Source organism: Sus scrofa, chromosome 15, assembly GCF_000003025.6.
Source record: "Sus scrofa isolate TJ Tabasco breed Duroc chromosome 15, Sscrofa11.1, whole genome shotgun sequence".
Classification (NCBI taxonomy): domain Eukaryota; kingdom Metazoa; phylum Chordata; class Mammalia; order Artiodactyla; family Suidae; genus Sus; species Sus scrofa.
Window position 1 is genome coordinate 33,814,434 of NC_010457.5, and position 72,089 is coordinate 33,886,522.

Sequence of the window (72,089 nt, forward strand, 5' to 3'; positions counted from 1 at the left end):
CCCACTGAGCAAGGGCAGGGACCAAACCCGCAACCTCATGGTTCCTAGTCGGATTCGTTAACCACTGCGCCACGACGGGAACTCCATTAAGTTGGCTTATTTTAAACTAGCCTTGCTGACTCTGGAGAAAACCCCAGCCTACAGTATATCTGGGATGTTGTTTAGATATTAGAGGCGTTAGAGAAGGGCTTGCCTCTTACCATTGGTGGGCAAAGGCTTTTGGTTTAATAAAAAGTGATCTGAGAATCTGAATAAAGATTACTGTCTTGGGCCTGACAATGGAGGTGGGGAATGGAGATAACAAGATAGCTGACGTGAAATGTACCCAAGAGACAGGAAATCCTGCTTGAGAAATTAAAAATATATCTTCTTTGCCTTTTAAAAAATTGGGCACTCTCCATTTAAACTTTTTATGTCTAAGATATAATATGTATATTAACAAATCTTTACAAAAATTTAATCATTACAATTACTTTAGTTAAATGAATACCTTTGAATGTTTTTCTATTGAAACATTCACTTGGATAGTTGTAGGATGTGTATGTAAAAATACATGTATATGTATTTATAGAATAATATATAAAATATTAGAATATATGCATTATTTTCCAATGTTTTAAGAGCTTCCTTTTGGAATATTATAGTCATTGCCTTTCAATGTATGAATTAAAAAAATAAATGTGCAAGTCCTCTGTCAAAATTAATCACTATTTACTTTTAAAATTAATCCCTTTATGATATATAAAAACTGGTAACAATATTTGACTTCATAGAGGTGAACCAGGTGACCAGATGTGAAGGGAATGATAATGGCACATTTTTCATTACCTCTGAATTTTATACTATGTAATTCATTACCAATTTTGAGAAAATGAACTTTAAAATTTAGGTAAAGTACTTTTAAAATGCTACTGTTACTATTACTAAGCTCTTTAATTCCCCCCTCATTCACCGCTTCCACTGGAGAGTGGGGGTCCAGGTGACAGAGTGAAGGGCTTATGTGTCATCCGTCTGGGGAGAGGTGGTGCCATCTGAGGTTAGGGTTGAGGTATGGAGGCCGCTGTGTTGCTTTCTCCTCCCTCTGGGCAGCTGAGGGCTGCCAAGGGCTCTGAGTCTGGGATGGGAAGGGGCAGGCCTACTAACAGGACAGTGGGATCAAAGGGGCCTCAGCCCCTCGCACAAGAAAAGCCACAGCTCCCCAATGTGATTTGAGACCATGACCCCAAATCTCATGTTGGAATCCTCACCCCTGATGTGATAGTGTGTGGAAGAGGGCCTTTGGGAGGTCATGAGGGTGGAGCCCCCATGAATGGGATCAGTGCCCTTAGAGCAGAGACCCCATGAGGCCCCAGCCCCTTCCTCCTGTGAGGACAGTGAGGAGACATAGCCTGTGAGCCAGGAGGAAAGCCTTCACCAGACACCCAACCCACAGGTCTCTTGGTCTCGAATCCCAGCCTCCAGAGCTGAGGGAATACCATTTCTGTTGTTTGTTGGCCCTGCGGTCAGTGGTACTTCATTATAGCATCCTGAGCTGACCACACATCCTCGGTTTTCCTTGTCATCAGGAGGGGACAGTGGGTGGGAATTACTTCCCATGATGAAACAGCTTGTGGGCTGGGTTGGCTACACTTTGACCATCGAAGATAAAGTGTCTGCCTTGGGGCTCAGCATGGGCTTGCTGTAAAGCCACCTTCCTGTCAGAGCCATCGTGCCCCACAGGGGCTGTCCACATGCTCTCTGGCCAGGGTTCCTGGTGTCCTCTTTACAGCTTTCTGGGGGTACTTTGACAGTATTCTGAGAGAGGGACAGCGGGAGGGTGTGTGTGGTCACAAACGAGTGGACACTGAACTGGAAAAGAAAGGACTGAATTCTCATTGTTCAAGATTCTGAGTGTTTTTCTTAATTATGACTATTCCCTTGTGAGAAGTCTCCATATTGACAGATGTGTTTAAAATACTGAAGCTACTCACTTTGCGTACATACCTGTCCACGTTTTACATTTCCTATTTATTCCTATTTCATATGAATTCATTGTCATCCTTATAAGGGATTGGCTCTCATCCTCATAGAGAAAACATGCTTTGTTACTGCTCTTTGCCATTGTCTTTAACTATCAGCCTCAAATTCAATCTTTCAATTCCTGAAGAGTAGATGTATTATTATATACAGCTTGGGGGCTACTCAAAGTCATATTTGGTGACTTTGAGAAGCTATTGGGTAATGAGAAAACACTATTGTGATTTAAGCAATAGCTTCAAGGCACAAAGAAATGATTATGGGATTTTGAATAGTTTAAGAGTGTTGAGACCAGCAGTGCCCTTAAATAGGCGTGATTCTGAAATATTTTGAGGTTGTGATGGAAGCATTCATGTTTTGAGAGTGACTTCTGAAATAAAAAAGTTCATTATCCAGTGTTTTATTTTAGATCCTCTTTTAAGGCATGAAAAACATTTGAATAAAACAAATTCTATTTCTAACACCAAGGTCATTTTCAATATCTATAACTTTTAAAGGCCTTACAAAATTATAAAATAAGAATGGCATCAGGAAAAGAGTTAAAGCATTTTCTAACTTTGTATCAATTTTAAATGTTTCCTTGGAGATCAATGAGCTTCACAGAACTCTCAAGCTACCCGGCGCTCTGAAGATATTACCAGCTACGGAGCACAGTCAAAGTGCTCAGTACCCATTCAAATACAGACCCATTCCCAAATGGTCCCTTATGAAAAAATGCTGATTTCATTTTCTGAACCTCACATTCACCTTCTGCCATCAAAAGGTGGCACCATCTGCAGATGCTTTCAGCAAAATGCCAACAAATGCAAAGCAAATCACTGTTTCTGCCGAGACTTTTATGGAGAAATTCTCAGGGCCTGAATAAGACCTAGAATAATTGTGGGTGCTTTTCATCTTTAAATGCACTTCTGAAAATGTATGCTAATTTCCGCAAAGTAAGTGAAACATTTAGTATTCAGTTATTATGATAAAATATAAAATATGTGCATAAAAATGGAAACACATTTGATCCCACAAACATTTCAACAGAACTGGAAATGGAAATAGAGCTATTAACATTTAGGATTAGTGATTGCAAACAGTGGTGTATTTTGATGGGAAGTTTTGTTTACCTTTCTTTTTTCAAGGTTGTTACTTTGCTTCTTCCCCCCTCCCCCCACCGCTTAGCTCTTCAGAATATTTATTCTTTTTTTTTTTTGCTCAGCATGTGAAATGAACATAGTCCGTATTTATTAAATTTACAAATGAATGTTTAGGGATTGCTGAAGTTTTTCAAAAATTACTCAACACCTATAAATGTGCTAAATTCTGAAAAAGTCAGAGTATAACTGACAATCCTTTATCTACTGGGGTTTATTTTGCCCAGTGTTCATTGCTCTTTTCCCATCCAGCTATGCTGGGGCATATTCCCAGACGGAAGTCCACATTTCTAGGTCAATTAGTCTAGGTCAGGACCACAGGAAGTACGAAGAGAAAGCACTTCCTTAGAATAATCTAAGGAAATATTTGATTGAACCATAGGTATATATATATATATTTTTTTACAGCCCTAAGATTGACTCCAGCGTCTAAAATTCTTGAACGTTTCTCCCTGATGGTGAAGTTGTTGTTCTGAATGTCTGGGAGAAATAGCACCTGAGAACTTAAATGCTGCCTGGAAAGTGGTGGTGTGTAGTCAAAATTTCATTTGATTAAGGAAATTCATTAGGAGAGCAAGGGAAAAGATTTCTATTCCTCCCCATCCTGCTTCTATCCCTGAACCACAAAGAGCCTACGAGAATGGTGGAGGAATCCACACCTGTCTCTTTGCTCAAGGCCAGGAAAGACAGAATTCTATTAGTGCTGGCAGGAAATCTAGAAAAATCTGGGTTTGGCGGATGAAGGAAGGGCAGAAATATCACATGACAAATGTAGGGGTTGGCGTGATCTGTTGTATTGCACCAAGTTTGGCTATTTGTTCTGTCTTTCTGTTCCATTGGGGATGGCCAAGAAATGGAACAATCACACACAGAGCTTTGAACTATTAATCCAAACTTAAATTTTCATTTAGTATGTTGGTTCCAATTATTCATTTAGTCGATAAATATTCAGCGAGATTTTGGGATGTACAGGCAGTGACTTGGGGGACATGCGTGATCAAAATGATGTCTCTGTCCTCGTGGAGTCTATGTGGGGAGGCAGAACCAATAAGAGGCCATAAGTGAGCACAGAATATGCTTTTGGTTAAGCCGAAAGTTCTATGAAGAATAATGAAGCTGAGTGAGGGAATAGAGAGCAGTACAATTGTTTAGGCAATATAGGTGTTCTCCGTCACTGCAACCTCTCTGATTTGAGTACCAACCCAGTGTCTTAGGGATCAGGTGGACTCATGGGAAAGCCACTGCATGGGTCACTGCATTGCATTGCAAGCCATAGGTCCTGGGGATCATTGGAAGTATTATTTAAATAACTTAACCTTTGCTTAAAATTGCTTTCATTTAGAAGAGATCCCAAATCAAGACAGGCTGAAAGCAACTGGATCCATGGTTTCCTATAAACATCTCCTCAGAAAGTGTTTGGGTTATTCCATGTTTGTGGGCAAATTACTAATTTTTCAATCATGCATTTTAATTGCCTAAATTATGAAGCAATCATAGAAAGTAATACTCTCTAAGGGACACTCATGCAGTTTCAACCAAAAATTATGCTGCTGGGAGAAGACATTCATTATGTTCATGACAGTGGCACATGATGCAGAGAGGTCAGACCAGGGATGCTCAGAAATAAGTGATGCCAGGGACAGGGTGCCTCCATGAGGATGTCTTTTCTTTTCTTATAGTTGTAGATAAAAAACACTTCTCCAGTCTAAATACAGACTACTCAGTAATCAGTAAAATTATGGAAATGATGTCATCACCTAAGGACTCTCTTTGGTAAAGTGATGGCTTTAGAGCACACATGAGGCTCTCTCATTCTCTTGGCTGTCCTGGTGCCTCACACAGCAACCTGGGGAGACAGCTGTGTGTGGATGTACTGGGGGGGGGGCGCTCCAAGGGAAGCAGGCCTCGTCCACGTTTATTTAGCTCGTAACTGCTGGAGACAAAGCTTCCCAGCAGTAAACTGGGAAGGTTAATAGACTGGAATGAATTGATGCCATTACAGTTGGGACCTATTTTCCACGTGCATAATGCCTATCGTCTTGCATGTTAAGTCAGTATATGCCCTGTGTGGCACTGTGTGACCTAATCCTTGGCACGTCTGAACTGTTCAGTACATGGAAGGGGGACTGTGGAGCTCACAGGCCTCCAAGAAAAGGGAATCAGACACATGGAGCAATGTGGTGCCCATTGACATGGGATTTGTAGGAATTAGCTGTCCTATTTATAAGGAACTTTGTGCTTCCTATGAAATGATATGATTCAGGGCTTTAAATTTCAGTTTGTCCAACCCAGTCTCTCTGTTTCTCTTTCCAGAGGGAGCTGTGCTACCTGGTCAGGAACTTCCCTCCATGACAAAAGCACCTTCTGGTTTTGCAATGGTCTTTTCGGTCAGAATAGAAAGAGGGGCATCCTTAGGTAAGAATTCCCAGGCTTCTAATTTATTACAGATTTATGATCTGGGGCAGATTATTTAACCTTTCCTACCGGGACCATGTCTGTCTAACAAACGTCAGCCCAGGACAAATTATCTGACCATTCTCTTGGCTTCCCTGGATGCGGAACAGACCTGCAGTTTGTTACAGTCCATGAGATGATAGACACGCACACTAACACATCGGGTCATTCTTAGGAAAGTGTGGAGAAGGAGAGTGAAGTGTAACCTCCAGTCCAGAGTTAGTAAGTGTGGTCACTTCATGAAATGACTCTGATCTGTGGAGTGGTGGGGCCACATGCTGCTCCCACCCTCATTCAGTAGAGGTGGCTCTCAGCCCTGAATGCTCCTTGGGACAACAGAGGGAGTTTGGAGACGATAATGCCTGCAGCCCATGGCAGATCAATCACGTGAGCATCTCCAGACACAGCAGCAGGCTGTCCAGGCTCAGCAGGCTGCACTGTGAGGGCTGCAGGCAAGTCTGCTTGCACTAGGTTACCCTCTTCAGGTTCTCTTCCATGCCCTGTGCATTGAACAGTGTAGCTGTGATGAGCAGCTTTCTAAAAAGTAATGCCTTGCACTCGTGCCCTCAGTCACTATGGCGTGTTCTCCAGAGATGGACTACTCGCACTACTTGCAGACAGAGTCCTAACCCCTCCCACCTGACACATTGCACACCTTCTCCAGGGCTGCAGTGGGAGCAGGGCTGAGGCCCCCAGGGAATGGGACAGTGCGCTACTGTGGAATAGTTTACTAGGTGATAGCCAAGGTTACAAGTGTGGAAGATAAATTACTTTATATTGCTGGCAGAAAAATGCCATATAATAAGGGGCATTTTTATAGTGTTATGTCTGCTGGGCCCTTTGGGGCCACTCTCTGAAAATGAGTTTCCTCTGCTGGACTTGAGGTTCCTGTGAGGCAGCTGAGGCAGCCTGGGAAGGGCTCATTGACAATTTCCAAGGCCTGGGCATCTCTTCCATCTAGAAATGAACTCAGAACTGTCCTCCTTCCTGTGGGCTACTGATGGCTAGTCCACATTCCCTTGGCACAAAGATGGGCTCATTGCTAAGGCTGACCTAGATGCAAAATTCTCCTGCTAATTCTCTAAGTTAGTAAGTTCTCCAAGAGCTTAAGTTCCTCTGCTAAGTCGGCCTAAGCTGGCCTCCTTCCTTGCCTCATTGTGGTGTTAGAACGTTGCCCTTGGCACAGATTAGGTAGCATGGAAAGTAATGAAGCCATCCTATTTTGTAGCTGTCAGGGTAAATATAAAAATGCGATATTAAATTTTAAATATATGGATAATAGGTTAAAAATATTCTCCCTGAATATGGCGTAATAAATGGAGATTTCTCCCTTTTCTGTCATCTTTGACTTTATATTGCTGTTCCAGGTCCTGGGGTCTGTTTTGCTCAGGCCTCAGGATCGGATGCTGCTTCCCTGGTGGGTGAGAATTTGCCTTACTCTGTCCAAGATTCAAATTCGAATTCCGGTTTGCCCCAACTCCCTCACAGGCACATCCAGAAATGATATTTCGCAAGCTATCTGGGTGTCCCTTGGCCCCGTCGGTTGACACAAAACGGCCACCTCAGGCCTCCTTAAAGAGCAGGTCTTCAGGAGGGAGCCCCACTCCAGGGCAGGGAAAGCAAATGTTTTCTGGTTTCTCTCAGCTCCTCTTGCTGACTCTCTCTTTGCTGCCAGACACCAGGGGTTCTCTGTAGGGAACAAAATTCTCAAGGCCATGCCTGCATTTTCCAAACGTTTTTTTAAGCATCTTTAAATGTGTTAGGAACATAATCCCCACCTGCTGTTTACAGAAGAGACTCCTGCTAAGTTAAAAATGAGTTTCTGTGGCCAGGCAGTGCCTGTCTGCTGGGGAAGCTGGTGCATAGAAGGTGGATCAGTGCATCAGGAGGGCTGTCCTTTTGCTGTGGAAGCTGAGGCCCGGCTCCAGGAACCCTCCCAGACCCAGTGCTGAGGCCACTTGGAGGGCGTGAGACACTTGCTCTGGGAGAGGAAGCAATGCAGGGAGTGTACCTGGTGGGAGTTTGGGTCCCTGGGTCCTGACTTGCTCTGTTCCTGCCTTGCCCTGCATCTTCTCTGATGCTCAGCATCACGGTTTTCATGTGAGTTATCAAGAGAAGACCATGTATAACTTCACCTTGTAGTCAACAACAACGTTGAATGTGAGTTGGGCTGATCTAGCATGAGATCTTTGCACTGGCTTGTGTAACCAGGCCTGTGAGGATGAAACCTCAGTGTGCCCACTTTATATAGGAAATGTAGGCCTTGGGTTTCTTTGATTCCTCCCCAGCTTTATTATGTTATACTTGACACAGAACGTACTGTTAAAGTATACAAATATTCTGCTACATCTGTATACTGTGAAAGAATTGGCGTAAGTGAATGCCTCTACAATCTCACATAATTACCATTTTTTATTGGAAAAAATTGTGTGAATTAAAGGTGTACAGGCTTTTATGTAAGGTAATAGAGATAGAATACTATTTATCATATTACATACTTGTAGTACTGTATTGTAGAGCGATACTGCCCTGCAATGGAATAGTGTGTGTCATATTACACACCGGTAGTACTGTATTACTGCCCATGGTCAATAGACTGAACATTACATTGGCTGGGACAAGTCTGTACCCTTAAATACCATCAATCTTATCCCCCACGGCCACCCCTGGTAACCACTATTTTATTCTCTATTTTGTTGGTTTTTACCAGTTTGACTTTTTTAGAGTCCTCATATAGTTGATATCATACAGCACTTATCTTTCTTTGTCTGACTTTTCTCACTCAGCGCAATGTGCCAAGGTCCATCCATGCGGTCCCATTCTTGCTCACAGCTAAACAATATTTAAATAACTTGCCCAGGATAAATAATATTCAAGATCTAGGTCATAAGACAAGACTGAAATGCAGGTATCCCAGGCATGGTCCTTTGCACTAACCATTAGAACGTGTTGAATAGGAGAAATGCTTAATCAGATTTTTCTTTTGGAATGGATAAGCAATGACATCCTGCTGTGTAGCACTGGGAACTATGTCTAGTCACTTATGATGGAGTGTGATAATGTGAGAAAAAAGGATGTATACATGTATGTGTAACTGTGTCACCTTTCTGTATAGTAGAAAATTGACAGAACACTGTAAACCAGCTATAATGGAAAAAATAAAAATCATTATATAAAAAAAGATTCTCCAAGTCCATGATTTTATTTTGTGTGGAAAGATTCATTTGTGCCATATTTTAGATTCCAGATATAAGTGATATCATATGGTGTTTGTCTTTCTCTCTCTGACTTACTTCACTCAGTATGAGAGTCTACTTCCATTCATGTTGCTGCAAATAGCATTATTTTGTTCTTTTTTATGGCTGCACAGTACTCCATTGTGTATCTATACCACATCTTCTTAATCCAATTGTCTGTCAATGGACATTTTGGTTGTTTCCATGTCTTGGCTATTGTGAATAGAGCTGCAATGAACAGGGGGAGGGGGAAGGAGTAGGGTGGATTGGGAGCTTGGGGTTAATAGATGCAAACTATTGCCTTTGGAATGGATTAGCAATGAGATCCTGTATCCTGCTGTGTAGCACTGGGAACTATGTCTAGGAACTTATGATGGAGCATGATAATGTGAGGAAAAAAAATGTATACATATATGTGTAACTGGATCACAAAGCTGTACAGTAGAAAAAGAAAATTCTATTGGGGAAATAACAATTAAAAGAACAAAAAGAGGAGTTCCCATCTTGACACAGTGGAAACAAATCTGACTAGGAACCATGAGGTTGCAGGTTTGACCCCTGGCCTCTCTCAGAGGGTTAAGGATCTGGCATTGTCGTGAGCTGTGGTGTAGGTCACAGACACAGTTCGGATCTGGCATTGCTGTGGCTGTGGCATAGGCTGGCAGCTGCAGCTCCGATTAGATGCCTAGCCTGGGAACCTCCATGTGCCGTGGGTGCGGGCTAAAAAGACAAAAGACAAAAGACAAAAAAAAAAAAAAAAAAAAAAAAAAAAAAAACCAAAAAACCAGACCCCCCCAAAAAAAGAAAGAAGAGAAGTATTTTAAAAATTATATCACATCAGCATTTGTGCTGCTCCATGATTACTGTGAGCCCCAGAACTTTCACTGCTTTGTGTCTCAAACATGGTTTTCCTGGAATAATCTATGGATCAGACCCACCCAAATGTACAATCACACAGAATATAGGGTCTCACTATGTGTCTGCACAGTGACAGGCCCTTTATAACCATCACGTCCCTGGCCCTCGGAGTTACTTTCGATAATCCCCTTCCATCAAACATTGGTGTAGAGGCTGCTTTTCAAGTGTTCCTGTGATTTTCCAACCATTCCAGTCATGTGCAGGGCAGGGTCTGAACCCAGGTCAGTCTGAATGTAAAGTGTCTGTTCTAAGTGTGAGTCTCATCACGGACCTTGCCTATGGCGACTGCACTGTCATCAGGGGCTATTCAAAGGAGCCTTGAGTACCAGCCGAGAGTCATCGCCCCAGGATGGTACCATGTGGAATGACCATGTTCACAGGCCAGCCAAGGGACTCTGATGGCATATCCCACACCTTTTCAATGCAAGAAACCCAATCAGGTGTCCTCCAGGCTGTTCCTGTTGTCCCTGGGGCACCATTCCAGATGTAACCACCAAACTCTAGCAGAAGCAGAAGTACCTGTGTTGTTTGTTTTGATTTTAACTGTTCCATGAGGAGATACAAATTGAAAATGATCTGTAACTTCTTTTCGTAGGTTTCCATCCCTATGTTAATTTCTTTTAATAGAACTTGATGTTCTTGGTACAAAGTAACTGAAATACTATACTCCAATTTTTGAAATGCTAACTTTGTTTTCACAGTAACATACATAGAAGCAAGGGATTACAAAACAATTTATCAAATAAGCATTGATCCGAAACTCTGAAGTGCCTTAACTGTTGCTTCATAGATGGCTGCAGAGAGGGCACTGATTTCAAGGTCAGATCCGGATTTGAATTACTGTTCTTTGAACTTCTATGCCTGTCTCAGAAGTGGGAAAGATAATACTCTCTTTTCAAACCATTCTTAGGAGGAGATTATTTCTAGCTAGCTAGCTAGCTCTCTGTCTATCCGTCTATCTGATTATAAACAGTTTACCATGTATATGCATATATATAACATACACACACATATATATCACATTGCCTTATACATTATTGATGCCTTGGAATTGTTCTTATTGGGAACAATTGTTCTTATTGGGAAAGTGCCTAGAAATTACAAAACAAAAAAACAAAACAAAACACAAACCTTTCACAGGCAAACAGAGAAACAGAAATCAGCAAAAGTCTGATTTTAAAATATGAAAGTAGAGTGAAGACATGGCATTGAAGTGTCAAGAATCCCACAGGCAGTGCTTAGGGCTATAAGGGTTTCTGTTTAAATTTACATAGGAGCCTGGTGGTCAGGAAAACCACCCTGGCTGTATCAGAGGAGCTGGACATCTCTCTGAATTGACCAAATTGCCCATCTTCTCCAGGATGGAGAGTCTCAGGATGTGTCGGGACTTCACCTCACCTAGAGCTGCTGTTCAGAGAACGAGTGGTAGGTGCAGAGGGGCCAGTGGCCTTGCCCTTCCTATTCCTTTCAGAGGCTGGGCTTGTCCTGGTCTTGGGACTGACAAAATTCACAGCCAATAGAAACATGGTGTTGAGGCTGCCCGACTGATTTCAACTTGAAATAAACTCATTACCAGTCTTATCAAAATGAAGTTAAAAATTCACAAATTACAGGTTGCTGCTATAAATCTTTTTACTTCAGAATATCTCTGAGATAATCAGTGTGCGTGTGTGTCCTTGTTTTAATTTTGTTCTAATAGCATACATTCTCTATTTACATTCAATAAAGTGCCATTTTACCAATTTGTTTAATATTTTAGTGTTCTAATCTATATGCAATTCCTTACATTTGAATAATTCAACTGCTATTTATTTTGAAGAATTTACAAAATCAAAAATGTAATCAATCAACTAGATCTACTGCTAATTTCTCTGATAATGTTTTGCTAAGAACCAATTTAGCTATGCGAACATATGCAGAATTTAGGTCCAGCAATCCCATTTAATTTTAATAAGCAAAGTAGTAGGAAAAAATCATATATTGTTGTTGTTGTTAATAAGCAAAGTAGTAGGAAAAAATCATATATCCCAATCATATATATTGGGATTATGAATAAAAAATGGAATAGTAATTATCTTATTGGAGGAATTCTTATCATTCAATAGCTATGAATTAAAATGAGGAGGGTAGTGGAAAAATTGAGTTGATCCAGTCAAATTACATATTCTGGTAGTAAAATCCTTATTATTAATTTGCCAAGAAGATCAAAGGAAATGATATGAAAACAACATTCTAAACATTGACAGAAAATGGCCAAAACAGCTACACAATTTTAAATTCTAGTTAAATTTAATTCTAATTCTATAATATGGCTTGGAACTTTGAGCTACTCAAAAAAAAGACCCTCATTTAAAAATTATTTTAAGAAGTAGATATTTACTGAGGACTCATGAAACAATCATAGACTCTGAAGCCTTCAGTATATAATTCTCCCAAATTGTGTAAAGTGTTAAGTGAAAAAATTTGCAAAATCCATTCTGGACTTCGTTAAGCATGGTACAACTATGAGTTTCAAAGAGCAAAAGGCTGCTGGATACAGCAGTAATGTTCAGTAGGCTGCAGGCCTGGGCTGTGCAAGCAGTTTCCACTGCAGTGTCTACATCCTGCTCTTCCAAGGCTGGTGGGTCCAAGTTTTTCTCATGTGGCATCTCAATGAACTCACAATTGAGGCCAGAGTCAGAGACTGCCAATTGCAAATGAAGCTCAGGCTCATTTTCCTCCATAGTGATAATGCCTAAGTCATAAAACAGAAGCTTAGAGACTTACTCCAATATGTGCCAGAGTTCTGTGGGCTTTAAAAATCTAACCACATCTGAGATAGGTTGGGTTAAATAATTGTAAATCTGGTGTTTTCCTTCTTTTTAAGATATACTTTATGTTGAAGGCTGGAAGTAGCATTTGTTTCATATTATGTTTTCTGGTAGGAGCTTTGAGGAGAATAAACTTCCTCCTGTCTTGATGGCAGGTGGTGGCTTTGCAGCTTGGACGAGGTGTCCCTGAAGGTGGCCTCTGGCTTCTCTCAGAGCCTGGGAGACAGGGTTCCATGTCCTTGATGGTGACACTTCAAAGTGGGGCTCTTTTGTCCTTGAGAAGCATATTCCTGGGTCTGTGCTGGCAGTCTTATTTGGATTTTAAACATAAAACAGAGAAAGTAATTACAAGTTTTCTAAAGTAAATGCTCTAAGGAAAGGGAGGGAGAGAATAGCCCTCATTTAATCTGCATTTCCCCTTAGACGTCCATGTGCGTCCATCCCTGCACCATCCCTCTGTCTGGGCAGCTGGGGGAGAACTGGGGGCCGGTGTATGTATACACACGCCTCCAGGGCCACTGTGGCGCACAGTCCTCAGTGACTGAAATGGTGACTTCTCCACCACACCTGACTTTCATTTCACACTGCAGAACCTTAGACACCACCCAATCCTCCTCATAAAATGGGTTTATCTGGGAGAGAATGCTTTTGCTCCTTCATCACTCTGAATCCTACCACCCAGCAGAGCACCCAGGAAGGATTAGCCACTTAAAATACTAATTTAATGGATGCATAAAATAATGATGATATAAAATCATGAGAGAATGTGTGTCATGTGGTGGCCTCTGACCTTTGGTGAAGCGAATGTTTTCTCAGTCCCTGAAATCAGTGTAAATCTTGTCATGTCTGTCTCATGATCAACCATCTTATGCTAAATACACACATATTACAACAGGTTTTTTTTTTTTTTTTTTACATTTGTAATGCATACATGGATGGCTCTTTTTCTAAGAAAATTGACTTCTCTTAACATGGAGCAGAGTCTACAATGGTGCTGGAACAAGTGCTGGTGGGGGTGGGGTGGGATGGGATGGAGGTGGGTCTGCCCTGCCCGTGGCTCTGGCACCATGTTTCTGACCTGGATCCAGGGATTGGGAAGAAAAGGAAAGGACACAAGTGCTTCTCAGAAATGATCCCACTTTGGAGTAAGTCTCTCTGCCCCCAAACCCTAAAAAGACACAGGTTTTCATATTTGGGATTCTGTTGTTTGGTTTCTTTCTTTTTAAAAAAAATTCTTTTGGGTGTTGCCATAAGGGACTTATCTCTCCTGAGGAATATCAGCTTGTTTTTACTGAAGCATAAGAAGCCAGGCTGTTGGGCAATGAGCCCAGTAAGACTTACTGCAAGTTCTTTGTTCAGCAAAAAACACAAATGTAATGAAAATTTGTTGTCCTTTGTTTTTCTAGAAGAAATAATTTTAAACCCATACTAAACTGCATTGAAGAAATCTTTCATTCTAAGATCTTATAATGGGAAGGTCATCTGATGCCAAAATTGGGATAGAATTTAGAATATAATGTGGTTTCTCTCCCTCTCTCCCTTCCCTCCCCTATTCCCTTCTTTCTTTTTTTCCTGTGGGAAGAGCAGAGTCAGATTGAATTGTGTGATCGAACTTACTTTAACCCCTTAATTTTAACTGCAGTTGCATGTTGAGGAGAAAAATGTTTTTTAAATATATAAATATTGTGAAATGCAGCAGCTGAAGCTATTGTCTGAGAGAATGTGTAGCCACAAAGGCAAATTTGAGAAAAGAATAATGGCTGAAATATCAGTAATTTCATTTGCCATCTATAGCAGCTAGAAAAAGGCCAACAAATTAAATCTAAGGAAACTGGTAAAATGGAAATAATGAAGATAAAAAAGAACTCAAAGAAATAGAAGGAAATATAAAGAACATCCATAAAACCACCAGCTGTTACTTTTACAAGATTAATGCAATTATGAGTCACTAACAAGACTGATCAAGTGATGAGGACAGAGTCCAAGTGTGACGAGTGATGCAGAGCGGGACAGACCACATCCTCATCAGAAAGATGATGAAAGGAGATCAGGCACAATTCAACGCCAACTGAGTTGATATTTTGGGATAATAAATAGATTCTCAACAATACAACCTGCCAAAGCTGACAGAGGTTAAAAAAAAAAAAAACCCTAAATAATCTAAGATATATTTAAAAAATTGAGTCCATAAGTAAATCTTTTCACAGAGTAAATCCCAGACATAGATTGCTTCCCTGGCGAAGTCTTTCATCTTTTGGGAAATGGAACACAGCAATCTTACACGAAGTCTTCTAAAGAACACACAGAGATAAAACTATCCAACTCTTCCTAAAATCAGAATAATGTATCCTGGAAACAGCAAAACTCTATTGGGACAAAATACAGATAACTTAAGTGTACAGAGTAATATACCATGTTGTGGCTGATAGACTCAAAATTATAAGGATTTCGACTCTTTCCAAATTAACATACAGGCTATGCATCTCAATCAAAGTCCAGCAAATAATATGCATACACATTGTTTCTCTTTATGGTATGTTCTAAAATAATCCACCGGTAATTTCCTTCAGATGTAATGCTTTTTGTAGTGTATTTTGATTTCTACTTGTTTTTCCTTTCACTTTTAGATTTATGTTATATCTAGAATTCTGGAATCAATTTCTCTATGTTTATTATATATGTAAATATGTAATATATATTTTTCTATAAACTGGTGAAACTAAAAATTAACTTAATAGACAAATGAACAGACCTCTCATAACAAATTAAAAAGTGATATTAAAATGACTGATGATGACAATACACTGAAATTAATTTATCACCAGGAATATGAAAATTAAAAGCATAAATTTGTAGATGCCCAATAAGAAGACTAAAATCTTAAAAAGATGAAAACACCCAATACTGGCTGGGATTTTTCCCAACTACTGAATCAATTATTTAATTTCATTTTAAAAATTGTTCAAGATAGCTTTCAAATATTACATGCAAGTACAAAAAATAAAATTATGGCAAAGTAATCTGAGCAAAGCAGAAAATAAATGAAGCAAACATCAGAAAAGCCAAAGCACGTTAGCATCACCATTCATCCTTTCAGCTTTCATATTTGATAATGATGGGCTATGGATTTGATTCAGAGCCTCCTAATTACCAGGGGAAATCAGGAAGCATGCCTGTCTAAATGGTTCACAGGATCTTCACAACAAATTACTTTCATGTAAGATTCAATCAATTTCCTTAACTGAAACTAAAAGCCAAGAAACCAGTCATTTCCATTTTGGTACCTCATTTTGTAGCACTGAGGACTATGTCCAGATACTTACAATGCAGCACGACAATGGGAGAAAAAATTATGTATACATGTATGTGTAACTGGGTCCCCATGCTGTACAGTGGGGAAAAAAAAGTGTTTTGGGGAAAATAACAATAAAAAATAAATTAAAAAAATAGCTTTTAAAATATTTGTATATTATCCTCAGCAACATCCCATATGAGGTACAATAAAGTGTTTCCTAGTGGTATTTTTAACTGCCCACCATGGTAAATTGTTGAAATGTCAAAATGCAGTTAATTTTAGATGAGACTCAACTATTATGGTCCAAATAGGCAGCTGTGGTGTTACCTGCACAATTCCTGCTAATGTAGAGGAGACACAGGGAGGTAAAGGGGGAGGGAGGGTCAAGAATGGCTAAGATTTGGAATCAGAAAATCTGTTATTCCAGGCCTACCTAGCTCGGGGCAAAGTTTATTTACCTAACAGCCAGTTTACTCCTCTGTAAAACCGGAATAAAAATAATACTTTCCTCATGGTTTTGGTATCAGTTTTGAATCAGATAACAAACTAGAAAGGACTTAGCTCAACAACCTTTAAAAGTGCTAACTTTTCTTATTATGTGGCATGTAGCAAGAACACACTAAATATAAGCTACGTTTTTATGTGCTCTTCTTCCCGAACATATTTTAAACCTCTTCACGAATAAAAGCAAATGATAGCAAAGGGCCTTTTCATTTTTATACTCTATAGACTAAAAGAGCCGTGTAAACAAATGATATTAATTTTTAAATTATACACCTATGATTTTCATTAAAACAAATAAAACTAGCTGAGCTTTAGATTGAGGAGTTCTGCCCTGGCAAAGGAGTTTGGGTATTTTCACCACGACGTGCCAGTCTAAGCTGCTTACTTCTTAGGTGCATCTGATTGTTGGAATGCTCTCTGAAGGAATACATCCCTTATTCTGGACACGCCTGAGATTCACAGAGAATTAATAAAGACATGAAGAGGATGGACTCTAAGCTCTGGCTGAAGGAAATGTCACCTGAGGACTGACTTTCAGAGCTGAGTGTGCACTTGGCAGCGAGATCCCCTCTAATGCTTTGTAACTGTCATGGATTCTTTTTTCAGCTGATGGGTACCAATCGAGCAGCAGGCAAGTACTAAAGATGCTTCCAAAAGGATGGTTGTAAGGAGAAGTAACACTGTAATCAAGGCACAGGCTGGGGAGAGCCGTGCATGTGAGACATCTGGGTGGGAGTCGCACTCGCTACCATTGGCCCTACTTTTCCTTTCCTGCCAACTTGCTCCACCCTGGGTTGGCCTTGCCCTCTGCAGCTGGATGGCCCTTCGTCACAGGAAGCCAGGAAAAGAGTGTGCTCTGTGGGAGGAATCGGCTCTTTACCCCAGTGTCCAGTGCCTACTCAGGCAGCCCCCAGAGAAACATTAGTTCCACGCTCTCCGGTGTGGGTGCAGAGTCACATTCATGAATGAGCACTTAGCCTGTCACTCCCACATGTGGACAATCTGTGCTGAAGAGCCCATCGGAAGAAGGCCAGGCTCTCGGTCCTCACACACCCATCCTCAAACGTCTGCTGGGCCTTAGGCCATGCGCCATCAATTCGCGTCTTCAGGCTCAAGGGACAGCAGCCGCATTTCACCCAACTCTTGCTGTGCTTCAAGCATGCTGTGCTTCTTATGCCCTGACAATTGCGTGCTGTAAGCTCACCCTTTCCTGAAAATAGCCTTTCCCCTAGCTAGCAGAATTCATCATTTATGATGTCTCAGTCTGACAGTCAGCTCTCCCTGATGAAGGTGACACTAGCATTCCTTGCCTCCTTCCATGTCCCCCTGTGATGATGCTCTTAAAAGACTCATCTTGTGTATGATAAATATGTGCTTTCCTGTTTTTCTAAAACAAATAACTAAGTGCATTAAATATTTGATCTTAAAAACAAAGGTTGAGTTCCATGATTAATAAGGAAAATAGTTGAGAAAAATGTATTCTTGATACATTTTCTTTATAATCCTGTGTCAAAACTTACTTTCTTCATCTGTCTTAACATTTCCTACTTTCCTAAATCTCTTCTGTGATTCTTAGGTTCTGGAGCATAATAGAGACAGACATTTCCCCCAACAACTCAGAAAGTTCTTGGAGAAGAGACAGTGACTGCACACATTCGTAATTACTGTGCATGTTGGCTGTAATATCACGGATGGAAAACCATTAAAATCTGTTTGTGTCTCAACCTTGATAAAAACGAACACCAGACCATGAGTGATAAAGTTAAGGAACTGTATCACAAAATGTTCTTCTCTCTGTGCCAAGAACAACATCTCCAAAAAGCAAAGGAAATTGATGACATCAGATACGACAAAGCATCTTCCCTGACTTTTCCCTGAATTCCAGGGACTGGAGAGATGAGATTGTTCTAGCTCTAGCTCTCAGTGCAAAGCAGAGTCCACTTACCAGCTTGACAGAAGGAGAGAGTGAACACCTGTTACAGTCCAGTGTCGGCTGTTCCTTCAGGATTGTTTCTGTTCCTCGTGTTGATGCATTTAAACTGGGGGTTCAGTCTCCAGTTCAGTTATATGCCAGCCTGGAGTGGAGAAGTCGAGTTCTCCATCTGAAGACAAAAAAAGAAGACAAAATGGAGTGTGACGGTGATTCCATCACTTCTGATATTCTTTTCATCCTTAAAAGTTGGATAAACTAGCAATTAGAAATTTATTACAGTTAGCACAAATAACTTTCAAAATTTAACTTCAAACAGTGCACCCGCAAAAGAGGGGAATGTTAATCTCACCTACAAAACTGAATGAATCCACAGAAAGTATGATGAGTGGGAAGGATAGAAATTTGAATTTTTTTTAAGTGATAATGACAACACACACAGGGAATGGCTGATCTCTTATCAAAGGTGAGATTCACAGAAACCAAGAACTTAGTGAGTTAACTATGCTCTTGTTTTATAGACAAAGGAAACAAACAATAGGGCAGGGTGTGTTCCAGGGTGATGTGCTGGATTCTATACAGGTGCCAATAAGAGGACTTCAGATTATATGATCCTGATCGGATGCAGGGTTTTGAGACCCCTTTACTGTTCCAGGACCTCTTTCCCACAAGTACATAGAGTGTTTAAAACACTAGATGCCTGGAAACATTGACACTGACTGTAAGTCAGTCTGTAAACCTGTGGTTTTGTGTGACTCCCACTTTATTGAGGAATAATAATATAAAACTGTAAGATGTTTACAGTGTAACTTAAGGCGATCTGACATCTATATACAGTGTGAAAAGATCCCCCCATCTAGTTAATTAACACAACATCACCTTACATAGTTACTTTTTTTCTTTTTGGTGAGAACACTTAAGTTGTACTCATAGCAATCTTCAGGTATACAGGACAGTGTTAACAGCTATCGTCCATGGTGCACACTAAGTCCTCAGACCTTACCCATCTCAGAGCTAAAGGTTTGTACCCTTGGACTAACCTCTCTGTTTCCCCCACCTCCCAGCCCCTGGCAATTACTTCTGTACTGTTTCTGTGAGTTTCACTTGCCGTGTGTGTGTGTGTGTGTGTGTGTGTGTGTGTGTTTAGGGCTGCACCCGTGGAAGTTCCCAGGTTAAGGTTGAATCGGACTTGTAGCTGCTGGCCTACACCACAGCCACAGCAACGCCAGATCTGAACCACGTCTGTGACCTACACCACAGCTCACAGCAATGCTGGATCCTTAACCCATTGAGCGAGGCCAGAGATCGAACCCGAGTCCTCATGGATAACAGTTGGGTTCATTACTGCTGAGCCATAATGGGAACTCCCCAGTTTGACTTTTTTTATATCCTATGTATAAGTGACACATGCAGAGCAGTGGTTTAAATGATGTTGAGGTGCCTCAGATTCACCTGGAAGCATTTACAAGGACACCTTGTCCCTACGTGGACACAGCTCCCTGTGGATCACAGACTAAGTGACTAGAGAAGTGTTAACGGAGACATACTCTCTGTTGTATTAGCAAGGAAGAAATGTGTCCCAATTCTTTCATCACAGCTACTACAAGCTCAGCAAAGACTTTCTTTTCTACCCAGATTATTATAGGCGCACCTTCCCATAGCATAATTACTGGAAATTAGACCCACACGGAGTCCCTCAGTTTTCCTACAGAAGTTTATTTCACATTAACCTTAAACCACATGGAAACAGGGTCTCTGGCTCCTGGTGCCCCAGATCCCCTGCCTCGGGTGCTGGAGCATGAAGGGGGAGCTCCTGTTTATGCTATGATCCACAGCAAATCTCCCAAGGTCAACAACAAAGATCCCAGGGCCGCAGACCAAGTCTGCTGTGACGTCTGGTCCTCTGCCCACCTCTGCTCTGGCTGTGGAAGCCAAACCCCCAAACAGCTAACCACCCCAACCCACTCCCCTCTCTCCTATGCTTTCCTCCTTGACCCAAGCCTCTCTTTACTCCTCGTTATCACGCCAAGATCCAGAGGAACCAGGGGACGTAAATATTCTTCAGCAGAGAGAACAGGAATAACCAGGAAAGAGGAGTGTTTGGTCTCTGCCCAGAGCTCCAGCTCAGCCAACCAAATGTACCCTGATCACAGGTTAATATACCTTCCATCAAGCTAACTGATTTCCATTCAGCCTCAGTGGCTGACTTGCCCCCATGGACATCTTGGATGTCTTACTAGATTTTTCAGGAAACAGATTTATGAGGCAAATGTAAAAATCTATACAGTCTCTGATTTCAACTTCAGGAAATGTGAATTTTGTGACCTATGTGTGTTTTCCTTCAATTTGTTTTATTTGCCTAAAATGTTTCTGGGAAAATATTTAAATATTTAAATTCTCAGAAGTGATTGAAGGATTTATTATAAATATGCAATAATTTAAATTTATTTTATATAAATATAAAATAAATTCCTAAAGTCTGTTCTTCATGGAAGAAAGAACATCATTGATGGTAAAGAAAAAAATAGATTAAGTAATTGCAAATGATTTACATTCTTCAAAAATCAATCATTGTTCTTTTATAGATTATCTCCCTAGATCATATTTCTGATGAGATCAATTTCATGAGCATGTCATGAAATATTTTCTGACATAAAATTCCCAATGCTCCTATTAGTTTTACTGTTGTTTTCTTTTACTGTTATAAGTGCAGATTTGATTCGCAGATTCTACCTGAAAGGTGACTGACTTTGCAAAACAGAAACTGAACCACACATGTGAAGTCTGCAATTATAAAAAACTCTTAATAGGCCACAGTATTTGCAGTAATATATCAAGTTTTGATGAATGCCTATGTATGTGTCTGCATGACAAAAAAGCAATACCCCTACCTGTTTCTGTAATGATGATAAAGTCAAATTTTAAAAAAATATTAATAAACAGCACACTTGGTAAATACAGAAAGATATGACTAAGCTTTAATTTCATATTATCTTCACACCTCATCTTATTAGTAAATATTACTATTTCTAGCTTTTTTAGTGTAAAAGTCCCCTGCCAATGGGTTTCTTCATGGGCTAGACTTAGGGTTCACCCGATGAACATGCATTTTGTTGATTATAACCAGATAAGACAAATGCATTTGTATCACTCCAGAAAGTTCTCTCCTGCCCCTTCAAGACCAAACCTCACCACACACCTGGTCACCAGCCCCCACGTCTCCCCTATAAATGAGATTTGACAGTGCTGGACTTCGTGTCAGTGGGGTTCACAGCATTATTCCATCACTCATGCAAATGGGTGCATCATTATGTTAGGGATAGAGTAGGCACAGGTGGTTGCAGAAGTCCCAATGGGGATCATATATAAAGAGGGAAACCTGGAGAATTTTGGGAGATCACTGTAAGTTCAAGAAAGCCATCAGAACAAGGCAGGCTTGCTTGACTAGTGGAGGTGTAAGAATTGCCTCAGATCATTGGGTCGGGGAATGGGACGAGGCCTGCATTCGGATCCAGACCAAGGGCAAGAGTTTGAGGACTGCCCTTCAGCTTATTTGAATACACATCTTACTTGATAATAAGGCAGAAAGGAAGAGGCAGGCCTTTCCAACCCCCACTCCCCCTGGGTGATAAAACTGTAGCCCACCAGATTCTCAGGCAGAATCTGCCTGCCCGCTTGCATCTCTCACAAGCATCCTATCTTAATAAATCCATTTCTTGCCTATCACTTTGTCTCTTGCTGAATTCCTTCTTCATGGAGACATAAAGAACCTGAACCTCAGTGAGTCCAGCCACAGGGTGAGTGATTCTAATTTAAAACTGTGGGTTTAAGTCCCAATCTGGCTCTAGGCTGGATTCAAGTCCCAATCTGTGTTCTGGCTAGGTTCAGGCCGTTAGTGCTGTCAGCTTCCATTAGACTGTTCATTTCTACTACAGAGTGAATGAGTATCTCACTATGTGAAATTTGAAAGAATCTATCAGCCATGGATCTGCAATATAAGAATGTTATAGGAGTCCTTCCAGAAAGAAATGGACTCCATATGGAATCCTGACTCTCCACAGTGAAGCGAAGAGTCAGGAATAGTTATTATGTCAGTAAAATACATAACACGTTTTCTCTGTTATGTTATCAAGTTGTTTCCAAGACACCCCCCACCCCCACCCACCACAACACAACCCACCGTAGCTATAAGAAGGCAGAGATGGGAGCAGGAAGGCACAGAGACACAGCAGTTTTGGAAGGCAAGGGGAAGGCAGCCATAGAAAAGATGGGATGCAAGATCTGCCTTTTACAAAAGCCACTCTGTTTACATTTTGAGGTACACATGGGGAAATGCAGGGGATAATGGTCCAGGAGACAGTGGTGAGGCCGTGGCAGACATTGCATGTGGTCCTGAAGGGGCAGGGCACAGGTGTAAGTTCCCCTCTCTGTTCCTCCCAGATGCCCATGGAGGCCAGTGTGGGGGTGTGGCCACCATGTGGAGAAGGACTACCTGTCACATGGGTGGGCAGGCCAGTGGCTGTGATGGTTAGCTGTTGTAGGGTTGTCAAGTCCCTGCCAAAGAACAGAGTGATCCTGACCTGAACACCATCAACCTTCAAGAAATTACTATAACCCAATGGAAAACTGGGCAAAAGACCTGAATAGACGTTTCTCCAAGGAAGATATACAGATGGCCAACAAGCACTTTGAAACAATGCTCAACATTGCCAATTATTAGAGAAATGCTAATCAAAACCACCATGAGCTACAGCTCACACCAGTCTGAATGGCCATCATTAATAATTCCACAAATAACAAATGCTGGAGGAGGTGTGGAGAAAAGGGAACCCTCCTGTACTGTTGGTGGGAAGGTAAGCTGGTACAGCCACTATGGAGAACAGTATGGAGGTGCCTAGAAATCTATACATAGAACTACCATATGACCCAGCAGTCCCACTCTGTGGCATATATCCAGACAAAACTTTCCTTGAAAAAGACACATTCACCCACATGTTCATTGCAGCACTATTCGCAATAGCCAAGACATGGAATCAACCCAAATGTCCATCCACAGATGATTGGATTAGGAAGATATGGTATATATACACAATGGAATACTACTCCGCCATAAAAAAGAACAAAATAATGCCATTTGAAGCCAGATGGATGGAACTAGAGACTCTCATACTGAGTGAAGTAAGTCACGAAGAGAAAGACAAATACCACATGATATCACTTATATCTGGAATCTAATATATGGCACAAAAGGAACCTTTCTGCAGAAAAGAAAATCATGGACTTGGAGAATAGACTTGTGGTTGCCAAGTGGGAAGGGGAAGGAGTGGGATGGACTGGGAGCTTGGGGTTAATAGATGTATAATGTTGCCTTGGGGATGGATTAGCAATGGGATTCTGCTGTGTAGCGCTGGGAACTCTGTCTAGTCACTTATGATGGAACATGTAATGTGAGACAAAAGAATGTGTACAGGTATATGTAACTGGGTCACCATGCTGTGCAGTAGAAAATAATAATAATAAAATGGTAAAAATAATTTACTGATAATATTTGAGAACAGAGGCTCATAGGCTGTGTCTATACACATTACATGTGTATGAAAAAAACTCTGATTATAAACATTATTGTTTGAATTGAACACTTTAGGAAAGCTGGGGAATATACAAAATAAAGAAGCACATTTATGTCACTCATAGCTCCATTTTCCAGGATATTCCACATTCATGTTTTTGTACTTTCTCCTCTTTTTAATTTTAATTTTATTTTTTTAATAGCTGCACCCACAGCACATGGAAATTCCTGGGCCTGGGACTGAATCTGAGCCACAGCCGCGACCTGTGCAGGATACTCTAACTCACTGCACCTCATGGTAATTGCACCTGTGCCTCTGCAGCAACCTGAGCTGCTGTGGTTGGAGTCTTAATCCCCTATACCACAGCAGGAATTCCACTTTTTACTTTTTAATATATGCATATTAGTGTAGATTCACTTGTTTAAAACAATCCCAATTAAATAGCGTTTCATGTACATTATATAATACAATTTAGACCAGCTTGAAGATCTATTGTCCACTAGTGTCTTTTATAGAATGAATCACTGAAAGTATGAAATAAATGGAGCAGAAGAATGCAAACAGAAAACAAAAGATGCAAATCAACATGAATTGGATGAGAAATTATGAGTTACGAACTTCAGTTTTTATAAGTGACATGTTGATAAGTAATCTAACTTAATTCACACAACTAATAACTGCCCAAATACAGACTGCAAAATAAACCTCAATCTGTACCATTCCAGCATTTAAAGCTCAAAGAGTACTTACCACTGATAATAATTTTTCACTACAAGACACGTGCCCTAAAAGAGGATCCCCAGGGTGAATGGATGCAGGGAAAAGAAAAATGAAAGAAATCAAAGGAAAGCTTTTCCACCTTTCACATCTGCCTCTCTCACCTGGAAAATCTTCCATGTTACTGCAAAAATCTCTTCTTGCTAATTCACAAACTTCAGGGAAAGTTTTGTGTTGATTTTGATGTATCAAAAGCAAAGACTCTCAAACATGGGATAAAAAAATTCCAGACCGAGTCCCAGCGTGCCTGAGGAAATCATTTCGTAAAATGTGCATTTCCACATCAGTTTGAACATCACCCTTTCGTATCTTACATTGGAGATTATTATACTTTAAGTGCACTTCACATAGCAACAAAGTTTTCTTCCTGTTTATTTTCAGCTGACATCCAGCAGCAAAACTTGTATGCATTTCTATAAACAGCATTCTAAATTACCCAGAACAGCCCTGAAATATGGAAGCCAGAGAAACGTTCAACACGATGAAGAAAAGTTGCTCAGTATTCATAAAGCTTCCACCTGCCAGGGGAGTTTGCTGATACGTCTCCAGACTGAAGTATGAAACCTTGTCCTTTCGTCTCTTTAATTCTATGGTCACATACCCTCTGTATGAAGGTACAGAGGCATTGCTCCTGCATGGTCTCTCAATGCAAAGATGAGTTTCGAACACCTTACAGTTAGCTTCATAATCAATTTATTTCATGTTCTAACTGGTCGATGTCAACTTTCACTCTCTGTATCAGGTGATCTAGTTGAAGTTGAAGGAAAATGTCTTAAGTATTTTTATGGAATCCGTACAGATTTGGAAAGCAGGACGCAAAACTAAAGAAAGAATAACTCCTCCTAGAGGGTCAGCATGGTGGTTTGGTGGAAATCACTGTGTCACAGAGCACAAGCTGCAGGTGCTCAGATCGTTGGTACAATCAAGATTTCCTAAGAAGTTTTCAGGATCCAGATAGAGAAGACTCTTGAACGGCTATCACAGGGTTGGAACTAGAGGCAACAGTGGGTGATGAGGAACCAGTGAGGGTGGGCAAAGGTGCCTTTGGAGGAGGAATGGACCCCAGAATCTCACTGCCGTCACACCCCCGCAGTTTACTCCTCAGGTAGTTGGGCTCACTGTGGTACAAGGTGATTTGCTGGCCTGGCAGGATGGCCAGCAGCCATGTCTGATCTGGACACCGCCCTTTTTTACCTGCACTGTCAGGTACGCATTGTCACTTGGGTCCCCTCCAAGGGTGGGAGGATCCAGCAGCAGCAATTACAGCTTGGTAATGACTTCTGTGCACATATGCTCAGTCCAAACTTGTCACGTGGTCATGCCCAACTTCTTACAGGAGGATTTTCCCCTTTGTGCCCATAAATGAGGAGAAACAGCTGTAGGTAGACCCCGGAAACACCTTCCCCAGGCTCTGAGTCCTACTCCTACTTTGTTGCAACAGGACGTCCCTGTCATTCTGAACTTTTATTCCCTAACTTCCAAGACCCATGGGTGTGTGATCTCATTGCTTAGGGAGATGTGGTTTCCTGTATGGTCATTCTCCAGAGTGTAACACAGATGGCTCAGCTTTTACTGTGTTGCTTGTAAAGTCTGACCTCTGCAGTGATGGGCTAAAAAAAACAAGGATAAAATATTGTGAATTCACTAAAAATGAGAATACTCAGCAACCAAAATACGTAACACCAGGAAAGCTACCTTCTTCTGTTTATTTTGACACCAGCACACGCGTAACTTGGAGAGATGAAATATTTAATAGGCAAGGCTGGGTATTCACAATATGAAAGGATTTATTTGCATTTAGCTATTTAGTTTAGACAGTACAGTATTTGAGTGCAGAGTTGCTGATCAAATTACAAAACTTTCTCATTGGAGGCAATATGAGAAGTTATACCATCCATTCTCTCCTGGAACTGGGAAGGGACTGGAGTGGAGTCCTAAGAAAGCTACCTGACTAGATAAGGTGACACAGTCAGCTAGTGGAAATGGCAGCTTTAACCCCTGTGTGGCAGTGGCCCTGGGCACAAGTATGAGGAGAGGGCTGTGCCTCTGCTACATGTCACAGCTGCTGGGACTCAGAGGCTCCAGGTAACAGTTCTGGCTCCTCTACCTGAGGACCACCTGCTGTCCTCAGACTTTTGAAAAAAATTTTTTATTATGATTGATTTACAGTGGTCTGTCAATTTCTGTCTTACAGCAAAGTGACCCAGTCATACATATATATAAATCCTTTTTCTTACATTATTCTCTATTATAAGTGATTAGATGTACACGTCCCCGTGCTATTGAGCAGGATCTCATTGCCTGTCCACTCGAAATGCAAGAGTTTTCATCTACTAACCCCAGATTCCCAATCCATCACACTCCCTCCCCCTCCACACTGGCAAACACGAGTCTGTCCTACAAGTCCATGATCTTTTCTGTTTTGTCGATAGATCATTTATGCCATGCCATATTTTAGACATCACATATAAATGATATCATATGGTATCTGTCTTTCTCGTTCTGACTTACTTCACTATGAGAGTCTCTAGTTCCATTTTTGTTGCTGCAAATGACACTGATGTCCTCAGACTTTTGAACAAAATTATTTCATCCCTTTCTAGTTATAAGATCCAGTGGTTCTAAGACATTCTCTGCACTGCTCCATGGAGGCAAAGAACTGTTGCTGGTCTTGAACTGAAAGAAGCAGCAAACTTGAGTACAGACTGGTGGTCTGCATACCCATCTGGAAGTGTGCAACTTCTATCATATTTTGAGAAAAATATGTTTGTCTGGGATATTTTGTTGGCAATCTATGAATGAGTTAAAAGATTTTACCAAATGCTTTCTATGGTATCTATCAATATAAAATTTCATTAGGTGTTCCCATTGAGGCTCAGCAGAAATGACTCTGACTAGCGTCCATGAGGATGCAGTTTCAACCCTGGCCTCATTCAGTGGGTTAAGGATCCAGCATTGCCATGAGCTGTGGTGTAGACTGCAGACGTGGGTCGGATCCTGCATTACTGTGGCTGTGGTGTAGGCCAGCAGCTATAGCTCTGATTCAACCTTAGCCTGGGAACCTCCATATGTAATGAGTACAGCCCTAAAAAGACAAAAAATAAAAGTTTCATTAATATTTCTTGCCATGCTCTTGGCAGAATATGAAAGGTAAACTACAGTTATGAGAAAAGTTTTTTTATTTGTTTTTATTACTCAATGAATTTATTACACTTATAGTTGTACAATGATAATCACGATCCAGTTTTATAAGATTCCATCCCACAACCCCAGTGCATCCCCCAAGCCCCGACCTGTCTCCTTCAGAAACCATAAGTTTTTCAAAGTCTGTGAGTCAGAATCTGTTCTGCAAAGAAGTTCATTGTGTCCTTTTTTCAGATTCCAAATGTCAGTGAAAGCATTTGATGTTGGTGTCTCATTGTCTGACTGACTTCACTCTGCATAATAATTTCAAGGTCCATCCATGTTGCTAAAAATGCCGGTATTTCATTCCTTTTAAATGGCTGAGAAATATTCCATTGTGTATATGTATCTCATCTTCTTGATCCACTCCTCTGTCAATAGACATTTAGGTTGTTTCCATGTCTTGGCTATTACAAATAGTGCTGCAATGAACATTGCAGTACATGTGTCTTTGGGAGTCATGGTTTTCTCTGAATAGATGCCCAAGAGTGGGATTGCTGGATCAAACGGTGGTTCTATTTTTGGTTTTCTGGGAATCTCCATACTGTTTTCCACAGTGGTTACACCAATTTACATTCCCACCAACAGTGTAAGAGGGTTCCTTTTTCTCCACACCCTCTCCAGCACTTATTGTTTGTAGACTTTTTGTTGATGGCCACTCTGGATGGTGTAAGGTGGTACCTCATAGTGGTTTTGATTTGCATTTCTCTAACAATGAGTGATGTTGAACATCTTTCCATGTGTTTTTTGGCCATCCATATGTCTTCTTTGGAGAATTGTCTGTTTAGATCTTCTGTCCATTTGTCGATGGGGTTGTTTGTTTTTTTTTGGTATGAAGCTGCAGAAGTTGTTTGTAAATTTTGGAGATCAATCCCTTGTCAGTCAATTCACTTGCAAAGATTTTCCCCCATTCTGTGGGTTGTCTTTTCGTTTTGTTTAGGGTTTCCTTTGCTGTGCAGAAACTTTGAAGTTTGAGTAGGTCCCATTTGTTTATTTTTGTTTTTGTTGTCAGTACTCTAAGAGGTGGATCTGAGAAGACGTTGCTGTCGTTTATGTCAGAGAGTGTTTTTTGGCCTATGTTTTGCTCTAAGAGTTTTATAGTATCTGCTCTTATATCTAGGTCTTTAATCTATTTTGAGTTTATTTTTGTGTATGGTGTTAGGGAGTGTCCTAATTTCATTCTTTTCCATGTGGCTGTCCAGTTTTCCCAGCACCACTTACTGAACAAACTGTCCTTTCTCCATTGTACATCCTTGCCTCCTTTGTCATAGATTAGTTGGCTGTAGGTGCGTGGGTTTAATTCTGGGCTTTCTATCCTGTTTCACTGATCCATATTTCTGTCTTTGTGCCAGTACCATGCAGTTTTGATGATGGTTGCTTTGTAGTATAGTCTGAAGTCCGGGAGCCTGAATCCTCCAGCTCCATTTTTCTTTTTCAGGATGTCCTTAGCTATTCTGGGTCTTTTGTGCTTCCAAACAAATTTTAAAATATTCTGTTTGAGTTCTGTGAAAAATGTCCTTGGTAATTTGATAAGGATTGCATTGAATCTGTAGATTGCCCTGAGTAGTATAGTCATTTTGATAATATTGACACTTCCAATTCAAGAGCGTGGTATGTCTTTCCATCTTTTTTTGTCATCTTTGATTTCTTTTATCAGTGTCATAATTTTCAGAGTACAGGTCTTTTGTCTCTTTAGGTAGGTTTCCTTCTAGGTATTTCATTCTTTTGGATGTGATGGTAAGCGGGATTGCTTCCCTAATTTTCTCTCTGATCTTTCATTGTTAGTATAAAGAAATACCATCGATATCTGTGTATTAATTTGATGAGCTCTAACAGTTTTCTGGTAGAGACTTTAGGATTCTCTAGGTATAGTATCATGTCATCTGCAAATAATGATAGTTTTACTTCTTCCTTTCCAGTTTGGATTCTTTTTACATTTTTTTCTTCCCTGATTGCTGAGGCCAGGAGTTCCAAAAGTATGTTGAGTATTAGTGGTGAGAGTGGACATCCTTGTCTTGCTCCTGATCTCAGTGGGAATTCTTTCAGCTTTTCAACATTGAGAATGATGTTTGCTGTGGGTTTGTCATATATGACCATTATTATGTTGAGATAGTTTCCCTCTCTGCCCACTTTCTGAAGGGTTTTTATCAGAAATGGGTGTTGGATTTTGTCAAAGGCTTTTTCTGCATCTATTGAGAGGACCACATGTTTTTTATTCTTCAGTTTGTTAATGTGGTGTATCACACTGACTGATTTGTGTATATTGAAGAATCCTTGTTTCCCTGGGATAAATCTCACTTGATCATGATGTACAATCCTTTTAATGTGTTGTTGGATATGGTTTGCTAGTATTTTGTTGAGGATTTTTGCGTCAATGTTCATCATTGAAATTGGCCTGTAATTTTCTTTTTCTGTGGTATCTTTGTCTGGTTTTGGTATCAGGGTGTTGGTGGCCTCATAGAATGAGTGTGGGAGTTTCCCATCCTCTTCAATTTTTTGGAATAGTTTCAGAAGGATAGGTGTTAGCTCTTTGTAAATGTTTGATAGAATTTGCCTGTGAAGCCATTTGGTCCTGGACTTTTCTTGTTGGATGTTTTTTAATCACAGTTTCAGTTTCAGTACTTGTGATTGGTCCATTCATCTTTTCTATTTCATCTTGGTTTAGTCTTGAAAGATTGTACTTTTCTAAGAATTTGTCCATTTCTTCTAGGTTTTCCGTTTTATTGGCATATAGTGGCATATGGTAGTCTCTTATGATCCTTTATATTTCTGTGACATCTGTTGTTATTTCTCCTTTTTCATCTCTAATTTTATTGTTCTGAGTCCTCTCTCTTTTTTGCTTGATAAGTTTGGCTAGGGGTTTATTCATTTTGTTGATCTTTTCAAAGAACAAGCTTTTGGCTTGACTGATCATTTCTATGTTTTTTTTTTGGTTTCTATTTCATTGATTTCTGCTCGGATCTTTATGATTTCTTTCCTTCTGCTAACTTTAGGTCTTGTCTGTTCTCTCTCAAGCTGCTTTAGACGTAAAGTTAGCTTGTTTATTTGAACTTTTTGTTGTTTCCTGAGGTGGGCTTGTATTGCTACAAAATTCTCTCTTAGAATAGCTTTTGCTGTATCCCATAGGTTTTGGAGTCCTATCTTCCTTGTCATTTGCTTCTAGGTATTTTTTACTTTCCTCTTTTTTTTTCTTCAGTGATCCATTGGTTGTTTAGTAGCATGTTGTTGAGTCTCCATGTGTTTGTGTTTTTTGCAGTTTCTTTCTTGTTGTTGATTTCCAGTCGTATAGCATCGTGGTCAGAAAAGATGCTTGACAGGATTTCAATTTTCTTAAAGTAACTGAGATTTGATTTGTAGCCCAGGTTGTGATCAATCTTAGAGAATGTTCCATGTGCACTTGAGAAGAATGTGTATTCTGTTGCTTTTGGATGGAATGTCCTATAAATATCTATTAAGTCTATCTGGTGTAATGCTTCATTCAGGGCCTGTGTTTCCTTACTGATTGTCTGTCTGGATGGTCTATCCATTGCTGTAAGTGGGGTGTTACAGTCCCCAACTGTTATTGTGTTATTGTTTACTTCTCCTTTTAAGGTTGTTAGCAGTTACCTTATATATTGTGGTGAACCTATGTTGGGTGCATAGATATTTAAACTTGTTATATCTTCTTCTTGGAGTTATACTTTGATCATTCAGTAGTGACCTTCCTTGTCCATTAAAATATTCCTCATTTTAAAGTCTGTTTTGTCTGATATGAGTATTGCTACTCCAGCTTTCTTTTGATTCCCATTTGCATGGAATATTTTTTTCCATCCTCTCACTTTCAGTTTGTATGTGTCCCTAGAAGAGAAGTGGGTCTCTTGAAGACAGCATGTACATGGGTCTTGTTTTTGTATCCATTCAGCCAGTCTATTTCTTTTGGTTGGGGCATTTAGTCCATTAACATTTAAGGTAATTATTGATATGTATATTCTTATTGCTATTTTATTAATTGCTTTGGATTTGTTTTTGTTGATCTTTTTTCTTCCTTTCTTCTCTTGTGGTTTGATGACTATCTTTAGTGTTGAATTTGAGTTGATTTTTCTTATTTGTTTCTGTATCAATTATAGATTTTTGGTTTGCAGTTACTCTGAAGTTTTGACATGAGTCTATATAAATACATGAGATTGTTTTAAGTTGTTGGTTTCTTAACTGCAAGTGTGTCTCCATTGTCCTCCATTTGTACCCTCCTCTTCTCACGATTTCTGATTTTGGTGGCATAATTGTACGTGGATGATTTCATATCTTTAATGTATATATAACTTTACCTGTGAGCCTTGTCATTTGTGGTATTTTTGTTTCTGGTTGCAGCCTTTTCTTTTCTGCTTAGAGAAGTTCCTTTAGTATGTGTAGCAAAGCTGGTTTAGTGTTGCTGAATTCTCTTAGTTTTTGCTTATCTGTAAAGCTTTTGATTTCTCCTTCAAATCGGAATGAGAGCCTTGCTGGGTAGAGTCATCTTGGTTGGAGGTTTTTTCCTTTCATCAAGTTAAGTATATCATGACACTCCCTTCTGGCCTGCAGAGTTTCTGCTGAAAAATCTGCCAATAACCTTATTGGGGTTCCCTTGTATGTTACTTGTTTCTTTTCCCTAGCTGCTTTCAAGATTTTCTCTTTGTCTTTAATCTTGGTCAGTTTGGTTAATATGTGTCTCAGGGTGTTCCTCCTTGGGTTTATTTTATATGGTACTCGTTGCACTTCCTGAATTTGAGTGAGTGGTTCCTTTCCCATTTTACAGAAGTTTTCAGCTATTACCTCTGAATATTTTTTCTGTCCCCTTCTCTCTGTCTTCTCCTTCTGGAACCCCTGTAATACAGATGTTGGTGCTTTTAATGTCGTCCCAGAGTTCTCTGAGACTCTCTTAGTTTGTTTTCAATCTTTTTTCTCTTTTCTGTTCCACATCTGTAATTTCCAGTGATCTGTCCCACACCTTGCTTATTCGTTCTTCTGCCTCCTGTATTCTGCTGTTAGCTGCTTCTAGTGAGTTTTTTTATTTCAGTTACTGTATTTTGCATCTCTGATTGCTTAAGTTTTATATCTTGTATCTCTTTGGACAGTGTTTCCTGTAAGTTATCCATCTTTGCCTCCAGTTTCCAATGTCTTGCATCATCTTCGGCATCAACAGTCTAAAGTCTTTTTTCTGGAGGCTGAGAATCTCCTGACCACTTAGCACTTTTTCTGGATTTTTTTCCTTCTCCTTCATCTGAGTTATAGTTCTCTGTCTTTTCATTTTTATAGGTTTTTGGTGTGGTGACCTTTTTACAGATAATACAGTTGTAGCCTCTCTTACTTCTAGTGTCTGCCCCCCTGTGGCTGAAGTTGGTATGCAGCTTGCTGTGCACTTCCTGATGGGAGGGACTGATGCCTGCCCACTGGTAGGTGGAACTGATTCCTATCCCTCTGGTGGGTGGGTTTTGTCTCTGGGTGAGATTAGAGGAAGCCAAGTGCCTGGGGGGGCCTTAGGGCAGCTGTTGGGCGGGGCAGTGATCCCACTGGGGCTTCTCAGTGCTGATGGGAGGGGCCAGATTTTCCCAAAATGGCCAGTCCAGAGAACAGCAAGCTGTTGGATATTCCCAAGAGCTTTGCTTCCAATGTCCTTCCCCCACAAGAAGCCACATTCACCCCTGTTTTCCCAGGAGGTCCCCCAAGAACTGCAGTCAGGTTTGTCCCAGATTCCTGTGGAGACTTTGCTTTGCCCTTGGAAGCAGTATACATGAAAGTTCATGTGTGCCTTTTAATAATGGGGTCTCCATTTCATCCAGTCCTGTGGAGCTCTTGTGCACAAGCCCCACTGGCCTTCAATGCCAGATGCTCTGGGGGCTCTTTCTCCCAGTGCCACATCCCCACATGTGGTAGTTTGATGTGGGGCTCAGAACTCTCACTCCTGTAGGTGAATCTCTGTGAAACAGTTACTTTCCAGTCCATGGGGCTTCCCACCTGGGAGGTATGAAGTTGCTTATATCATGTAGTAGCCCCTCCTATCTCTTGATATGGCCTCCTCTTTGTCTTCTGGGGTAGGATATCTTTTTGAAAGTTTACTGTCCATTTGCTTGAAGATTTCTCAGCCTTTGGTTGTAAATTTCATTGTTTTTAGGAGTGAAGTTGAGCTCTACAGTTATTAGAAAAGTTTGATTTGCAGTTTTGAGGCTGGTCAAGTCACAAGTTTTATTTCACTGGAATACAACTACTAAGTAGGGAAAACCACATGCATTCCTGGACTAGGCACTCTGGAATGCTACAAGGGTTAAACAAATCCCTAAGCACAAGATTTGGGATCCAGGATTGTCTTGTAAAAGCACCAGAAGAAACTACAATTGTGATGTTTATACATGACCCAGTTTATAAAATCTTGCTTCCATACCACTATGTAATTTGTCAAAAATCCATATCATTGTAATAAAGACATATACAATTTTACATCACACTAAAATGATTATTTGAACATGAATGATACAAAATTTAGGCAGATTTTCTGTTTCCAGTGAATATTACATTGTCTCATTCGTGTACTTTTTTTTTTTTTTTTTTTTTTTTTACTGGAATAGAAACTGGTTGGTTGTGTTTTGCTCCCTTTACTTCTTACCTCCTTGGAAAGCCAGCTTACAGGGGAGGATTTTCTGTCTTACTGAGCCCTGACATTCAAGCACTATTTATCAACACAATATGCTACATGGATAACATTATTGTTTGGAGTGAAAGACTGAGATGGGATCTGTTTTCCATCCTTGGCTGGAAAAATCCCCCTCCACCAGGGGAGCTGATTCTGTCCAGCCCACCATACCATGCTTACCCAAGCCTCAGAGTCTGGCTCACTCTCTAGAGCAAATATTTTTATTTATTTGTTAGAATTAGTAACCTTTTAAGGATATTAGCTTTATCTCAATTTCCCCCTAATCCTATCTAATAGGTGATCCTGGAAAAATAATGACAATTGTGAATGTTAGAGGGAATTTTCAGTTTTTTATTATTCCTCTAATCCCAAAGAGTTGGTAATCCTTAAGTCATCACTATTTAAATTTAAAAGATCCATTTTGTTTTGCTGTTATATTTGCCCTACTCACTACCTTTTACCAAAGCTAATATTTACATTAGGTTGCATTCCCTAGATACACACTAATTAATTCTGGGTTGAGTTATGTGAATTTGATCAGAAATTTAAAACTGTTAGGAAATGATGCAAATACCAATGCTACTGCATTAAGTTTAATTTACTTTTTCATGCCTTTTAGATTTCTCTCTCTTTACACTTCTACTTCAAGGAGGGTTGAGTAGGAACACTTTTTCCTATTCCTCCCTCCAAGTATAACCATGAATTTTAAATAAGAAGGAAATATCAGAACACTCTGGAAAGTGGAACAAAGAAAATCCGCACTAGTCAGGGGCCTTAGGACCCAAAGAATGACATGATGGTGGATCTCCCAGACCTTCTTTTGACTTATTTAATCCTAAACTGGAGCCAAAGAAATACCAATGGGAGTGATCAAAGTATTCCCAACAAAAAGCTGTTCTCTCTGACCTTAGAAATGGGAATGGGCAGCCCAAAAGGACAGAAAGCTTTTACAGCATAATCTCCATACTCCAGTCAAATGCAACAGAAAAAAAAATGATGCCTTGCAACCAGAAAAAGTGGTTACCCTCTAAACATCCGCCTTCTTGAAGCATCCCCACATGGGTGCCATTCTGAGGCATACCTGCCAGCCAGAGAGCCAGCCCCCTGCTACCTGCAGTAAGGAGCTCACCCTACCCACCATTAGCATAAACAGAGGCTGATGGAGAAACCAGACTTCTGTCCCTGCGTTAGCAGTGAAAAGGCAGTGCCCTCCTGGTCTCCAGTGAGATGGTGTTGGAGAAAGCCTGCTGAAACAGCAGGTTTCAACAAAACCCAAACTCTCATAGCACAACACAGAAACATCCAGATTTCAAGTGAAAGTTATATGTCATACAAGAAAAAGTACAATCTCACAATGAATGAAAAGAGCAACCAACAATGTCAACCATGGGGTGACCCACATTAGAATCATCTGACACTTTAAAGCAGCCGCCCTCAAAATGCTTCAAGTGACCACAAACAAACTGGAAACAAATGCAAAACAAAATATCTCAGACATGAAAATAGAATCAAATGAAAGCTTTAGAAGTGAGAATTCAATAACCAAATTAAAAGAAAAAAATCCAATGGATGAGTTTGACTGACAAATGAAGGGACAGAGGAAGCAGTCAGTGAGCTTGGATACAGACCAATAGGAAATACCCAATGTGAGCAACAGAGACTGAACAAAGATGAATAGAAACTCAAGGACCTACAACAAAAGACCTAATGCCTGTATCATCTGGTCATATTTTACTGCAGATTTGTTGTATAACAGGTGCTGGGCTCTGTGTCATGCACGAACTTGTAAGAATTCTAACTGCAATCACGATATAACATGAACTACCATCGTCAATCAAACACTTGCTATAAGCCAGACACTTAAAAAAGGCATCTCCCTTGTTACTTCTGACTTGAAAAACACAGCTGGGACTGAGTTTCAGGTGTCCTGACCCAGGATCTCTTACACTGCTCCTTCCACTCCACGGTTCCCATCCTGCAGCATTATCACTGTTGCATATAAACAAATGGAAATGCCCTAAGTAGATAGAGTACTACCTTTGGAATCTTACAGTGATTGCAATATAATTGGGGCCCACAAGTCTCACCTGAATGTTGCTGAATTGCATCAAAACATATGGGTTCAGTCAAACATCATGATGGCTGGTATAAGAAAACTCCAATGTAATGAATCTGGGTGTATTTACATCCTGTAAATGAGAGAGTAAAAGGGTTTGGCTGGGGAATAGGAGTCAAATAGTCACAGTTAATTTTGAAGTCAATATTTAAAAGTGACCTTAGAGACAGATATTATTTCATAGCGCATAAATCTGTGGGCACAAAGAAATAAAATCAGCTGCTATTTGTGCAGAATCAAGCATCTGTTTCTTCTTACATATGGGTCAGGGACTCATACCCCAATGTCATCAACACTGGCTCCCTCTGTAGTAGGTATCTTGGCTGACTGTATAGTAATTATGTTTTATTTATCTTAGTATCTGCAGGGCATGACATGATAGCCATTTGTTAAATGGATGGGTAGACAGAGTGAAAAATTTGTTAATGCCTAATTTCTGTTTATTTCTCTGCATTTTCAAAGCAGAGAAAAGGAAAACTAATACATGACAATATGTTTCATATTGTTAAAATAATGCCATTAAAAAACTGAAATGCTGTGACTAAAATTCACATTAAAAATGAATGAGAAACAGATGCTGAAAATAAAAAGTGGCATGACAATTTCAATGGCAAACACAGTCCCATCACTCAAGTTTTTAAGTGGGCTTAAAAAAATTATCAGGGATGATATTAAAGAAACTTCATAAACATGAAATTTTAAAAAGACATGAATAATAAAATGCTCAGTTCTCAGGCTGCCCTATCTATGCTATGGTGGTAGTCCTCACCACTCCACATGTGGTGGTTAATTGCACGTGCCAACTTGACTGAGCTAAGAGAAGCCCAGGTAGGTGATATACGTATCTGGTATACATAATGATGCTTGAGTGGTTCTTGAAGTCCTAAAGGAGCTGAATTAAATAGGTGGCTCAGAGTCCCACTGCATTGACTTTTGTTGCACTGCTGTTTTTTTTTCCCAACTGGCACCTATGATTTATGAGTACTTCCCTTTTAGCAGCTGATGGTGGGGAGTACTCAGGCTTGTTTTACTGCTGCCTGGCAGCAGTCACCAGCAAGAAACAGAATGCTCTAGGACTAGAATTCCATTAATATTCCATAAATAAGAAAAAGGGGTGTGGCAAGTGGAACTCTACTTGTTGGACAGAATTAAAAAAAAATAAATCTGATTTTCCCCTTTTCCCAGATTCAGAGATGCCCAGAGATATGGGTCATATTTGAATCATGGGGTACACTTAATGGTTTAGCCAAATAGTCTATGACTCACGAAAACAAAACTAGAGAATTGGTGAAAAAAATATCGTGGAAAGGAATATGGACTGTATTAAGTAGGTAAGGTGTGCCAAGGAAATGCTCAAAAAAGACATTGACTTCAATGAGATATTAAGTAGCCAGGTGGCTTGTCCTCCCTATTCTGCTGAGGTCAGTTCTCCAATTTACCAGCCTCAAGAGCGTTTGCTCGCTGTGTTCAGGGGCAAACAGCTCACCCTTGTAAAGGTGTGGAGTCTACACTAGTTAAACAACACAGTAGGCATTTCTACATCCTATAAATTATATGGAATTCCTAAAAATCTTGCATGTTCTGGTAAAATGTTGTCAGTCATAATTTTAGTTATTATCTTAAAGTGTTGTACGACATGGCAGCAATCAAGTATTTTTTTTTTTTTTTTGTCAATTGCATTGATTTTAAGCATGCCTTCCTAAGTCTTTTTGTCATTGTAGACAGTTATGTCTGATCCCTGGTCCAGGCATGCCAAGGACATGGCAAAAAAAACCAAAACGAAAAAAACCACCACAAAACAAAACATGCTAGAATGCTTATTGCATACAAATACAAAGCAGACAAGCAGTTTCCTAATTTTTTTTTATTTGATTTTTAGAGCTGCTCCCATGGCATGTGGAAGTTCCCAGGCTAGGGGTTGAACTGGAGCTGCAGGTGCTTCCAGCCTGCACCACAGCCACAGCAATGCCAGATCCAAGCTGCGTCTGTGACTTACACCACAGCTCAAGGAAAAGTATTGATCCTTGACCCACTGAGCAAGGCCAGGTGTTGAACCTACATCCTCATGGATACTGTCTGGGTTTGTCACCACGGAGCCAGTAATGTATTAATAAATGAATTGATTCTGACTGAAGTAGATCAGGAATTAACCTCAAAGATGATCTAGTAACAGATTGGACATTTTTTCTCTCCCTTTTGGAGGATGGGATAAACAAGAGATAATTATATCCTTCTTCTCCCTCCAACTCAGGGAGGGTAGATATAACTATTGAGGGTAGATATCACTATTCTAATTTTAACTATAAATTATTTCAAAGTTAGCAAGACTAACTGATTTGCCCAAAATTGAAGAAAGGGTTTTCAGCCAGAATGTCACAGCCCACTGTCTCTCCATCAAAACAAACACTTGCTCTTGGGTCTTCCCTCTTCACAATCCCAAGGCATCTGAGAAGATAACACCTCAGCAAGAATGTGTCGATATGTGCTCATCAGGAAGAATGCAATCAAAACAGACACAGAATTCAGCACAATTATACAGGGGATGGAGGCCAGTGCCACCAGGCTGGCCTTCACTCTGAGTCACTCCATCTTCCCTTAGAGCTGTGCCTCGGACACAATGTTCCTTTACTGCCTTACATTACAAATTGCTACAAACTTAGTATACATGTTCAGAGAGCATGCCCATACTAACATGATATCTTTCACAAAATGTAAAATTTGATGCAGACAAAATAATAAAATGTACACTTTGTTTTCCCACAGCACATCCACGCTGACACCTGGAGCCATGGCCCATGTCTTTTCCCTGTGGGGCTCCAGTCTGTGGCTGGACCTGAGTTGACTCTGTTGCAAGAGCTAAAGTTGTTTCCAATGGGGAAATACTAAGAACAGTGATCCTATCACATTAAGATATACCCTCTGGCACCGATTTGAGAGTTTCTATAGGAAAGATACTTCGAAATAAACAATGGCTACATGGGCAGATAACACAATGTTCAGATTTACCAAGATACACCAAACCATTTTTGGAGGTGATGATACTAATTTCAGGTTTCTAGCCATGAGTAAGAACTTTCTTTGAGCCACTTCCTCCCCAAACTTAGGTATAAGCCAACTTTTGAAGTTTTGCCTAGTTTAAATAGTATCTCATTTTGGTTTCAAAGTTCATATCTCAAATTATTAGATGGAGCAAGTTTTTATATGTTTATGGTTAAAATATAATTAATCATCAGTAAAACATCTATTCAAGTTTTTTCCCCCTCCCTATGGACTATTTACAGGCTTACAGGAGAATTTGGAGTTTTTAATGTGTTGTGGATATTAATGCGGCTATGTGTGTTCAAGTATCTTTTTCGTTTTGTGGCTTGTCTTTGTCTTTCTATTAATAACTTACTTCCAAGTTAAGAACTTTATCACAAAGATATTATAAAGGTGATTTTTTCCCACATTTAAGTATTGCATCCATCTGAAGTGGTGTGTGTATGTGTGTGCGTGAGTGTGTGTGTGAATGGGATGAAAGCCAGGAATCCAGTTTGATATATTTTCCATGTGAGTAATAGTTTTTATGCACCTGTTCTGAACAGCCCAGCTTCCCCCACCACGCTGGTATATCTGCCAATCAAACCTGTGTCTTTCATGTACACACAGGCTTGGCCCTTATTCTCTTCTGCTGATCTATTTTTAGAACATTGGATGGATTCAATCTTATTTTTGAAAACAAGAATTTATTTTTTAGAGCAGTTTTAGGTTGACAGCAAGATTGAGAGAAAGATAAATACATCCCCAGCCTTTTCCCCCGCCACAGCCTCTCACTTGGTGAACAGGCTCCCCCTGCAACCAGATTGTACATTTTTTCCCAATGGATGACCCTACATGGATGCAACATCATCACCCAGAGTCCACGGTTTATTTTAGGGTTCACTCTTGGGGTTGTACATTCTTTGGGTTTGGACATGTGACATATATCATTGTAGCATCACTCAGAGTAGTCACCTCTTTGCTCCCCCTATTTATCCCTCCAGTCCCCTCAACCCCTGACAGACACTGACTTTACTATTTCCAGATTTCTGTCTTTTCCAGAAAAATCACAGAGTCGGAATCATACAGTATGTAGCCTTTGTACATTGACATCTTTCACTTAGTAATATGCATTTACGTTTTCTCCAGGTCTTTTCATGGGTTGTTAGCTCATTTCTTTTTAATGATGGATAGTATGCTACTGTCTAGATGTATCACGGTTTATTTATCTATTCACTTACTGAAAGACATGTTGGTTGCTTCCAAGCTCTTGGTAATTACAAATGTAGCTGCTATAAACATGCGTGTGCAGATTTCTGTGTGGTCATAACTTTTAAACTCCTTTGGGTAAATACCAAGGGGCATGGCTGCTGGATCACAGAGTAAGAGTAGGTTTAGTTTATAAGAAGCCACCCAACCATCTTCCAAGGTGGCTGCACCATGTTGCAATCACACCATCAACGATGACAGTCATTCCTCCTGATCCACCACATCCTCAGGATTGCAAGACACCCTTGGGGGAAGCTTACCTGGCCCTTTTCCCTATTTGCACTTTATTTGAGGTCCTCTATTTGCCTTAGTGCTGTGCAAAATTTCTAATCCAATCATTCCATCAATCAATATTATCCAATCAGCTCTTTATTTCAGTTGGAGGTTATGCAGAAGATGTAATATATCCAATTGCCAAAAACTGAAGTACTTCCCTTTATTAGGTGAACTGTATCTTTTATATATGGGCTAGGTTGACATTACTATTTCCTTCCAGGATACAATTCAATCCACATATTGTTAGAGTAAACCTGTGTCACAGCCTCTTCTCCCTTTTACTTACTCTCCTGAGAATGTGTTCACCAGCCACACTTCCACCTGTGGATGGCCACTGATGTCATTAGTAATCTATACTTTGGAATTGGTTGTGCTAAAGGGTATCACTTCCTTCTATGATAGAGTCATGGATGTTTTGAAAGATTAAATGTGCATCCATCAGACCATACTCTTTTTCCTGAAGAAAATGCATTCTTATTCTTTCTTCTGAGTATTTCATTAACTTCTGTGTTTGGACATAAAATTAACATTGAGTTTTTCACAACTCCTCTCACCACAGAGGAAAAATGAAAATAAGAGTAAACACATTTTTGGAAAGTTTACTTTTTTAAAGAAAAGGCAATACATATATTCAATGGTGTTCTTATCACACACTTGGAAGTGCTATTGTTGGAAACCTGTGAAATGCTGAGGGTAAAGATGAGTTTTAGATTTGAAAGTTCACTGGATTATTAGCTGATAAAGGAATCTGTGTAGTTGCTTTGACAAAGGGAAGAAAGAGGGACACTTTAATGAACATTTTCAAGTACATAAAAGGGTTTGCTGTTCAGTGGAGACTCATCATGATTTCTTTTAAAAGGAGCTGAAGAAGTGGTTCTAAGAGAAATTCTCATGAGAAGAACAAATTTTGGAGTAGACTCAGGGGCATACAGCTGATCCGCTTACTTTCTTGTGGTTGTGGATTTGGTGATCTTCGGGGGACTGTATGTGCTGGCAGAATCCAAGGACTGATTATTTATATCACTTCTCCTTCCAGATGATGAAGGCACAGATGAAGTTCTATTCCCTGATGAAGTGGGACATACTATTTTTCCTCTGAGCCTTTGTAATGACTCTTCTGGGCCATCATCTGGTGTTAGCCCAGTTTAGGCTATGAAATGGGAGCCTGGGGTGGTACCTCTGATTTCTGTCTCAAACTAGTCCTGTGATTGCAGGCATCAGGGCCAGAGTCTCCTCAACGGCAATGCCATTTGAATGGACTCCCAGTTGAATAAGACACTTGTGGGCGCAGTATCACCAGCCAGAGTCAAGGGGCATCCTATAGGAGATTTCTTCCCATTCCAAATTGCCCTCTTCATTCATCCTTAACCAATACCTACTGGACACCTTCCATGTGCTCTCAAATACAAGCATGGCTACTGCCTGTTTTCCAAGGAAGGGGTGGAGCAATAAATCAAAAAGCTCCCAGGCCTTACAGAGCAAATATTCCAGTAGTATTGTGAATGATAAACATATACATGCAAAGTGATATGTACTTGAAGATGATGACACCAAATGTGAATGCATTTTTTAGATCAGCCACTGACCATATTCCAGACTCTGTGACTTTTGGTTACAGAGCCGGGAAGAGAACAGTGGACAGAGGAGGGAATGCGGAAGGCCTGTGGAGGGCTGGGGGCAGTGTGGGAGTGAGTGCAGCTGGCGCTGAGCCAGCACCTGGGAGTGAGGGCATGGGGCCGAGTGTTATGGGGTCCTTCAAGTCAAAGAAGGTTGGCTCTCAGGAGCAGCAGTGCAGTGAGATGGCCGTGCCCACCTGCACAAAGTACAACACATGACAAGGGACCAGTGATAACTGCAAGCATCCTACACATAGGTCAGCCTTGGGACTTCATCCAGGTGTGTTGCTCATGAGTGTCACGAGGTGGACAGTGGTGCAACTTTCTTTAGACCAAGAGGATGCCATGGGGGCTTGCCAAGAAATATCTGCAGGCAGAGGGCAACCATTTGCTGGCATTAGACGAGGTAAAAATAATAGCTGTCTCTCTTAGTTTGATACCTAAATGGATAGAGGTGCATTTTGAAAGATCTTGTCTAATGTTGGTGATGAACTGAATGATGTCTGTGTAAAAAAAAAAAAAAAAAAAAAAAAAAAATCCAGACCACCTCCAAGGGTATGTCCTGAACAACTGAGTGAGTGGTAGCAACTAAGAGTCTTAACTTGGTGGCACAGGCCTGCCTTGGTATTTTTACCATCAGAAAGACTGGGTGGGAGCTGAGATGAGAATCTAGTCTTCAGGACAGGGTCCTGTAAGCCTCTGCTGCCTCTCTGTGCTGCGCAGGACTGGCTTACATGCCCTTATTGTAGCACAGGATGTGTCCTCAGCTCCTTTTCTGCCCTGATAGAAAACGTTTCTTGGAACATCAGAGACACTGATCCAGCGAATTTGCATATAGCCCAAACAGACGCCTCCTGATCAGGTCAGGGAGTCAGATGGCTTCTGCCAACTTTCTCAGAGACTGAACAACCTGGCGGAATCTCATCCTGAGAAGGTCCGAGAAGATGGACACTGCCTGCATTTTACTATGTTTTCTTAGGGGGAAGGAAAGTGAGGACGGGCTTTGTGACTGGTAACTTCACAACAGCCAGCCCCCAACGAGGGCCCAAAATAATGGGTTTTAAAAACCACCTCTGGGTACTTCATTGACAACAAAAAATGAAGTTAATGTCCTTACGTGTTGTCCTTCACTGCATTTATCAAAAACGTTAGTGTATTATAATTATATGGAAGTGCCAAATCTGAGGTCGAACTCAATGACTGAATAAAACAGAATTTACAAAGGACAGTATGAAAAAAACTTACATTTGAAGGATTTAGCAAGTAATATAATCCACTCTAAAATGTATACCTAAAAATTAAATTGCAACAGGAAATAGTAATTAATATTGGGATAAGAAAGTGTTGTATACTAAGTGAAGTCACTCAGAGAAAGATAAATATCATATGATATCACTTATGAGTGGAATCCAAAAAATGATATAAACAAATTGTTTATAAAACAGAAACAGACCGACAGACACATTAAACAAAGCTATGGCTGCCAAAGGGGAAAGGGGGAAGGATATATTAGGAGTTTGGCATTAACAAATTCACACTACTATGCATAAAATAGATAAACAACAAGGAGCTACTGTATCACATAGGGAACTATATTCAATATCTTATAATAACATATAAAGGTAAAGAATGTGAAAAAGGATAGATATGTATACATACATGCACATATATATATAACTGAATCACTTTTTTGTACACCTGAAACACTATAGATCATCCACACTTCAATAAAAAGAAATTTTAAAAGAAAGTGCTATGTCCAACATTCTTCCCTTGAAATTCAGAATTTGCCAGTTACCTCCAAACTCATATTATTGACCTTTATTTCTATAGACATCCCATCATGGGCTGTGCTTTTCGTAGGTTCATGGTGCAATATTTCACCCTAGAGAAATACCAGAAAAATCTCATCTATGGTTCATGTTAGATCACATAGACCCCTGCTCTGTTCACATTCCCATTGCACCTGCCAAAATTAATATAAAATGATTATAGATCATTTACACTCTCCTGTAAATTTCAGAGTCCTCTTCTACAGTGGCCTAGGCCTCACAAACACCTCACGGTGACACTGGAGTGTGTGGTGGGGCTTTGTCAGCACACAGTATGCTCTGAGTGAGGGTGCAGTCAGGGGACTGAAAAAAGTCTGCTGGGCATGAGCCCAGGAAAGCCTCTGTTCTTGCAAATACCACTAATTTAAAAAAGTAGACAACAACAAAATTTTGAAGGAAAATTGTAGTTGTGGAATATATATAAATACAGAATGCAGAAAGGGATGAAAGAAAGTTATTCTACAGTTTTACGTTTTGGTAAACAGAGTTTAAATCTCCCACCAACTTCTTGCATGACAGCCATTGTTACTATAATATAACAGGTGTAACTCACATCTATAGGTAAAAAATGCCCTATGAGTAGTTTCTACATATTTTGCCCAACCTCTTCCATCAACAAGTGAACATAATATGAAAAGCTGTTGTAAGAGAGCGCCATAACAGTGGCCACTTGTGAATCCTATTATCACTGATGCTTTTCCGCGGATGGTCCAAATTCATATGTGCTCGGCTGTATCTCATCAAAATTAGAGGGATGGAAGGAAGGTTTGGAAGACTTTGATATTTGCTTATACAATGAAGATGATATGTCTTCAATAAAGATAAGTTATATATAAGTAATTATATTATATATATAATACACTAATATAAATATATAACATACAGAGTATACTTAAATTACTATATAATTTATATATGTAACATATTTTATACTATATAATACATACACATCTATTTACATAATATATAAATGCATGTTACAATAATATATAATATAAATTAAATGTATGAATTATACATAATATATACAATATATATAAACATCTCTAGTATAGATATATAATTAGAATGTACATTTTGGGCTAAATAAATCATTTTCTTGAATTTCTAAAGTTCATAAATAAGGAATCAAACCCTTATTGATAAAGTGGTTATCTATTTAAATGATATGCTTTCTATTACAATGAAAAAATAACAAGATTTCCACAGAAGGAAGAATTGTAAGTAGTTCTTCATCAATCTTTCTTAACGACACTAATTTCTGTCATTAGTGCTACTTTACAGTAGTTCTAATCTTATATTTCATTTTTTACAGGATTGCCAAAATCAGAATTCGTTGAAAACGTCAGTTTCATGGGTTTATTTCTCTGTTCATGTCTATTAAGAGACACTTCTGCTGTGCAGACTTTGTTCCCTGGAGGGCATGGGGGGTGGCACCACTCACCAAGCAGGGACTCACTTGTTACAAGAGATGGCTTGTGCATTTGGAGAAATTCAAGAAATACTGCAACACATTACATGCTGGACTGGGTAAAATCCAGATAGTAGAGGTAAAGCAGTAGGCAGAGAGTCGGCCTCAAATAACTTCACGTGAAGAGTCACCTTTCTTTGTATAATAACTTCTGGCAAATCACATCCAGCTGCATATGTGTGCCACCGAGGCAGCACTCAGAAACTAATCATTGTGCCTGGGTTTCATTTCCTTAGAAATCGTGAGAGGTTAATGGAAATCCCAGATCACCAGGGACATCCACTGGTTCCAGAGGCTTTATTGTGTCTCACAGTGATTTCCTGCATCCACTGCAGGTAGAATGAGGCTGAGGAATGACACCCTCATACATACCGATTCCAGTCGCAACGTTTTCCAGGGAGATAGTGAAGAAAGGACACTTAATGGTAATTTAGGAGATGTGGAGGAAGAGTTATGTAGTTAATTACGGTACTCCTCAATGGCAGAAAAATGCTGACAAGTTCAATTGTAGCATACCTAATAATGTTATTTGGAAAAATTGTCTATACCACAGATGTTATAATTCTTACATCTTTATGAGGAAGACCAACTCGGATTTTGCATATGCAGAAATTGATTTTCCCCAGTTGAATATATTACCACAGAATAATAAATTTCCCTGAATTGTAACTGAGATATTTTGTGGACCTCAAAATCTGAGCAAAGAAACAAGTTACACATATAAATAGGCAGATATAAAAGAGATTGCATTTCATTTGTAATCTCAGGATGTGAACTCATTTTATTTAGAAATAAAACTACTTCCTATAGCCAAGTGTTGGCGGTAGTTGGCAGTAAGTCAGCCAAGGCTTGCTTATCATTGGTAATTCTTGGGTCTCATTTGAAAGACTCCACTTTATATTTGCTTAAGGTTAACAAAAAGCGGGCCACCATAGATAGTAGGATTTTACGTTTTTAAGTGAAACTGATAGGGTCTCGATCCTCAGCCCCTAGTTATGGGAACTCTAATGTCCCTGTCTCCCTGGCGACTTTGGTGATGAAGGTACCTAGTCTTTATTTGCCCTGCATGGCATTCATCCACATACCTGGACATCATATGACACTGTAATGACTGTTCTTTAATAGTGACCACCAACTGATCAAGCCACACCCATGGCGATTTGCATCATCTATAGAACATCTATTCCCAGGAGAAAATGTTCTTTGTCTTTTCAACACTCCAGCATTAGTGTTTTGTAAATGTCTTTAAGAGCTACCTGAAAGGCCAGTGGCTATCAGTGGGGGCATCTTTCTTCAGGTGTGACATACAGACAAACACAGGCTCCTCCCTGGGAACCCTAGCCCAACTGGCAGTAAGGAACTACCCATATCAGGAGGGTACCTTTCCATCCTTCTCCTCCGCACTATCCCCACGCTTATTTTATCTGTTGGAATGACCCGGTATGAGGATTAGACACTTTGATCTGGGATGGCCTGAACACCAAAGGCCACTGATACCAGTTAGCAAATGCTGGTTAAAAATGCCCGGAGATAAAATATTACTCTTCCTTGCTACAATTTCCCCATCATGAGAAGCTTCCCTCTGTTACTCTTGATACTACTTTATTATCGTAATAGCAGGTTTACAAGCAACCACTATTGAGTGTCTATAGGTTCAAATTTTTGATACTTCTTAACATCTGAAATAAAGAGACACAGAAAAATAAACTACCACTTAAACATAAGTACACCTTTTTAAGCAAACTTTTATATTATCAAGACTAATTTTATATAAATGCTGTGAAGTTGTGTGGCATGATTTTGCCATTAAAATATTAAAAAATGGTAAGGAGACATTAATAGCAGTAAACAAAACAGCTAATCAATTAAACACTATATTATTGCAGAAGCTCCCTGTGAGTTAGTGCATTCAGCCCTGTGTTCACAGCTCCCCTCTCACAGATAAGGATGGCTGAGACATGAAGAGGCATCTCAGGCTGACAAATAACGAGATTCTGTGGCTGCCTATTCCTCAGTGCCTTCCGCAAAGTCTTTGCCTTTTATTTATAACAAAGAACTTATCCCAGGAATTAAGTTGCAGGAAATGTTCAGATTTCCAACTCTTCTTCTCTCCTTTGCTAGTATTTTTCCCAGACTTTAGAGCAACACTATTTATCTGTATTAAAACTGATTGCATATCCCTGGGGATATGTTCCAAGACCCCCAGTGGATGCCTGAAAGTGTGGATGGTACAGACCCTTTGTACACTGTTTTTCCCTGTCCAGACACCCCTGTGCTAAAGATTAATTTATAAATGAGGCAGAGTAGAGAATATCCAAATCCCCAGCATCACTCTTCTTGCACTTTGGTGCCCTTATCAAGTAGAAGAGGGATCATGAGCTCTGTGAAACTAGGATGGTTCATCTGTCAATCAAGCAGCTACTAAGTGACCCACAGGTAGGAAATGCTAGACAAAGAGATGATTCACATCCTGGGATGGACAGAACAAGATTTCATCATGTTGCTCAGAAGTACACAATTTAAAACTAATGAATTGCTTATTTCTGGAATGTTCCACTTTGGATAACTGAAAATAAGAATAAGGGAGAACTATGGTACTAGGATATTTGTATATATGGTGACCTCTCCTGCATTACTGCACTCTTAATGTCTAGAAAGCTATTCAGCACATACCAGGGCTGGCTTTGTTCAACTGAGTTTAACTTATATTTGCAATAGAGGAATTAATATTTATAAGCACACTAATTTACATCAAAATCAAATTGTGCTCAAAGAAGCCAGTGTTTACAAGATGACTGGAGAGAGAGATGGAAAGAGAGAGAAAAAAGGAGAGGGAGAGGTATGTAGGGAGGAAGGGAGAAAGAGATATTGATTGATTGTGTTTAAATGCAGTGGGCCTCATTTACCCAGAAAGATCCAATTTCTCAATTTTTGCAATCTCCTCTTTAGCCTCTGTCAGAAATTAATGTTTTTATAAGGTGAGTACATTGAGATTTGTGTAGGGAAATATTTTGATTTGGAAGTAACATAGCTTCAAATAAGCTCAGGCATTCTATAAACACCTTTTTAGATACAATTGATAATGCAATGCAAATTATCTCATCTATTCATTATAAGAGCTACCACATACTTTTAGGAATAAAAGAATACTGTTAACTGAGTTAGAAAATAAGCATAACTTTGCAGGAAAATGTTTCTACATTTCATAAGCATTTTCTTCCATTCTCAATTTGACTGATGCATTAAGTGCAGAAACATCTTTGCACTAACAGCTCTGACTGTGCTGTACATAAACCACGGATAATCAGATAAAGAGGAAGAACCATTCTCACTGAGGGCTTCTCTGCTTACCATGTACTTATGATTGTGCTTAGCAAACACTCTGCTTGAATTGCCAAGTCATGTCTGCCTCATATGCTTGTGAAAAATACAATAAAAAATGAAATTTTCATAAATGCAGTCATCCCAAAATACCAAGCCAAATGTATAAAAGGTTTAGTAATCCATGGTATAACTTAAAAATAAGACTTCTTGAAAATAGCTACTGTCTAGATTTTATACTGACAGATAATTTAAACTAGTTCATATTGATAGTGGTCTGAAAGGAATGGTATATGAAAAAGTAAATCAAATGTCTATTTTTATACTAGGGGATTCAAACAATGTATTTCTAGGCAGAGGAAAAACAATTTTTTAAATGCTTCAGTTGAAAATTTTATAACTGATCAATGTATTGAACACTCTGTGGAAATATGTGTCTTTAGCATTTGGGGAAAATAATGTTCAATGTTGAGTCCACTTTAATAAGCAAGAGAAATACTGCACTGTTAGTTCCATACTCCTTTCAATTTCTAAATATTCATGGACTCTTTCCTTCCACTGCCATTTTTTCCCTAAGAAAAATATTGGTGATCAGAAGCTTTTAAAAAATACTATGTACTTGTTCTACATGATGATAGATAGCTCCTGTGGATATTCATTTTATGAATGTAGGTTAGAAGTGAAGATTCCATTAGTTGTGATTTAAATGGACAAACAAGTAAGCACATAAAACATGGAGTTGAAAATTTTTCTGAATATTGCCTGATAGCCAATATCATAAAGACAAATCAACATGAAGAACACATTTTCAAGAGAAAACTATCCTTTGGCTGAAGCTTGATGATCTGCTATCCTAAGCTTGTGGACCATGGGGGTAAACACAATTGATGTACCTGAAGCAAGGAGATGGCTTTTGTCTCTGGACTTCAAACACCTGCAGACACTGCACCTGTATTACCAGCGACACTGACCCGTGGGAGCACTGCTCTTTGGCTATGGCCACCGACTGATATCTCCATCCTCTCAGATCCTCTTCTTGGAAATCCACCCCTCAAGTTTCTGTCTTAGCTACTTTCTTCCCCAAGATGCTTTATGATCCCAAATTCCCTCATTTTGTTACATTATTACACTGTTTTGTTAGGAATCCTTTCTAGTAGGGAAAAGAACAAAAGGAACTTGAATAAATAATTTGCAGTACTTTAAAAGTGTATCACTAAGAAAGGGAGCGTTTTCTTGCGTAGCTCCATAAAATCCTACTTCCTAATCCTAAGTACTGCAGTGTAAACGGATTGCAAACTGGGACCTACATCTGGCCAGAGATTTAAAAATTAAATACAGAAATATTTCGTATTGGTATAAATTGATGTACTTGCTCTTGAAAACAATATATCACAGTACACACCCTCTGTGTATATAAAATACTGCTATTTGTTCATTAAACTATTTAGTAAACATTTATTGAATGCAGACTATACACTGGGCATAGATACATGGGGGTGAATGAAAGGGGGTACTCCTACTTCACCCCAACTTAACTGAGAACTACCTCCATGCGACCGTGTTGAGGGCATGATGAATTTCCCATGCAGCCCGGAACTGGATCCAGATCCCAAACAACTGACTGGCTGGAGATTGAGGCCAGCCACTCTGAGGGTAGAGGGAAGATGCATGCTGCACTGGGAAGGAGGCACCGCCGTGGACCAGACAGTATCCACATGGGAGACAGACACGGAGTAACAGGTTCTCCAGAGAAGCAGAACCAGTCAGATATATAGATGAGACCACAAGGGCGTCACTGTAGGAGCTATGAAAGCAAGAGGCCCCGCCATCTGCATGTGCGTGGTACAGACCCAGGGAGCCTGGGGTGGGATTCTGAAGGCTGAGACTCAGGACACCCACATCCAGGCCCCAGAAGAGATGGGCATGAATCGCCTTCCTCTGCCTCCCAGTTCTATTTAGGCCCCACAGAGGATGGTCCTCTGTACTCATCCTGCCTATTCAAATGCTGTTTTCCTCCAGACCCGACCTCACGGACATGTCCAGAAATGCTGTTGTACCAGCTCTCTGGCATCCCTCAGTTCTGCCAAGTGGGCACATAAAATTAACCATCACAATCACTAAGCTCAACATAAAATAGCCTCATTCCTATGGGGCAGGGAGCACAAACTGAAACCAAATTCCTAAGAGAGAGAAGTAAATACTACTCACTGGAGAAATCAGTGAAAAGAAACATAGTAAACACACACACACCAAAAAAAAAAAAAAAAAAAAAAAAAACAGGAGAAATGCAATAATAAAACAAATCCGAACAGGTGTTAACATGTGGTTATTGCCTCTCAAGACATTGAAGACATTGCAAGCCTTCAGTGAAGATGTCAGATGACCACAGCCCCACTGCGACTGTGTTACAACCTCAGTGGAAACCCTGCGCCAGAACCATCCAACAAGGCACTTCTGACTTTCAGACCCAGAGAAACTGTGAGACAATAAATGGAAGTGGTTTTAAGCCACTGGTTTTTCGTTTTGTTTTGTTTTCTTTGTTTTTTGTTTTTGGCTGCCCCAAGGCATATGGAGTTCCTGGGCCAGGGATCAAATCCAAGCTTCAATTGTGACATAAGCTGCAGCTGTGGCAATGCCAGATCCTTAACTCACTGTGCAGGGCTGGGGATTAAACCCATGTCCCAGGGCTCCCAAGATGCTGCTGATCCCATTGTGCCACAGTGGGAACTCCTAAGCCATTAATTTTAATGCAAAAATAGATGAGCAATATAAGTGGGAGGGGAACAACAAAATAAGATATAAATGATACTCAAGATATGAATATGCAGATCACACATATATAACATAGGAAATATATATAAAGATTGAAAAAGAAGGAACAAAATGTTATTTTTTCACAAATAAGTGATGGTCAACACAGAATGAATAACATAATTTATAGGCAACACTCAGAAAAAATAAGTTGTGTAGTAAATTTGCTTAATACAGAATTAATATGACAAATAACTGGAATTTCAATTTCAATCAGAATTTCTAATTTTAAATGGTAGTTTAAAAAGTAAAAAAATACCATTTACAACAGAATGAAAATCTGATATGTATAAAAGATACAAAAAGGGAAATGCATGAAGTTTTCAGAAAATTTTAAGAACATTATTGAAAGACATCAATGTAGACCTAACAGAGCCATATCATATGTGCCCAGAAAGACTCAATTTCATAAAGGCAACAGGACTTCTGAAATTGATTTTTGACTGAATCCAATCATATGAGGAAGCACAGTAAGATTAGCTAAATCTGAGTCTATTCCTAAATGTATAGGGAGCAGCAAAAGGCCAGTTACCTTGACACGGCTGTAAAATAAGATGGGAAGGGACCTGCTCTCAGTGAGAAGGTTTCTGAGTAAAACACTCTAGGGAACAGGTAAGAAGAAAGAAGGATACATTATCTCTATCAAATTTCTAAGCATCTGAGTAATAGAACAAAGGGAATATAGAAGATCCATTGAGGAATAAGGTAATTTCCACTGACATTCCTGACAAAGGCTTAGGATTCAGACTAGACAAGAATTCATACCAATTTAAGAACAAACAAACAAGGCTAATAATGTGATACAAGAAGAAAGGCAAAGGACATGAAATAGAAATTCAGAAAGAGGAAACTATTGCCAGAATGAGAATTTCTTCAACCTGACTAGTAAGCAGGGAATAGCAAATCAAACTAAAGTGAGATACAATGCAACATCTGACTAACTGCAGGGAAAACAAAAAGGTGGCTAATGCTGAGGGTCGTTTAGCAAGGGGACCCATCCACACTTTTAGATTAAGCTAGAGGCTGTTGGCAAACTTGCAGAGATATTAGTAAACACCTGCTCTGCTTAAAGACACTCTGACACATCCATCTTCTCTGAGAATGTATCCCAGAGGACTGTGTCCCCACGTCCTGTCAAAGACATTTAGGTAAATGTGCTTGGAGTTTGTGGTAGTGAAAAAGTGGAACAATGTTTTTATCAACAGAAAAATGAGTCAATAATGGCACACTGTGTTCGCAGTTCAAATGAAAACTACGTGCCGTGACCAAGCACCAAAGGCATGGATGGGAGCAAAGCAGTTGCAGAGGGTTGAAGTTGCTCTGGCTGCTGCCTCTGAGCATCCCCAGGCTGGGGCTTGACCAGCAGGCATCTCCTGCCTCAGTTCTGGAGGCTTGAAGTCCAAGACTAAGGTGCTGGCAGATTCGGGGTCTTGTCAAGTTCCTCTTGCTAGCCAGCTGAGGGCCATCTTCTCCTCTCCCAGGTGGAGAGGGAGCTCTGTCTTCCTCTTCTAATAAGGGCACTAACCCCAGCATGGGAGCCCCACCCTCATGGCTCATCACAACCTGATTACTCCCCAAAGGCCTCACCTCCTCAGGGTTTTGGCTTTCAACATATGAATTATCTTTGGGGGGGGGTCACCAACATTTAGTCCAGAATAAGAAGGCTGCATGAATATATCAGTTATTGCCTATTCTAAAATCAATCCAACACATTCTATGGCTGTGTATATAAGTAAATTATTTAAAAATATTTGTGGAAATGATAACCAGAGTTCAATATAGAAAGAAAATGGAAAAAGGGGATGTGGGAGAAAAACACAGATATATCTGTTACTTTTACCATTATTTTAAAATGTAAGGCATATATGGTAAAATAGCAATATTTGCCCAGATATGGAGTAAATTATGTGGATTTTTATTGTAATAAACATTTATAATAAACATTTGCTTACTTTCTTTGTATGGCCAAAACATTTTCTTTATTTTTAATTTTTTATTTTTTGTCTTTTTATTTATTTATTTATTTATTTTGCCTTTATAGGGACGCACCCGTGGCATAAGGAATTTCCCAGGTTAGGCGTCTAATCGGAGCTGTTGCTGCTCGCCTACACCAGAGCCACAGCAACATCAAGATCTGAGCCGCATCTGCAATCTACACCTCAGCTCATGGCAACGCCGGATCCTTACCCCACTGAGCGAGGCCAGGGATCAAACCCACAACCTCATGGTTCCTAGTCAGATTCATTTCCATGGTGCCACAATGGGAACTCCCAAAACATTTTAAAATATAAGAGAAGGGAACATAAATACAATATGTTCCCATTGTGGCTCAGCATATTAAGAACCCTACTAGTGAGGATGTGGGTTTGATCCCTGGCCTCGCTCAGTGGGTTAAGGATCTGGTGTTGCTATCAGCTGTGGTGTAGGTCACAGACACAGCTAGGATCTGGTGCTGCTGTGGCTGTTGAGTAGGCCGGCAGCTGTAGCTCCGATTCGACCCCTAGCTTGGGAATCTGCATGTGTCAGGAATGAGGCCCTAAAGAGACTATACACACACACACACACACACACACACATAATAATTTAAAAAGAAAATAAAATATAATGGAAGTTCCAGCAAGTGGGCTTCTTGTAAAACTCTCTAGAATTCTGTGAATGTACCCAGCCCTTAAGGCAGGCCCTTAAGTCTTGTAGAATGTTGAGATGATGGACTGAGATGCTGAACTGTTATTTCATCAAACTGCAACCACCAGAATGGGAAACCTATGATGTTGAAGGAGCATCTGGGGTTCTGCATGTTGGACTGCAGGATGTGGGAGCCCGCCCTGCTAGAACGCTGTGAGCTTTCTGTGTGATGAGCCATGGGGCCAGCTCCAGCTCTGACAGTCTGCTTCATGAACTCTCATACAAAGGGCTGTTCTAGGACACCTGAGTGTCTGCTGTCTGGCCTGCGGTCCTTGTTTGCATAAAAAGAAGGAATCAGTTCATGAGCTCATTCTCAAATTTTAGGAGAACACAAGCGTGTTATGCAACCACTGCTAATAAGACCTGTGTATTTCTCCTCATATACTCTGAATGCTTGAGATCTCCAGTGTTTTATGTCCGAATTAATTTGATTAGTCATCTCTTAGAATACATATTTAAAATCTGGTTTCATGGTAACATAAAATAATCAAATAAACTTATTTTCAGTTATATTTTACCCATGCTAATCAAGACTGAACTAATATTTTTTGGGGCGGGGGAGAGAGGTAACCTAGGAGTCATCAAATAAAGCAAAAAGGAGCAGTAAATGCCCTGTTTTCTAATTAAGTGATAATAGAATCTTCACACTATTTTATGAGGCAATAACCCAGCTCCCAGGTGGATGAACTCTAAGTCTGAGGCCAACTTCTGTATCCTAAGAATGAAGTCGATCACTTCCTCATAAAAGAGTTCTTCAGAAGCATTACTGCTATAAAGTTCCCTGTTGGCAAATTCTTTTGTTCTTTTCAAACAGCCATAATAAAAAGGTTGCTATCTAAGTGGATGTGCAGTCCTCCCCCCTTGGCAGGCGGTCTGTACATGTGCTGAGTGAGGAAGCAGGGAGCCAGTGAGGAGGACAGTGACTAAAAGCAAGCATAATTCATGAGTGCCTCGTCCGGAAGTCCTGTCTTCGTTGTAATTAGTATTTAAAAGCCACATGAACAGATAGATCCAGTTGGTATTAGGAACTGCATTGCTGGGGATTAGCAAAATTGAGGGCTTGGTTTTAGCTTAATATGTATTTAGTTGCAGCCAAGCCAAGTTTGGTATTTTGTAACAAGTCTTTATATTATAAAATGATGAACAGACAGAAAAAATGATGGCACCTTAAAATGCTGTAGAAGAACTGGAAGATTTTAACTAATTATGCTAATTTATAAATGGTGAAAATATTAATTGCATTTCCTATTTTCAGAAAAGGGACTAAAAGGAGTAATGAAAATGTAGTAAGTCAAAATGTATACAAAGTATTGCAATAATATCTCCTCAACTCCGCACTGTGGTGAGGTAATCTGATTATAAACACAGAAGTCTCAAATTCTCATTACCCAGGCTACTGATTAGGGAGTACTGTATCTAGACTTGAGGGGAGCACAGGAACTGATAAGGCCATTCCACTTGGAATACATTATTTTTCATTATATGCTCAATCATAATGTGATTAAAATACAAAGTTGCATTTAAATTATGTTGCTGTTCCTGTTCTTCACTGGGCGCAGAGTGGAAACAGCAACCTTACATTTCAACTGGCACCATAGCAACTCACCTAAGAAACTGAATTTGAGACTATTACAAATGAAATTATTTCTGACAGTTTATCATAAAAAGACATAATGGAACCTTATATGCAAAAGATGATTATGCTAAAGTAGCTTCACGTGACTCAGTGCAAATCCTGCTGACAAACCATCGATTTCCCAGAGTGGCACTGATGGATGACTTTTAATGGGGTAGTGTGGACAGGGAATGGAGGGCGGTGCTTCAGAAGCTTTGCAAGTGAGCAACTGTGAACTTAGCTCCCTCCCACGCCCATGCCTTGAGCATTCCCTCAAATCTGGAAGTGAATGAACATCTACCACTGCATTTCTATGACAATGATCCACATCAGCATTACAGAACACGCAAGCAGGGTAGGGAGCTACAAAGAGCAAAACCTAACAAATAATCTCACCATTTAGAAATAAAATATCATAATCTCTCTAGGCATGTTGGCAAAAGCACACAGAACAACAGAAAGAAAAATAGAGAGGTAAACAGACACAGTCTGATGATCATGCGATGATACTCTTCACAGCCTGTTTCTAGCATCAAATTTAATTTGACAAATTTATTACAAGAAAAATAGAGATCAAGGAACTACTGAAGTTGACATAAGCATGTATTTTAAGGTGCACATTACTTAAAGACAGTTAAAAACATCAAGTTTATTATAAAAAATATGAAGAGAGTTGCAATCATTATTTTTATCTACAAATTTCCATTTTCAGATTATGTGTGACCACCTGCTATAAAATCACCTGCTATAAAATCACCTGCTATAAAATCATTCAATGTCTTGATTCACTTCTACCAATTCACTTAGTGTGGACCTCAAGGACCCTCCCAGCCAGGACCAATCTTGCAGTTGTCTCGTCTTGGGTTTTTGTTTAGACAGGTGTGATGTGTCCTAGTTCTATGTCTAGACAGATGCAATGTTTCTAGTTCTATGTCCAGACAGATGTGATGTGTCTAGTTCTATGTCTAGACAGATGTGATGTGTCTTAGTTCTTTGTCTAGAGAGATGTGATATGTCTTAGTTCTATGTCTAGGAAGATGCAAGCTCTGTTCCTTTCCTTTGATCACAACTTTTGCATTCTTAGGTTCCTTCTTTTTATTCACTTTATTTGGTTTGTATTTATGCCCATTTTCCCCATCAAGACTTACAGAGTCTCGATGTTTTTCTTTCTTTCTTGTATGTCAGATTCTACTGCCCCCTTGAGTTGTGGAAAATGTGTGAGAAAAGTTTCTAACTCTTAGATCTTAAGTCCCCTGCTTTTTGCTGTGGGTATGTATTTCCTGATTCTAACCGCCCTATTCCAACCATTCACAATTAGGTCTCTGTTTTCTGAGTCTCATATAACCTCACTTGGTGTTTGTTGTATTGTTCTCAAGAGTTGGAAGGAATATTCCTTAAATGTCTTTTCCATATTAATATACCCTGCATGCTGTGTGAGAAAGAGTGAGCTTCACAGACCTGGGCTGTGACAGACCTGGGCTGTGACAGCCCTGTGTACTCCCAGTTTCAGCCCTTGGACAGCTCCTGGGAATGGAGCCCTTGGAGAGTTCTGTTTCCAGTGTGTTTCTGCAAACCTGAGGCCATGCAGTACCAGATTTTTAAACAGTTTATGATGATGACACGATAAATGGTGAATATCTGCTGTCCTTTTGGGATTTGGAGCTTCAGAACAGGTTGGCCACAAGACTGACTCCCCAGTAAGAACTCTGAACACTGTGCCTTGGTGAGCATCCCTAGCTGGCAACATTTCAAAGTGCTGCCTCACATCAGAATCCTGTGTGATTCTGCTGCAGGGGGTGAGGGGAGCACCTGGATGCTTGAGTCAGGCTTGCTCCCCCTTTGTCCCAAGCACCTTTTCCTTAGCTGACTATCTTCTGTGGCCTTTGCTGTGAAACACTTCAGCATGAGTGTAACAACAGCTCAGTCACATGAGACCTTCTAGCACAATAGGAAGTCTGAGGGTGCTCTGGGGGACCCCAGAACACTAATGAAGTTATTTCAACCAGTGATATAGCAAGTGATAATTGTGACTGAAATATTTCTACTGCTCGGCTCTCTTTCCTCATCCTAATCTACTGTCGGGAAGGAAAGCTGCTGATAATCTGGATTGCGTTCTTAAGTATTTGACTATGGTTTGAAATATATTTATCTTTGACTTTCTTGCTCCATTTATTTGGTTTATGTTTGGCAATCTCATGTTAAATCCTAAAAATCAGTGTGATGGTCTTGGAGAGGTGAGTAAGTCATGAGGGGAGCCTTCAAGGATGGGGTCAGGACTCCCCCACCCTGCAATGTGAGGACAGGGTGAGAAGAGACCACCTATGAACCAGGAAGCTCTCACCAGACACTGAATCTGTGAGCATGGTTACTTTGGACTTCTAGCCTCTAGAACTGTGAGAAATAAATGTCTGTTGCTTATCAGGCACTCTGGCTATGGAACTGTGCTATAGCAGCCCGAGCTGAATACTACATAGGTTTTCTTTCATCCATCACTGGGATAAAAGTCACCTTGAATTTCTAGAAATTCATGCATCTCTCTCTCTTTTTTAATAGAAGTACTTCTACTGATCTATCTTAGGACATTTGTGACTGTATTTCCTTTTTAAAATTTACTTTACCAAGCATTATGGAAAAGATACATTAATGGCTCCATCAACCATCCAGAATGGAAAGTCATTTTAAAGTTTGTAATGAGATTTTTACCTAATTACACTTATGCTGAGAGAAGAAATAAAAGGCTGGAATGAAAAGTAAGCCACAAGACTGCAAACGCATCTGGAATCTTGCAAGGAGCACTGACTTAGGATCCGAGAGTCAGGGTTAGGGTATGTGTTTCCTCATGCAGTGGTTGTGAGACCATCACTAGGGCCTGGATAATTTGTCTTTTAAGAGACACTGTTCTCTCACTGATAAAGTAAAGATAACCTTACTTAATTTGGAAATCTAGTAAAAGTTCTTTGTATTCCTTTGAGTTGATGCATTAAATAGAGCTGTTTAAATACAAACATTGGATCATTCACATCAGGGTTTAGCAAATTCTCCAACAGACCTAATTAAAATTTTATAATTTTTAAAAACTTTTTAAGAAATTAGTTTTGAATGTTAGCATTCATGCCCTTTCTTTAGTAGGGAGAGTCCTTTTTATTCCACTTCTAAATCAGTGTTCAGTAACATCATAATTGCCAGCTAGGTTTTTTTAAAAAATTCCTTTACAAATTTTTTATTTTTATATAGTTTAATTTTATCTTTTAAGTAAACATGTATATTGAAGGTGTACAACATGATGATTTGATGCAGACATTCATAGTGAAATGATTATTGCAGTCACACTAATCAACATATCATCTCCAAATTGTTACCATTTCCTTGTGGTGAGAATACCTGGAATCTACTGATCTAATTTCCAGGCATCAATATAGTATTTCTAACTATAGATTTATTCAACCTACATACATACCTGCAACTCTGTGCCTTTACGCAAGCATCTCCCCATTTCCCCACTCCCCAAGGCTTGTCTGGGCCCTGGGGCAACCTGGTGCTGGGGTGGCCTTGAGCCTGAGTCTCTGTGCCTGACTGAGGGCACAGAGTACTGGGGGTGGGGGTATTGGCATTTGGGCCCATGGGGAGGGCCTGGCCCTGATTCTGAGGGGCCTCTGGGTGCTGGGGTGGGTTCCTGGGTCTTGGGGGCCAGCCTGGAGTTTGGGTGTAGGGTGCCTGTGGTCAAAGAGGCCAGCCTGGCATCAGAGTTTATGGGGGTGGCCTGGGTTGGAGTCCACTCTGAAATGGGTGTTCACTGTACTATCACTCGCCCACATAGGGAGGCTGTCTCTCTTCAGCTGGGCTACCCAGGCTCAGGCAGGGGGTCCAGGTGATAAGCCCTCTCTTCCACCCCTTCAGGCATCTGCTCTCACTTCCATGCTCGCCTGGGCTGAGACCCCTCACCTGGAGTTACCAGCTCTCAGGAGGTTGTTGTTGGGTATGCATAGTTGTTCAAACTGGTGTTTCTGCAAAGGGGCAAGCAGTGCAAACCCCTTTCCTTCCATCTTGGTGATGTCACCCTCCCACAGCCTGCCCTCCTTTTCATTTACTGAAAATGACTTTTCGTTGTGTCTCTCTGGACATTTCAACTTTTCCTTTTGGCCTTGCAGTGCATGAAGGCCCTCCTCAGACAGGGCATGGAAACCCCAGGGCACCTGACAAAGTATGATTTGGGAGACGAGCTCTCAGACCTGACTTCCATTTCTTTCTTTTTTTTTTTTTTTTTGGTATTTCTTGGGCCACTCCTGCGGCATATGGAGGTTCCCAGGCTAGGGGTCTAATCGGAGTTGTAGCCACCGGCCTACGCCAGAGCCACAGCAATGCGGGATCCGAGCCGCGTCTGCAACCTACACCACAGCTCACGGCAACGCCAGATCGTTAACCCACTGAGCAAGGGCAGGGACCAAACCTGCAGCCTCATGGTTCCTAGTTGGATTCGTTAACCACTGCGCCACCACGGGAACTCCGTTTCTTTTTAGTTATTTTTTCCACTCTGATGTCAGAAGGTAAATAATTTTATTTTTTAGGCTTTTATTATACTGTTCTACAATTGTACTGTTCTAGCCAAGCACTTATTTCTTCCTTGACCTTTCAAATCCAACCTTTTCTTTTCTTCCCAGCTGGTATCAGTCTATCTAAAATTCACTTATTTGTCTTTTTCTATTTTTTTTTTTACTATAACTCTTTTTCTTTCCAATTACAATTCTTTCTACAATAATAAGCAAATCTGCAATACAGAAATGCTTGATTTTAACTTTTCTTCATTGAAAAATCTTCTTTATAACTTACTAAACATAGCCTACTTTTTTGAAGTTTTTGGAAGAAGGCCTTGGCTTACTCTTTTTAATAATTCTTGTATGATATATTAAATTATTTCTGGTTCAGGAATTTATTTTCCTTCCACATACCTCTGTCAAACTTGAAGCTTTACTATAACGTAATCAGAAAAATAAACAGGAATATTATATTACTGTTTACAATCTTTATTTTCCTTGCTGATTAATTCTTTCAGTTCTATTGTTCCTTTTTCTTTGCAGAAGCAAATAATCAACATGAATGTATGTATGAGATGTGTGTGTATTATATATACATATCCATATACATACATATGTAATCTGATATGTACTTAGGAATGAATACTTCAGACTTGTCAATTAAAAACATCATGGCACCGAAGTCATCTTTGGTGCTTTTTCCCCAAGATGTACTTGAAATACTTCTGTAATACTAGTATCTTCCTGCTCTATCCCATATACACAGACCTACAGTTATGTTCCCCTTTGTAAGTTCATTTGAAGGGAGAAGGGGGCAGATATTTTATGCCCATGATAGGGGATTTAAGGATATTTTGCAATAAACACAAAATGAAGAGCTCTTTTAGTCAGGACTATTAACAACATCTAGGAGCATAACCTGAAAAACATGAGTCTTTCCCAGAGTTTACCAACACCAGTGCTTTCTATTTTATTATGTTGCTGTACCTTGGCAGTTGCACCTAAGCAGATCTAGCCCTCTGAATTCATCAAAATTTAAAAAAGTCTATTTTACAAATGTAAACAGTGACTGAAGGATGTAGAATACACCCTTTGACTTGGAGTCTGAGTGTGGCTCCTTCTCTGCTGTCCCCTGCACCCAGTGAAGATGGTGAAGCCATGCTTTCTGAGCTTCTTCCCAGCGACATGTCTGGGCCTCTGATGCTGAGGCCCTATCACCCAGGGGTCCTTCAACTGCTACCCTCAGACCCTTGAGGATGGTCCAGAGTGAGGCTTGGGTCCTCAGCTGTCCCCAAGCTCTGTCCCAGGTGCTCGTAACTGTCAGCTGCTCACTGTGAACTCCAGATCACAGGGTACTTCTGCAAATCTTCCCCATGAAAGGGTTCTGGGGGATGAGGACTTGGGGACCAGTGCTCCTATGACCCACAGGGACTCTCCACGTTCTGCTGGTGGCTTATCACATTCCTGTGCCCAGCGTCCAAACGAGATCTGTAGTTTCTGTACCTCATCACCCAGCAGGTGCTCTTCCCCTTCCCTTCCACACCTGGAGGATTTCATCCCCCTTTAGTGCCTATAGGCTCTTCGGTCTTAGAATCCCTACACCACCCCAAGGATGTGAGAATGCAGTTCTGATGCTTCCATAAATCTCCACTTCCCACCTTAACGTCCATGTGCATTCTCACTTTCCCCTCCAGGGTTTGTATTCCCCTGGGATTTGAGTCCAGCCACAGAAAGCTCCATCCTTTCAACAGGAAGAATAAAATTCTCCCTGCTAAGTTACAGACGTTTGTTATTTCATCTTCCTGACCTACATGTCTCTCTTTATCTTTCCCCATCACTCCTGGAAAGCCAGGCAGTTTACTGTGTCCTGCTCTGACATCCCCAGAAACCATTCCTGTTCACAGTGAGGCAGAAGGGTCCAGCTCTTCTTTCTTTCTGGCAACTTCTAGCTAATATCCTACTTTCTACAAATTAGACTCATTAGTTTGGAGGGGCACAGTGTATACAGCATAATTTCAAGAAAGAGCTAGAAGCTATCTCTGATCAGTTGATATAATAAGGGACAGTTGGTTTCATGATTAACTTCCCCAGACCTCCTACTGCTAATTTTATTAATTACAGCTTCATGATATATAAAACACCTTTCTGAAATCACTAATCTTAACTCCCCAACTTTCTTAATTCTCAGCTACTTTCTATAAACTTTAACATTTCTATAAAAACCAGTACTTTCTATGAGGTCTGTTTCTTTATTAAGAAATTTCCTTGAGTGATAAACAATTCCTTTACCTCTCAAACACTGATAGATGGCCACATCTTAAGGTTGGTACAAAGGAAAGAACCCTGCAGCAGGCCCCAAGGAGCAGTTCCACATCCGGTGAGGCTCAAGGCCAAGTGTCACAATGACCCCCCACTTCCAAGTAAGAAGGTGGGAGGAGGTGGCTGCATCTTCCACACTTTGGGGGTTCCACCCACTGTGCTCATGTCTAACCTCTGGGCTGAAAAGGACCTGCAGACATCAAGGTTGTTTGGGTGCCATTCCTGGGACCAGAGCCTAAAGGCTGCTCTGCCAGACATTCTAACAATTTCATAAGCACTTAATCCTCTATTTTATTTTTCTGCTTAAAATCACTCTATCTTTACAATGTGTAGATATTTTTTTCAATTTTTAATGCATTTATTGAAATGACTTCATGACTCTTTTTTCTTTAGACAGTTAACGTGGAGAACTACATTGATTGACTCTCAAATGCTAAACTAGTCCTCATTTGTGGTTTAAACCCACTTGACTCTGATATATTTTTCTTTTCATTTAATGTTGAGTAATGCCACTCTCATAAAATGAGTTCTCTCCTCTTCCATTTTATGGAAGCAATTCTATAAAATTGGTATTATTTCTCTCCTAAATACATAACATAATTTACTAGCAAAGTCTGTTACTGGGGTATTGTTTGGAAGTTTTTAAACATAGATCTATTTTTTTCATAGATAGGGGATCACTCAGGTTATTTATCTATATTTTTGAAGTTGAGTATTTTGTAGCATTTAAAGAATTGGTCCATTTCATATAAGTCTCTACACTGAGTGTTGGTGGATACAGAATTATTTACAGTAGCTACTCTTCTCCCGGTCTTGGATGCTGTGGGGAGAAACACCTCTACCTTCCTCCCTCACTTCTGATATTGATAATTTGTGTCTTCTTTCTTTGTTTCTAGTTAGTATGCTTAGAAATTTATCATTTTTGATGTTCTTTAGAAAAACTTCGTTTTATTTGATTTTCAGCCTAAATTTCTTTTCCCCTCCCTTTCTCCCTTCCTCCCTCCCTTCCTCCTTCCTCCCTTCCTCCCTCCCTTCTCCAGAGCTGTTAACTTTGTTTACCAGTCCAAATTGGTTTGGATTTAATTTTCTAAGGTTTTTCTGTGTGTGAGGGTGTGTGTGTACACACATGCTCTATAAGTGGAAGTTTATATTGCTCACTGTAGACTGTTTTATTTTCATAAAATAAGCATTTAATGCATAATTTTTCCTCCACTGACTGCTTTAACAGCGTTCCATCAAATTTGGTATGTTGCATTTTCATGTAGTTTAAAATATTTCTTATTCCCCTTGGAAATAAATAATTTGCTTAATTTCCCAAGGTTTGGAGAAGGTTCCATATTTTTACTGGGGAGTTTCCAGATATCTTTCACTTATTAATTTCTAGTTTAATTCTAATATTATCTGGGCATATTCTTTGTAAGATTTCCATTTTTTGACACATGAATCTTTAGTTTTTGAATAGAGTGTTCTTTGACTATTAAGTGAGCCATATTATTTAAAATTATTAAATATTATTTAAAAACCTGTTATTAACATTTAATAACATCAAAATTTTTAATCCTTATACTGATTTTCTATTTACCAATTCTAACAATTAACTAAGGCATGACTTTCAGCAACTTTGGAGAGAATCAGAATACCTTTATTCTGCCTTTCCCTTATTTTAGTTTTTGCTTTATCTTTCATAATTTTACTTGTTGTTAATTATATTTGTCTGATTGCTGTAAGCAGTATGAATTTGTTTTGGATAACTTTTGCCTGGTGTATTATTTTCTATCCTTTACATTTATTTTAAATTTACATATGTTTTTATAACAATTTTCTCATAAATGCTGCACAGTTTAGTATTCTTTTCTATCCAATGTGATTAGCTCTGCCTTTTTTTGTCTTTTTTTAGGTCTGCACCCATGGCACATGGAAGTTCTCAGGCTACAGGTCAAATCGGGCTGTAGCTGCTGGCCTACACCACAACCACAGCAATGCCAGATCTGAGCCGTGTCTGCGACCTACACCACAGCTCATGGCAACACCAGATCTTTAACCCACTGAGCAAGGTCAGGGATTGAACTTGCGTCCTCATGGATGCCAGTCAGATTCATTTCCACTGAGCCATGATGGGAACTTCAGCTCTGCCTTTTAATTAGAGTATTTGAAAAGTTTAGATTTAATGTGATGACTGCTATGTTCGTGTTAAAATCTATAATCTTTCTTGCTTTGTCTATTCTTTCCATCTATATTTTTTCCTTTATTTTATATCTTTTTAAAATAATTTTATCTCTACTATAAAATTATTTATACTTCTATAAATAATATAAATTTATTCAAAATTTTTAAAATTCAAAAATTTATTCAAAGGAAATTAGCAAATGTCCCAAGGGTTTTCTAGTTTTTCCTAATGACACATGTACCATATTGATATGCATTTACAAAAGGAATAACTGGTTAATATTGGAAGGGGCATGTGCACGTGATACTACTGTGTGGTACTGGGTGGGGGGAGACCGAGAATGGTACCACATAATGTCTGAGGTCCTAGCTCAATTTGCTTATAACCCCCCAAAGTACTATCATCGCTCTTTTCAGAGGGGCTTTATCCCCCCTTCAGGGGCATTAATGCTCATGATTTTGATGAATCCAATGTCTCTGAAACTGATTTGACATCAATATTTAAAATACTGTTATTTTCAAACAGTTTTTAAAATTTCAACTGCATTTAAAAAAAATTCCCCTTGGCAAGTTTTTAATGCCTGTTAGTTTCTAGTCAAGGAAATGCTAAATATCAGTCCAGAATTCACACTGATCACTGGTTCAAGTAAAAGGAAAGATGGGTGTTTTAATAAAATGACTAACAAATGTCATTACACCAGGGGTAAACACCAATATTGTTAACATTTAATTGATATTTCAAAAGCACTGTCAAAAATGAGAGCAGTGATTATTTAAGATGATAATACAGGCTTTCTCCAGGTTGATCTATGTTTCTCAAAAGGTCTATTATACCTGGCCTTGCTCAGTGGGTTAGAGGATCCGGCGTTGCTGTGAGCTGTGGTGGTGGGTTGCAGACGTGGCTCGGATCCTGCGTTGCAGTGGCTGTGGTGTAGGCCGGCGGCTACAGCTCTGATTAGACCCCTAGCCTGGGAACCTCCATATGACGCGAGAGCAGTCCTAGAAAAGGCAAAAAGACAAAAGAAAAAAAAAGAAAAGAAAAAGAAAAAGGTCTATTAAATACACACACACATGAAGTTCTGACAGAAGAATAATAAGAATTAAGTCTTTAATAAAACATGAAAATTTCAAAATTACAGTAACCACAGTTATTATAGTTCTTACAGTTCCGGGACCCGTTAGGACTGGTGGCTATACTAAAGTGAATATTCTTATTATCTCTCTTCAGGAAGATGGTTTTTTAAGGTGTTGACCAGGGACCAGTCTTCAGTGATTATACTGTCAAACTGGCACTGTCTCCTCTGATCTTCCCACCTAAAGCCAATTGACAGAGAAAGTTCTTAAATCACTACATTCTGCAGAGAAGCAATAATTGAGTTCCATACAACAAATATGTCACCTAGCAAATGTCCCTCTGTCTGAAATAAGTATAGACACCTGCCAGGTTCCATACAAAACACAATAGGTGCTTTATTTTATTTCTGTATGTGCATATTTTAGCAGAACTCTCCTTACCAAACATCATGAGACGGAAACTATTGCCCCAACCACCACTTTCATAACTTTCCCTCAAATAATCCAGATGAAACTAGAAGACACGGGTATGAAAGAAACAATATTTATACTCAATGAAGTAAAAACACAATATGCTTTCAATGAATACATAAGAAATCTCATCAGAGTAGCAGAACTGAAAATGTGTAGTATTTGAATCTTTGAAAAAATATAATAGGTAAATTTAGCATCCAAAGGGAGATAACATAGGAAAGAGTGAGTAAACCTCAAGACAGATCAAGCAGATGAATAGAAATTCCCAATGTGAGGAAAAGAGAAAAAAGTGAAGATTGAAATATACATACATGTAACACTGGGGACCTACTAGTTTATGTGAAGTGGTTCTATATACATGCAGTTGGAATTACCAAGGGAGAGAAGAAAGTGGGTCAGAATAGTCTTTGAAAGAAACGATTTCCCTAATTTGATGAAAGACAGGAATTCACAGATTCAACAGTCTCTGAAGAAGATGTACTTTTCTTTCTGCCACGAATCTCAGGGATTGTAAAATGATACCCAAATACTGTGAGTAGACCTGGAATTACACTTCTTGCAGTCTGGGCTTCGTCCTTGCCAGGGGGTATAGCCAATGCACCCTACTCTGGGGATGTGCTCTCTAAGATCCCAACAAAAAGCCACAGTCACTTCTGAGCAGAATCAAAACTCTCAATTCTGTGAGTCTGGCAAAAACCCTGCACAGAGGATTCTCAGCCACTCTGATGGAACTTTTTTTTTTTTCTTTAATTTTTGTTACAGTTAATTTACAGTGTTGAGTCAATTTCTGCTATACAGCATAGTGACCCAGACAGACATATATATACATTCTTTTTCTCATACTGTCTTTCATCATGGTCTATTCTAAGAGACTACTATTTTCTTCCAAAGACTATTATGACCCACTTTCTTCTTTTCCTTGGTAATTCCAAATGCTTGTATATAGAACCACTTCATATAAACTGGATATAGATAGACTGGATATAGTTCCATGTAAAACAGTATGGAGGCTCCTCAGAAAACTAAATACAGAACTACCATATGATCCAGCAATCCCACTCCTGGGCATATATTGGACAAAACTACTATTCAAAAAGATACATGGAACATTCTGAGTTGATATTTCATAGGAAAAAGTGGCCCCCAATGCTGAAAGCTCTTTGTGCTTCCCAAGCCTGACTCCACAGACATTCACTGGGAAAGGCCCTTCTTATGTATTTCTTCCACCCTTTCTCCTATGTCTTTCATAATACTAAACATGTTTATAATAGGTTTAAATTTTTCTATTATCTAATGAGTAAAGCCACGATTTTTTTCAAATAAATCAAAAAATATGTTTTCCAAGATAATTCTCTCAGTAGGAAGGTTAGCTTAGCTATCAATGAATGTTCACTTGGGTCCTGAATATCAACGGGGTGAACTGGCTTCTCTCCGTGCCTCTCCAGAATCTCCAGAACAGTATTTGAATCTTAGAAATATGTAAGTCCCACCATTGTAGTTCCCCATAAAGCACATTTACATTATTGCTCTTTATAAAATATGTATCCTCATTTTTACTCCAATTTATAATTTTCTCTAAATTTGTGTTTATTATAAACTGTGAATAATTATTTACATTTTCTAATATTTAATGCATTTATTCATGAATTATTAACTTTAAAATCATTTTGCCCTTATCAGGCAACATTTTCTTACTGAACTTTATTCTTTTTTTCCTTTTTTCTTTTTAAATTTTATGGCCGCACTGGCAACATATTGCAGTTGCCAGGCCAGGTATTGAATACAAGTCACAGCTGTGACCTATACCACAGCTACTGCAATGCAAGATCCTTGAACCCACTGTGCTGGGACAGGGAATGAACCAGCACCTACCTCCTCAGTCACCTGAGCTACTGCAGTTGGATTCTTAACCCACTGTGCCATGGCGGGAAATCCTGAACTTTATTCTTGAATTGTCTTTTCAGCTCATTCTAAATTTACATGCTCTCAGTATTATCTAAAAATATTTGTGTTTTTTTAGTTTCAGAATAATGAAGAATGACTTAGAGAGTTGGTAATTATATTCCACTGGCATATGAAGATTATTTACCATTGTGTTCTTTCCTCTATTGTTTATGTGAAACTTCAGAAAATTTAATTTCTGTTTCAGTTATATAACTTATATTTTTCTCTGAATACTATATAACTTTCTCCCCTCTCCCCAAGATTTGAGTGTCATTGAATTTCAATGTGTCTAGGTGCCTGTTATACTTATTTTTGCTTGAACATAATGTGTTTCATTTTGCTGCTATTTCATTTAATACTACCTCTCATTAATTCTATGTTTGTTGATTTTAAGTGTTTTCACACTTTAAGATCCTTACACCTTTGGCTTTTGTCCACATCAATATCTTCCCAGGAAGCCTATAATTACCTGGTAATTTTTCTATCCCTGTTTTAAATTCCCTTCTCGTAAAAAACACTGGGGGGGGGGTCTCTATTTTGCTTCAATTATGTATTTGTTTTTTTGAGTTGTTCCCCCCTTGTATTTCTAGTTTTGGAGTACCGTAGTTTCTTATTTCTTAATATAGCTATTTCTGATATTAGAAAGTGGAAATTATTTTGTTTTTCATTAATAGAAAGATGTGGATGTCTGAAGTGTTTGCAGCTTCATGAAAAGATAAGTAGTATTTATGCATTGATCAGGACTACATAGTTTGATAAATGGAGTGGTTGTTGAGTTGACAGCAGTATTATTAGGTGGTTGGGTACATGCCTAGTACTGGCCTGGACACATCAGACAGAACATTCAACATGATGAATTTTACTGAGCTGGAAGAAGAGGCATTCTTCAAGGATAGATGGACTGAGTTCCATTACCGTGCTCTGGGATTCATAACGGGTTTGTGGGTGATAGGTTAGCCAATGGTGCAGTAACAAAACATCCCTGAAGCCCAAGGGTTGATGATGTAAATAATGTCTGTCTCATCCGAAGTTTGATTAAGGTAAGACGGCCCTGAAGCAACTGTCCCCCATGCGATGCTGAGACATCCTGGCTCTTGCCACTGGGATCTCAAACGTTTTGGCACTAAAGAGGCAAAAAGAGTTTGAGAGAAACAAAAGGAAGCATTTTCTGTTTTCTATAAAGCCAAAGTTCCAAAAGGTGCTTCTGTCAATTCTGCCTTCATCCCTTTGCTCAAAATCCCCTCATATGACCCCAGCCAGCATCAAGAGAAGCGGCACACGTCTGTACCCAGAACAAGAAAAACACTGGCGAACACTCAGCACTGTCTCAGCCAAAATAGTGAACAGAAACTCTGGAAATGTAATAAGTGTGGGAACAGACCAGCCTATGCTGGGTATCTGGCAGAATAATTTTAGAAAGAGGCATATATGAACATTCAGAATCTAGAATCAATCCTCATAATGTTATCCAGATCATTTCCCCCCTGGGAACTTCATATCAGTTTTAAGTGTTGCTTCAGATCAGGGCTGGGCATATATCCCACAGGCCAACTCTCACCTGTATGCTGCTACTCTACTGTCGGTCCTTCAGCTAAGGCATTTTTTTTTTTGCATATTTTAAACAGATATGACCTATGATAGAAATAATATGCAATTGTAAAGCCTAAATTATTTCATATCTGGTCTTTTATACAAATATGATTTTGATAATGACAAGTGCATTTGGTTATAAAATTCTGAATTTTTGGAGAATAGATAATTCTGAAGATTATATGTATTTAGAAAATAAATGTTGAAAATTCCTGACCCAGAGAACCATCAGGATCACTGGCTTAGGGAGTGAGAGGAAAGATATGCTGGGAACACAGCCCTGAGGCCAGTCGGTGTCCTGGGATGAGCGAGTGTGAGGCTGACGGAGGTGCAGGGCAGGGAGACTGCCTCCCAAGAGATAAGACGGAGAAAGTTCTAAGGGAGCAGACATGTTTAATTTCTGCCTGACAAATGGGAGACATTACATGAAAGAGATAGCAAAATGTAGGAAAACTGCTGTAATTTGTTGGAAATAACATTGCATACAAAATAATAAGTTCAGGTTTTATTGTTAGTATCATTTAAAAATAAACTGGAAAACTAGCAGCTCCACAGCTGGTAGTTTCTGGGCACTTCCAGAAGCCCTCTCGTGGAGCAGGCGCTGATGAGGCCGGGCCCCTCCAAGCCCTGAGCCATTGTGAGGGCACTGCCGTTCTCTGGCTCCAGGAACGTGCACTTCTGGCTAAAAGGATGGCTGAGGAACATATGGTGGCTGGGTCAGTGTGTCCCACAGCCGTGTGGAACAGGAGCTCAGAGCAGGTAATGTAACCACCTGTGTATTGAAGTGAGGAAAGCAGGGGTCTGAGGCTCACCCTGTGTTTGCTGGGTGATGGAGGGGGGGCACCTGCCTAAGCAGATGTGGTCAGTCTGCAGCATGGGCTCCTTGAGGATGGGTGGTGACCAGGTCACATAGTGTAGGGCTCAGGCCTGACCCTGGGAGGACTGCTGTGTCTCTGCCAGGGGACCAGCTTTAGTGCTGGTCCCTCAAGCTGTGCATCCCTCACTTGGCCACGCCTCAGAGGTCCCATCTGTAAAACAGGACTAAGGATAGTGAATGCCTCACAGGCTTGTTTGGAGACATCTATTAAGTTAATTTCAATAACTCAACAGTTTCAACAGGACCTGACAGATGGTATGTGTTAAAGAAACTAAACAGAACCACGGAAAGACTCACTGGGGCTTTCCTCTGTTCAAATCCTACAGGATGTATATCCTACCCCAGTCGATAACTGATGTGAAGATTTCTCAGAACTAAAGAGCAGCAGCACCAGATGTCTGGGGCTAAACGGAGATTGTTATCTATCTGAGGGCCGTTCAGTCAAAGGTTTTCAAGTAGCACAATAACCTTCAGGCACAATCCACTTCTGATGCACTATAATATTTGATGAATTTATGACATGTTTATGTATTTAATTCTACTGCTATGAAAAGCAATGATTTTATTAGCATGACGCATGATTGAATATATAGTAAGTTCATGCATGC